Source organism: Cyprinus carpio, chromosome A23 (assembly GCF_018340385.1).
Source record: "Cyprinus carpio isolate SPL01 chromosome A23, ASM1834038v1, whole genome shotgun sequence".
Lineage (NCBI taxonomy): Eukaryota > Metazoa > Chordata > Actinopteri > Cypriniformes > Cyprinidae > Cyprinus > Cyprinus carpio.
In genome coordinates this window covers 2,726,946-2,797,591 of record NC_056594.1, presented here as the reverse complement: position 1 = coordinate 2,797,591, position 70,646 = coordinate 2,726,946, and the positions used below count along the sequence as shown (strand labels likewise).

Here is a 70,646-nt window from a genome sequence, read left to right as displayed (position 1 = left end):
CTGAGGAAAATTCATGATCTTGTGTGTCACATTATTTAATTAACTCTACAATTCTCCACTTGAAAAACAGTTGATAGTAACTTTAAAAATGCTATTTTGGTGAAGCAGTTATGTTATGAAAGAACATTTTGTTCTAAGCAACATCCAAACATCTCACTTTGAAAAAAGAAAAAAAAAAGTAATTTGACAGTGGTTATGTCTATGCATCAGTTTCCAGGAATAATTTTAACAAACATAAAATGAAACTAATGGTAATTTCCCTGTTTTGTTTTGTTTTTTTAAAAAAGGAAGATTAATCTGAGCGTTAATTGAATTTGAACTCCCCTAAAGTATGTTGTGCCTCTGAGGGAAATCTACATCTAACTGTTAATTGAACTTCCCTTGGATGTTTGTCAAATGCAAGATTTGTTGGTATGTGAATGAACGTCTATAGTTTGACAGTAAAATTAATTCCCTGCATTAATTATGTGTGTCGGTTTCTGTTTCAAAACAGTGTACTTCCCCATTTCTAAAGAGAGAGTCACATAGCCACAACTGTTATAATAATTGCTGTTAATAGTGTTCATCGTATGTTTGATTACTTCTTTAATTGATTTTTCCGTACATTTCTGCCATATGTACAATTACTGGCATAGTCACCGCTGATAAGCTACTACTAAATATATTGTATAAAACATATAGTATTTTACAGCTACTTTGCAACGATTTGTATCATGAAAAGCGCTATACAAATAAACTATGATTAAATTGAATTTAATTGTTATAAGCAGGGGCATTTACTCCGAGGAGGCAAGGTGTCTCTTCAAAATATTGGATGAGATAAAAAACATTATAGTACAAAAATAAAACAATTCCAATATTATAAAATATAACACAACAAAATGTAAAACTATTCGTTTTTCTAAAAAAAACAAAAAAACATTGTCAAACAGCAACACCAGCAGGTAAAGTTACAGTGGGAGGCTATGTTTCTCTCGCCTCCCCTGAGCCCATTGAATTTTAAAAGACCCCCAAAGCATGGGTCACCAAACTTGGTCCTGGAGGGCCGGTGTCCTGCAGAGTTTCGGTCCAACTCTTGCCTCAACACATCTGCCTGGAAGTTTCTAGTATACCTAGCAAGACCTTGATGAGCTGGTTCAGGTGATGTGTTTGATTAGGGTTGGAGCTGAACTCTGCAGGACGCCGGCCCTCCAGGACCAAGTTTGATGACCCCTGCTCTAAAGCATGTGATGGTTTTGTTGGGGGGTAATTGAGAATGAATGGGGGAAGGTCTTGTGAGAGGAGGCAATGCCTCTATTGCGATATGATTGGATATGACTGATTATGATCAACTATGATTGGTTCATGTGATAAATCCCGCCTCTTGTGTTCGTGCGTGTTCGCGAATCAGTCTGAATGAACAATAAATAAGTAAACAACTCACACACTTAGATAGCCTATAACCACGTTGCTTGGTTAAGATATGACTTAAAATGGCCTGAAAACATGATCTGTGGGAGTTTTTAATAAAAAACAAAAAAAACTTTGAGGACTTTGCCTCCTCATTTCAGAACATCACCACAAACCACTGGTTTTAAACAGCAGGGGCAGACTTCACCAATAAGTGAGGTAAGTGGCCACTTAGGGCCCCAGGGAATCAGGGGGCCCCAAAAGATATTGGCAAAACATATTTGGCAAACGCTTTAGTGTGTATTTACGGGTATAAACCTCAAAGAAACTATCTTGTTTCATATCATGATTTTATTCGTCTTGACATTTCAAAATGACTCGCTTGTGTGCTTTTCCTATGCTATTCCTATCTTTTCTCTCAATAATAGATTACATTTTGATTCGTTTCTTGGCAAACCCAATACGGAACGAGTAGCATGGGATAATATTATAGCATTTAAATCCTTTTTCGTAAAAAGAAGAAGGATACAATTCATTAAAATGGACAAGTGCAAGCAGGTCTTCTTTTGTGATATGAAAAAGATAAGCCTAATATGGCTTTAGAACAGCATCAGGTTGACTAATTATTTACGTTATTTGTGAAGAGGTAAATAAACTATAAACAATGAGAGAGAGAGTGAGCGAACAAAATAATTGTTAGGCATAAAAGGGCACATAGTTATTGTGTAAGGGCCCCATCCCTTAAATTTGCTTAGGGCCCCTTAATCACTATAGTCTGCCCCTGATGAACAGTGCTCGAACTGAGGGGGGGCGCGGGGGGATGGTTGAAATCCTCCTGGTTGGAGAAATGACAAAAGCATCCTCTCTGTAAAACCACTAAAACAGTTATTAATGTTGTGTATTATGTAAAACTTATCATGCAAATAAGATGTCAAAATTCTCTATGTATGATGATTTATGAACAAAATAACGCTGATTGGCTTATCAGACCTTCGTCATTTTTCATTTATTAAAACAGGGACTTGCTGCCACCTACTGGCGGTTTTATTGTCATATTTATTTATCTATAAAAGGGCCTAAACCAGCCAAGGCACCAGCACAAAACCATTCAGCAAAATATCTTTAATTATCAATACTGACAAAATATTCTGTTTCAGGCCCCATAAGGAAAAAAGCCTATAAATAACAGTTCATTTAATAATGAACTGTTTTTATATATATAGTCATCACAGCACAGAGACAGCACTCATTAAGATAATAAATGATATTCACTTAAATTCTGACTCTGGCAAAATATCAGTGCTGGTATTGCTAGATCTCAGTGCTGCGTTTGACACTGTCAATCATAACATACTGTACTACTAGAGAGACTGTAAAACTGGGTTCAAACAGTTCAGATCATACTTAGAAGGGAGAGGTTATTATGTGAGTCTAGGAGAGCATATGTCTAAGTGGACGTCCATGACATGCGGAGTCCCACAAGGCTCAGTTTGTGCACTGCTCTTGTTTAGCCTGTATATGCTCTCACTAAGTCAAATAATGAGAAAGAACCAAATTGCCTATCACAGCTTTGCTGATGATACTCAGATTTACCTAGCCTTATCTCCAAATGACTACAGCCCCATTGACTCTCTCTGCCAATGCAATGATGAAATTAACAGTTGGATGTGCCATAACTTTCTTCAGTTAAACAAGGAAAAAACTGAAGTTATTGCATTTGGAAACAAAGTTGAAGTTTTCAAGGTGAATGCATACCTGGACTCTAGGGGTCAAATAACTAAATATCAAGTCAGGAATCTTGGTGTGATTCTGGAGACAGACCTTAGTTTCAGTAGTCATGTCAAAGCAGTAACTAAATCAGCATACTATCATATAAAAAACATTGCAAGAATTAGATTATTTGTTTCCAGTCAAGACTTAGAGAAACTTGTTCATGCCTTTATCACCAGCAGGGTGGACTATTGTAATGGTCTCCTCACCGGCCTTCCCAAAAAGACCATTAGACAGCTGCAGCTCATCCAAAACCGTGCTGCCAGGATTCTGACTAGAACCAGAAAATCTGAGCATATCACACCAGTCCTCAGATCCTTACACTGGCTTCCAGTTACATTTAGGATTGATTTTAAATTACTTTTACTTGTTTATAAATCACTCAATGACCTAGGACCGAAATACATTCCAGATATGTTCACTGAATATAAACCTAACAGAGCACTCAGATCATTAGGATCGAGTCAGTTAGAAATACCCAAGGGTTCACACAAAACAAGGGGAGTCCGCTTTTAGATACTATTTCACCCGCAGTTGAAATCAGCTTCCAGAAGAGATCAGATGTGCTTAAACATTAGACACTTTTAAATATAGACTCAACACTCAACTGTTTAGCTGTGCATTTTTGAATGAGCACTGTGCGATGTCCAAACTGATTGCACTGTATTTTATGTACTCACTGTATTTTATGTAAAATCATTTTCTATTTTTAACTGTTTTAAATTCATTTTAAATAAGTCAATTTTTAAATAATTTCCAAAGTTTTAAAATTGCTTGTTTTATTTTTGTTATTAGTTTTCTACATGATTATTTTACTTTCTTTTATGTTAAGCACTTTGAATTACCATTGTGTACGAAATGTGCTATATAAATAAATTTGCCTTGCCTTGCCTAATAAAGCTACTTTTTAATAATTATTATTTTTTTTTAATTAGACAAATTTTGTAATCATTGTGTAACATTAGCTATAGGACCCCCGCCATCCCCAAATTGACCACACCATCCCCCCTGAAATGTTTTGACCTCTGGTTATAAGTTATATTTTCCCACAGTGTATATGAGGTGAGGTGGATTTTCTGGAAAAGCAACTTTAATATTAAAGTGAAAACAGACAGACAGAAAGAATGATAGTTGCAGAGTTAAACAGACAGACATACTAGCTAAAAATATATGGCAGGCAATAATGACCACAAACTTGACTGAAAGGTTGCTAAAAGACTTTGAAAACAAGCCAAAAAACAGAACTGGGAAGTAGTAAATCAATATGGCTGGTGTTGGACATGTTGTTATGGCCATAGACATATTTTAAACAGCTATATTATGACATTGAGAGAGATAAGTCACAGCTGAGTTGATTTCTCATATCTCCTGAGGTATTTAGCTGCTCTCTTGTGCTCACATGTGGACACTGCGTCAAGAAGCTTTACTTACAGATTTATCAACTCCGTGGCCAATCAGTCCAAGAGGTCCTCGCTGCAGCATACAGATGTTTTATATTTAAAAACCAATGTTTTCAATTATACTGTTTTATACTATATTATAATAATTATGATTGTATTTAATGTTTTGAAATGGTAGCCTACATAGAGGTTAAAGGCTAAATGTTATTCATTTGACAGTGTTGTTGATGGCATTATTATGAAAAAAGCAAAGAACTGCAATACTTATTACAATAACATGACTGTAAATAAACATTAGACTATAAATTTAAACCTATAGGCCAGTGGTTTCCCATCACTGATGGAATGCTTTAAGTATAAGCCATAGCTATTCATTATGAATTCATTATGACATAAACCTTAACAATATAAGTGGATATCAAAGGCCTGTTTCTAATTCATAATAATCTTATCTTTCAGATGAATCTCTTTGCTTGGGATTCTGGTATTTGATCAGGGGCCATTTTCTCCCAAAACACAAAACAGAAACCAACATCATCACAGCTCCGTTCAAGTCGTTTAGATGAGTAATAGGCCATCAAATGACTGTTAGATTACTTATTATTATTAATTAATTACATTAATTTGTAGTGCATTTTTCATATTGCTCTAACTGAAAAATGCGGGTTTCTGGTTTAAACTTTTGTTTATTTTCTCTAAAAGCAAGTGACACACACACACACACACACACACACACACACACACATATATATTATAAGAATAAGTAAATATATATGTGTCATTAATGTAAAGTACTTAATAAAATATTGTGTTTAAAATTGTATTTTGAAAAGATAAATAACTGATACAAAGCTGAATCCCAGTAAAACAAAGAGGTAAATTTATTCTGACATATATACAGACATATGAATATTGACACATTTAATTATCCATATTTTAATTGAAAATATGTCATAATATGTAACACAATGGCCTACAGATTTAATGAAAGTGAAGATGTCTGAATATTCAACATAAAGAAATGCCATAGATCACTATTTTCCAGTGATACAAAATTAGATCAATTAACCTCAAAACTGTTTTGACTTACTAAATCTCACAAATGTCAATATTTAGAAAAAATGACAAAATTAAAAATAGTGTAGCCATTCATCAAAAGTGCTGAGAGGAGAAAAATCAAGGTGGGGAGGTCATCTCACTCTGTATATGGCTAATAAATCAAGATCAATTAATTGGATGTGCTTGTGAAACAATCTTCATGACCTTTGGTAGATATAATACTGGAAGGAACGGTTATCTTTATTGGTGTGTGTTATAAGTGTTTGGGCATGAGAAGTGGTGATATCTTTTGTGTGATAAATGTTCCCCATGGGGTTCTGTTGATGATTCCCACATATTCAGCATTCACCTACGAAACCACCTTTTGTGTTTGACTCCCTTCAATTCAACAACGTCAGGATATTATCATTATATCATTATATATATATATATATACATTACATTATACATTATATATACAGGTCCTTCTCAAAAAATTAGCATATTGTGAAAAAGTTCATTATTTTCCATAATGCAATGATAAAAATTAAACTTTCATATATTTTAGATTCATTGCACACCAACTGAAATATTTCAGGTCTTTCATTGTTTTAATACTGATGATTTTGGCATACAGCTCATGAAAACCCAAAATTCCTATCTCAAAAAATTAGCATATTTAATCCGACCAATAAAAGAAAAGTGTTTTTAATACAAAAAAAGTCAACCTCCAAATAATTATGTTCAGTTATGCACTCAATACTTGGTCAGGAATCCTTTTGCAGAAATGACTGCTTCAATGCGGCGTGGCATGGAGGCAATCAGCCTGTGGCACTGCTGAGGTGTTATGGAGGCCCCAGGATGCTTCGATAGCGGCCTTAAGCTCATCCAGAGTGTTGGGTCTTGCGTCTCTCAACTTTCTCTTCACAATATCCCACAGATTCTCTATGGGGTTCAGGTCAGGAGAGTTGGCAGGCCAATTGAGCACAGTAATACCATGGTCAGCAAACCATTTACCAGTGGTTTTGGCACTGTGAGCAGGTGACAGGTCGTGCTGAAAAAATGAAATCTTCATCTCCATAAAGCTTTTCAGCAGATGGAAGCATGAAGTGCTCCAAAATCTCCTGATAGCTAGCTGCATTGACCCTGCCCTTGATAAAACACAGTGGACCAACACCAGCAGCTGACATGGCACCCCAGACCATCACTGACTGTGGGTACTTGACACTGGACTTCAGGCATTTTGGCATTTCCTTCTCCCCAGTCTTCCTCCAGAGGTCTGGAATCGGTCCTTCTCCACAATCTTCCTCAGGGTCCGGTCACCTCTTCTCGTTGTGCAGCGTTTTTTGCCACACTTTTTCCTTCCCACAGACTTCCCACTGAGGTGCCTTGATACAGCACTCTGGGAACAGCCTATTCGTTCAGAAATTTCTTTCTGTGTCTTACCCTCTCGCTTGAGGGTGTCAATGATGGCCTTCTGGGTTAACCTCTTACCCATGATTGCGGTTTTGAGTAATGAACCAGGCTGGGAGCTTTTTAAAAGCCTCAGGAATCTTTTGCAGGTGTTTAGAGTTAATTAGTTGATTCAGATTATTAGGTTAATAGCTCGTTTAGAGAACCTTTTCATGATATGCTAATTTTTTGAGATAGGAATTTTGGGTTTTCATGAGCTGTATGACAAAATCAGATTTATTAAAACAATAAAAGACCTGCAATATTTCAGTTGGTGTGCAATGAATCTAAAATATATGAAAGTTCAATTTAATTTATCATTACATTATGGAAAATAATGAACTTTTTCACAATATGCTAATTTTTTGAGAAGGACCTGTATATAATAATAGATATCCCTCTCATCCAAGTTACCCCCTTTTTGAACTTTTGCCATCTGGCCGGCGCTTCAGAGCCGCAAATACCAGGACAGCCAGGCACAAGAAAAGTTTCTTCCCCCAGGCAATCTACCTCATGAACAGTTAAATGTTCACCACTTATGCAAAAATGTTCTTATTCTTATTCTTAGCAATATTCTTATATTTATTTGTTACCCCTCCATCCAAGTACATCTCTGCATCTTACTCTATTCTAATCCATTGTCATCTATAGCACAACTGTTCATACAATTTATTTATTTGCTTTTTTTTTTTTTTTTTTTTTTTTTGTCTCTGTGTACTGGAAGCTTATGTCACTAAAACAAATTCCTTGTATGCGTAAGCATACTTGGCAATAAAGCTCTTTCTGATTCTTCTGATTTCTGATATAACAGAGCCTTTCTGGGTCTGAGATCCGGGAAACATGTTCATGAGCATCTGGGGGGAATGTTGGGAGTCTTTTGTTATTAATGTTATTTATAAAAATGAACTGAAACAACTACTGTTTAAAAATGTTACTGAGAGCAACTTACAGAAGCTTATGTCAGAGAATTTTTTTTGAGGGCCATCCCCTCCTTTCTGCACTATTTTTGGGCTCATCTACTTCTGCTTTCAGTGGATTCAGTTCATTTGCTTCATTTTACTCCAGTACTTTGCGTAAATAATGCTGCATTTTGGACAATCATCTAGTATTGGACCACCCAGTCATCAGATACAGCAATAAATATGTTCCTAATCCTCTTGGAAACTCAATGCATGATTCTATATGAACCTCTTGTGTGGCAACAAGTATTAAATAACATCAGTAACTTTTTCAAGTTTCTTTGTTGACACAACAATCAACCAAATCATGTTTCTCAGATTGAACAGAATGTGGACCATTTGAGTAGCTAATCGACATTCAATCTCGCGAACAGAAAGCTCAATTTCGAAGCTTTAGGTCGCTTGTTCATTCGAGCCCTTTGACATGTTGAAGTCCTCAGAAAAAAAAAAAAAAGAAGCATCCTTCAACAGAGCAGAGATATTCATGATCACATCTGTGTACTCTCAACATTAAACGCCTTTCATTGTCATGAGGCCTTTTTTCTCTGTGGTATTCAATTCCTCTTTGAACAGAAATGGGCATTTTTGTGGGTAAAATGACGGAAGTATAAGACAACCAAACGGTTAATATCACAAAACAGACTGATAGTTGTGTTATTTGAGAAACCTTTCTCACACTTCTTTGCTTCAAGTTCTTTACAAGAAATTCAGAAGAATCGGGTACTTCCACCATCAAATAATCTGAATATTTCACCCAAAACTGAAAATTCTATCATTTCATCTGCCTCAAGTCATTCCAAGCCAGTATGACACACACACACACACACACATTTACTAAGCTATCTAAATGGGGACATTCCATAGGCGTAATGGTTTTTATACTGTACAAACTGTATATTCTATCGCACTACACCAACCCTACACCTAAACCAACCCCTTACAGAAAACATCCTGCATTTTTACAATTAAAAAAAAAAAAAACTTTGTTTACTTTATTTATTTATTTTTTTATTTTTTACCAATTTTACAAATGAGGACGACTCCAAAGGGAGGTTTTTGGAGATTTTGTCAGGTTTAGCTTACTTTTCGGTACAAATTTGTCCCCAAAATATGGTTAAGTTGGCACACACACACACACACACACACACACACACACACACACACACACACACATACACACACACACAAACACACACACACACACACACACACACACACACACACACACACACACACACACACACACACACACACACACACACACACACACACAGAGAGGCTTTCATGTTTAATGGGGACTCTCCATAGATCTAATGGTCTAATGGTTTTTCTGCTGTATAAACTGTAATTTTCTATCCCCTTATCCTAACCCTAGCCCTAAACCTACCCCTCACACAAAACATTCTGCACTATTAGATTTTCAAAACATTTAATTCTGTACGATTTATAAGCTGTTTTCCTCATGGGGACATAAAAAATAAAGAAGTCCCCACAAAGTCAAATTTTACTGGTATCCTTGTGGGGATATTTGGTCCCCATAATGTAGGAAATACCAATACCACAAGAACAAAATACCCAAAAGAGTCCCGTAAGAGTCATTTATTTCACTGGTGTTCTTTATTGCAAGTCTTCTGAAGTAATAGTATATCTTAGGTAAAGAAAAGATTGATATTCTGATGGTATTCACTGACTGCCTACCTTTGCCAGAGCTCACAAATAGTAAGAAATGATTGCCAGTGATAGGAGAAATGAATTTCAATTAAACCAATTGCTTTGCAAAATGATTCACAGTTTCAAAGATTCAAGATTCAAGATTCAAGATTTTTATTATTATATAGATAATATATAACCAGCAGTGAAATGTGAGTCAGGTCCGCTCCATGGACAGTGCAATTATTAAAGAATACAACACAGAGGAAAATATACATAAATATAGGTATGAAAAAATTAAATAAAAGTAAACAATAAAAATATAAGAATAAAATACAATAAAAAGTATACTGTAGAATTAAATATAGAATAGAAAATAAAATGTGTATGAAAGTACACTGTAGTCTTAAATATTAAGAAACACAGGAATGTACAAGAGGCGAAAATGCAAACAGGTTGTGACAATGTCAGTATGTCAATATGAGGTAGAGAATTATGAATATCTTACTGATTAAGTAATTATTAAGTGGAGTCATGTAGATGTTAAGAGGCTGGTTTTGAGTTTAGGAGCCTGATGGCCCGGGGGAAGAAACTCATCCTAAGTCTCTCAGTTTTTGCCATCAGGTTACAGAAGCGCTTACCAGATGGCAGCAAAGTGAAAAGACCATTACTAGGGTTGTTTGAGTACTTGATGATTTTAACAGCTCTGCTTTTGCAGCGTTTGAGGTAGATGTCCTTCAGCAAGGGGAGAGCAGACCCTGAGATGCGCTCTGCTAAGCGCACAACTCTCTGCAGGGTTTTGCAGTCTTGACTGGAGCTGTTCCCATACCACATTGATATACAGTCAATACACTTTCTATGGTCCCTGAATAGAAAGTTTTCAGGATTGCTGGCGAAACCCTGAATTTTCTCAGCTGTCACAGATGGTACAGTCTTTGCCTGGCTTTATTAACCTGTGTTTGAATGTGTGAAGTCCGAGTCAGGTCCTCTGAGATGTTAACACCGAGGTACTTGAAGCTGCTCACCCTCTCCACAGGGGTCCCACTGATCATAAGAGGAGTATAGGGCTGCTGCTGTCTCTTTCTGAAGTCAACAATCAGCTCTTTAGTTTTGCTCACATTCAGAGAGAGACAATTGTCCTGGCACCATGATGTATGTGGAGCTGTGGGAAGATACGCAGTCATGTGTGTAGAGAGAGTAGAGCAGGGGACTCAGGACACAGCCCTGTGGGGCTCCCACGTTCAGGTCTACCAGTGAGGAAATCAAGAATCCAGTTGCAGAGTGAAGAATTCAGGCCAAGGTCCATGAGTTTGGAAGCTAGCTTGATGGGGACTATAGTATTGAAAGCTGAGCTATAGTCGATAAATAGCAGCCTTACATAGTTCCCACTGCTGCTGTCAATATGCGTGAAAGAAGAGTGCAGGACGTGAGAGATGGCATCTTTAGTAGATCTGTTGGGGCAAACTGAAGAGGGTTCAAAGTATCAGGGATGGAGGAGCAAATGTTATTCTTTCTAAGTTTCTTAAAGACCTTCATGACTGTTGACGTGAGGGCAACTGGATGATAGTCATTCAGGCAAGAGGGGTTATTGTTCTTAGGCACAGGGATGATGACAGATTTTTTGAAGGAGGTGGGAACCACTGAGGTAGCAAGAGACTCATTTAAGATGGATATAAACAAACCAGCGAGCTGATCAGCACAGGACCTCAGAACACGGTCAGAAATCCCATCAGGACCTACTGCTTTCCTGACGTTCACTCGCTTTAGAGCCCTCTGAACCTCGTCCTCTGACACGGTGATCACATGATTATCACTGTTCTGACTGCTGCTTCCTGACACGCTGATCGGCAGACTTGCGCTGCCTTGGTTGCATTCAAAGTGGCTGTAGAAAGAGTTTAACTCGTCAGCCAGTGACGGGTCAGCTCTCACAGCTGCAGAGTATTTGTTTCCAAAGCCACAGATGGTTCTTAGTCCTTGCCACATGCGTTGGGAGTCACTTAGTTGGAAATGGGACTCTGTGCATTCCCTGTATCTGTGTTTTGCGGCTTTTACTGCCCGTCGGAGATCATAGCACAATGTTTTGTACTCGCTCATGTTCCCCAACGAGAGACCGGCGTTGTATGCAGCAGTGCGTTTGTTTGTTGCAGCATGGACTGTTCTGTCCGCCCACGGTTTCTGATTTGAGAAGGTCCTTAGTTATTGTATCCATAGCTTTTTCGGTTAGCGTGTTTACAAAAAGCTTAATGCTAAGGATTATTAAAACAATGATTTAAAATGTGCTTTAAAGTAAAAATGTAATATTCCATTATTACAAAGTGTACTTAAAGGTGTATTTAAATGTGTTAAGAAACAATCTCTGATATTTGATACATTTCTAGGTCTCTAAATTATCAAAATGTTGATGAAAAAAATGTTTGTGCACAATGAGCCATCATCTGAATTACATTATTATTATTTTTTTTTTTTGTATTTTAGGAATTAAAAGGCCTTGTGATATAATTGTAAAAAATGTCTTCCTGACATTCATTCTTTTTAATATTATTTCATATGTCAGGCTACAGGGTTAAGTACACTTAGACTTTTCTTGAATTAACATCACATTATCTGCAAGTACATTTTTTAAAAGTATACTACAAGTGCACATTCAATACAATCAAGCACAGATCTTTTTCACAAGGTGGAGCACTGCTCAACCAATCACACTGATCTACTGTTTCAATATTAGTTTGGTTCATGTCTTGTTTATTGATCTTTCATGTTTCATAAAACAGTATCACACTTGCGATCATGCTTTTGTGGCAAGAGAAGGGCCCATGAAGTGACATACATTGAAAGTATTTGTTCTCTCTGAGACCCAGTTTCCAAAGTTAACACAGATTGATTTAGTTTCACCATGGCCTTGGTCTCAAAGCTGGCAACTCCTCCCTCTCAGTTATCTGCATCTGTAGCGGGTCAAGTCCTACTGTTCCAGCCTTTGTTCCTTGCAAGAAATAGAGCAAAGGATCTCTCACCTGCCATATTCATTACACATCGCAGCTTTAGGAAATAAAAAGTATAAAAGCTTTTATGAGGATGTTTTACACAACACTTATTTCTGGGTTAGGCTGAATACTCATGGTCATAAAATCCACAAAGTATGTGGCAACTGTCATATTCATCTTCACACAACATCTGAAAGAACAACAGAAGTGGATATTAACAACATAGCTTTATCAAAATTAGACCAAGTCAAGATGATAACATACATAAAAACCTTTAGTTCACCTTTAGTTCACCCAAAAATACAATTCTGTCATCATTTACTCACCCTCATGCTGTTCCAAATGTGTATGACTTTATCTTCTGTAAAATGCAACATCATACATTTTGAAGAATGTTCACACTGCTCTTTTCCATACAGTGAAATTAGACTGTGACCAAGGGCTGTCAATGCTTAAAAAAATCAGAGTAAAATTACCTTAAAATTGATCTTTTTTGTCTCATGAGCAATTTTCCATCTGAAGCCATTCAACAGCTTCCCAACTGGAAGAAGCATTATTATCGATTATAGAATATAGCATTTTAGCTAGAAGCAACAGTTTAAAGTTAAAACATCTCAATGATGCATTTGTTTCTTACAAACATGCAGCTCTTCACTTCACAAGATGTTAACTGATGTTCTGGAGTGGTGTGGATTATTATGGTGTCTTTATCAGCTGTCTGGACTCTTATTCTGACAGCACCCATTCACTGCAGTTCATCCGTTGCTGAGCAAGTCATGCTACATTTCTACAAATCTGACAAAGAAACAAACTCATCTACATCTTGGATGGCCTGAGGGTGAGTACATTTTCAAGAAATGTAAATTGTCGGGGAACTATTCCTTTAACATTTAACTATTTCTTTATGCTCATTGTCTGTCCAGACTCAACTGTCTACTTCAGTGTTTCTGTAGTCCACCTAAAATAATGACCATATTTAAAATTGAGATACTAACATACCTATGGCAGAATTTTCGAATAACAGAACAATTTTTAATTCACAAAAGTTTTTGAAAAGACTTCAGATGAACTAAGTGCCAAGTCATGAAATCTAAATAACTCTATTAGGTAAAGACAACTTTTTTTTTTCTCATTTCCACACTCTCTCTGTTTTCTTTTCTGATCAGTCCCTCCCACTTTACTTTATTATTATTATTATTTTTTTCTGTTATCCTCTCATATCGCGCAGTTCCTCAGGGAATTAAGTAGGATAGGATGGCCCCCAAGGCCTCTACTGATTGGTCACAAGTGTTCCTGCTCTATAGCTCAAAAGAATCCAAAACAGCTTTTGTGTCTGACTTCCATGTAAACCACTATTTGTAATTTTTCAGGTATTGTCAAAGATGAGAGTGCTGGAGACACTAGGTGTTGTAGTTTTGGTGACTCTAACACAGGTAGATTTATAATTCTGTTCAAATAAAATATTCATCTGTGAATGCTTTTTTTTTAATGGATTACATGTCTATAATATAAAATCTTTGTATAAATATTAATATTATTTTATTGTTCTTATTTTTCGGCAGATACTGACCGTTCAGGCACAAGGTAAGCTAACATCTCCAGAAGATGATTTTTTATTTATTTATTTATTTTCAAGTTTCTTTGCTGGCTAAGGACAAGTCATTCAGGGGTCCTGTCACATTTTTATTAGACCTAATGTTTTATGAAGGAGTGACATTAAAAATATAGTTGTAATAGTTAATTAACTCTAGAGGGTTGTGGGATGGAGTTATGATTCATATGAAAACATAAATACATATATGTGTGTATGGTATATATGACAAAAATAATTAGATTTTGCACATTTCAAGATATTAAATAGCACCTTTTCCTTTTAGTTCCACATTTTTACAAAACCTAATAATCATGTTCTTATACTATAAGTTCACCCATTTTTTTTTTTTTAATCAAATGAGCTATTGTATGTAAAAACATTCTTCCGTTTAACTTTTTTATTTTATTAATCCTATATATGTGATCAATCTGTGTAGGTTTATTTATGACTGGAGAATGAATGAATTATAATTACTGTATTATGTACCAGAACATGGCTTTTATGAGTGAACCTTTTCTATTCTAGAATGCACCATCGTTTCTATAAGCTCTCCTACGGCTTCATCACTGCTGGTTCAATGGACCAGACTCCAGGGAATAACAAATTATATTCTGGACCTTCGGGTTGTGAACGAATCAAACACCAGTCCAGTTGTAGCATCCGTCCCCGGGAGTATGTCAATGAAAGAAGTCTTTGGTTTGAAGACGGGGACATGGTACAGAGTCGTACTTAAAGCCTTTGTTAATTATTCTCCTGTATGTTCAGATACAAGATTAGGATTAACAGGTAATTTGCTGTGGTTTTATTTTAAGTATATGCAAGCAAACAATCAAAATTCGTCATTACTGGAAAAAATAATATCTACACAATGAATAGATAACAGATAAAATTTGATGTGGCTTTCTTCAACCTTCTTCACACAACATCAAGAAACTGTCTGCAGAAGATGATAACAATACTCTTTTCCTTTTGTTCCTTCTCTAGCTCCGTGGACATCTCAGATAATCTATTCAAAAGCACTATCAAGTACAGCCATCTCGCTAGAATGGGACTGGGTACAAACGGCGCAACAATACTTTTTGCTGATAAATTCAACAGTGACTGGGGAGCATTACAACTTGTCTTTAACAAACAATAATGTAGTGGTTGGAAATCTTCGACCGGCTACTACATATGACTGTTATGTGGTCACGTCTAATGCTGGAGGTCTAGGAGCAAGAAGCAGAATACGCACCGTCACTACATGTAAGTAAACGTTACCGCATTGTTTCAATCAGTCTGAAAAAATCTAATCGAAAGTTATCCTTACCTTTACGCAGATAAATGTTAACTCCCATTTGTCAATGTCTTGACTCTCAGTGATACAGCCTCCAGCGGTGATTACAGTACTACAAATGGGGCCCCAGTCTGCCCAAATCAGTTGGCAACCTGTGGACAAGGTTCTAGTCTACCAAGTTACAGTCAAGAATTGGAATTCCCTAAACACTACAATTTATTCAAACACTGTGTTTGGCACCACATTGAATGTGCAGAATATTTTACCTTGTTCTTCATACCAAATCTCAGTGTCTTCACTTAATGCTCTCTTGGAACCCGGAGAACCCAGGCAGGTCAACTATACCACAAACAGTAAGCAAAGCAGTTTTCGTTTATATTTAAAACAGACATTTATAGTTATCTCATTGTCATATTTGATGGTACTCTAGATGCACTTGACAATGGAAATGGTGCACAATGGGATTTGTCAAAGTACAACATCCTTTGTGTGGTCCGGGAACAACATTCCAATCAAAATCAGACTCCTAACCATAACTTAACACTGACATGATGATAGGTTGAAAAAAAAATTAAGCCCTGTTCATATCTGGTATTAATATAATTTCTCATAGCTTCGATCAGAATAGCTAAATACAGGTGTAAGTGGGGGTCTACATTTTTTTGAGCTTGTTCACTTCCTTGGCCAATTCCAGAGGTAGCTGAAAGCACACTGATTGCTTTCATAGTGCAGACAATCATTCATGTGGTCAAATGTGTTCAAACAGCCTGAAAGGAACCCTTATTCTACTCACTTTGTGTGTAATAATTCTTATGATGTATTTTGAGAAAATGCACCAAAACAAAATGATTACTGCCAAAAGCGTAACTGCTTTCTTTTATCCTTTCCATTCACTTCTTTTCCCGATCACTCATAATCTTGTAATCTGCCAGAGTGATGTTGGGTGATGTATAAACTATAAACCTGATCATTTGTTCCAGGACCAACAAAGATAAACTTGTCTTACCTGGGTAAATCTAGTTCAGCTGGAAATGGTAATGGAAATGCTAGGGATTCTTTGCTTTGAATTATCAAAGCTTGGTATAAGAGTACCCACATGAATGTTTTAGTTAATCATTTAAATGGTTAAGCCTCTCTTCAAGGTCAGTTTTGTTAATTCATTTGGAAACCCTCACACGCATCTCTCTCTCTGTCAGCTCTGGGTCCAGTGACATCAGTCTCAGTGAGCTACACCTGTGCTAGTGGATCTGCTGTGGTCTCCTGGACAGCTGTGTTTGGAGCCACTACCTACCGTGCCACTGCCACAAGTCGCAGCGGCGCAGTTCTGTCCTGCACCTCGAGCACTACAGAGTGCCAAATCCGAAATCTAGCATGTGGGGAGAACTATATTGTACGCGTCACAACCCTGTCAGACAACTGTGAGAGCACCGGCAACGCCACCACATCCTTCCAAACAGGTGAACAGCAACAAAATCTCAGACCTGTTTTCCTCTCATTCAGCTTTCATAACCTTAAAGGTGGGTTTCATGGGGAAATAATCTGAACTAGAATCAGCATTGTGGTGTGCATCCTGGATATCTGTACCCCTGCACTTCTGATTGTCAAAGCTGTCTATTCATCCATGATGTTTAAAGATACCCGATCCACATCAGAGAAGTCACACATTCCCCTGAGACAGCATTATCTCTGCTGGGTTGTTTTGAATAGTTTCACAACAGCAAGTGTCCTTTTCTGTTATGCTGACCCATATCAGATAGATCTGTGTTCATAGACAAAGACCCAGGTCACAGTTTGGGTGGGAAGCAAGAAATTGTTCTATATTCAATAGAGGTGTATTTGTTACATGAAAGATATGATGCTTCCAAGTTATTGCCATTTATCTTGATTGTGAAGTTATGAAAGGTGGCACGTCATATGAGAAGGCACTGATAGTGTGGTGCTAATCCACTTAATTCTCAATTAATTGTATAATGGATGGTTTCTTGAATGAATGAGGAAAAAAGGCCTAACAAAGAAACAAATATTGCTCCATTAATATAGTGCCACTTTGTGACAACGCAGAGAATGCAATGCATACTTGTGTTGTAAATTGTGTTCTGACACATTTAGGAAGCTTGAAGCTAAAAGCATTTACTTTCATGCACTTGTTCAGAATGTGTTTCGGGCCAGAGCCTATAACTGAGCTATGGTTTTAGTTTTCTACATCTGAAAAACTGGCCTTAAACGTGACAAAATTCCACTGGGTCTGTGCTTTGTTCCTCCGTAGACTTTCAGTTAAGTCTCAAAATGAGAGATTCTCTCTCTCTTTTTATTTTCTTCAAAATCAGACAAGAGCTATCCCAGGTGTTGTGTGTCCTCAGGCAGGGAGCAGGTACACACCCTGTTCTCTGTCAGGGAAAATATAGTCCCAGGAGAACATCTCTCTTTTTTTGAGTCATGTGGTCTTTGTTACATGCATCGATCTTTCCAGAGCAGCAAGAACTGTAGTAACAATACACTGAAACCCATTACAGAAATTCAAATAACAAGATTAAAAGATTGAAGACACCAGGGACTATAAGGTTTGCTTTGTATTGCCCATTTTCTTTGTTCTTATTTTCATGCTTTTCCTACTAACCTTTAATCCTTTCCCCACGCACTTACAGTTCCCTGTGCCCCATCTGATCTGATGCTGTACCGGGAGTGCAGCAGCAATGTCATTGTCTTTTCCTGGGCTCCAAACAATTACTCCGCTTATTACTATGCGAGAGGTGTGGACTCCACTGGCAAGGTGATGGAATGTATGACCACAGAAACATCCTGCTTTTTTACCGATACCACATGTGGACGCCTTTACAACTTCACCGTCTCTGGTTCTTCATCATCGGTCAGAGAGCAGTGTAGCACTGCAACCAGTTCATCAATGCAAATCCGAACCGGTAACATTTGCTCTAAAAGTGTACATATGTTTATCTTGACTGTAGGCTTGAGTTAGCCTAAATCTATATTTAAAGCTTGATCAAACTCAATATAACACAGCACTAATACCTTAACATGGTTATGTTCCTATAATCTCACCCCTTAGCACCCTGTCATGCAAGGAACATGCGCCCATCAACGGACTGTCAGACCGGACTTATGACCAGCAGCTGGGAAGGTGCAGCTGGAGCTCTACGGTACACCGTGGAGGCCTTTGGTAACCGAGGGAATCAGAGCCACTATATGTGTAGCTCACTGACGCAGAGCTGCACGATCTCCGACATAAACTGTGGAGAAAGCCTTACCATGATAATCACTGCTTCGGACAATGAGTGCTCCAGCGTTCTGTCTTTGGGAGAAGTAGGTCAGACTGGTGAGTGACAAAGCCCCCTGGTGGACAAACATGGGAGCATAGACATGATTAGACTGTCAGGGTTTGTGAAATGGGTGTCATGGTGGCTACAGAGTAGCACTTTTGTCTCACACCAAGAAGGTTCCTGAGTCCCGCTGAGCTCCAGTTTTCCTCACAATCCAAACACATGCAGGATTGGGTGACTGAAAACACTAAAGGCCCTTATATACTTCAAATGAAGTTTGTTTTCGGGGCAAAAAGAAGTCTGAAAAGGCTGAATGACGGTATACTGTTTCTGAACTTTCAAACACCCCCGTGCTGCTGGAGGCGGGGTGTAGATTAATGTAAACAAGTGTTGCGACGCTCGCGCGTATGCCCTAAACACGACAACAATGAAATGAAGTTTAGGCAATCTAGGTGTGAGATGGGCACCAATGGTCAGAATATTATAGACAAAAGAATAATGATTAGCATCAGTTCAGAGTCAATCATCATGTTTGCAATACAAAAGAACCACCATTTTCATAATCAGTCCTTTATGGAAAGTGATTCACACTTGCTCATAGTCTGAAAACTTTTTTGTTACTTTATTTTATTAGTGTTCATTTATTTTATTAAACTGGATAAATTGTTACAACTCTTTATATTTTATGTGGTGTCATGATTTACTTTTGATAAAACAAAGGTTTATTATTGTATGTTCGTTTGGCATTTCATTTATTGTATACCCTTTAAATTCGCTTATTGAATGAACAACAGCAGCAGCAGCAGTATGGTGTAACATTTATTTGAAACGCATGTATTTGGTACTTGCTACCTTATATCTTTACTCTTTCCATTCAGTCTTTTCATGGCTTTGGAAAACTTGTCTCGGATGTTTGCGGGTCATCGATGCCAAGCTTCATTGCAATTTCTTTCTAGAAATTAAATGCTTTCTCTGAATCTTTAAAGTCCATCCACAGGTGATCATACAGGTGCAGATATATCTGTGGCACCTCAGCTATTCGACATTCGATGTGTTTTGGCCTGATTTTGTTCGAAATTTACGTCATATCAGTTCGTTCTCTGATTTCATTTGAAGTATATCGGGGCCTTAAAGAGCAGGTCATATGGTATTTTAGTGTCCCCTACAACAGGTTTAAATGCATCTAAGGTCAGAAAACATTGTAATTTTCTCAAAATATATAATTAATATTAGAGCAAAGCCATGATTTAGGAGCCAAAGCACGAAGCAAACCCCTCCCTTCCTCAAGCTTACTTTGCTCTGATTGATCAGCTGGCCGACCTGCTGAAATAGTAATATAGTGCTCCCTTGAGCCAGTTAACTAGCACTACCATTGAAAAAGCACCTTTACATACAACAGTAATATAGTGCTCCAATCCGTTCTTATGACATAAAATACAAAAACACTTACGCAAGTGAATCATGCCCACAGCTAAAGTTTAGCCACTAAACTGTCAACACTTGGTGGATATGTTAGCCGAGTGCTAAATTAAAATATGTCTACTGTAATGTTTGAAGAACGACAGACAAAAGACACTCTCTCTGAACTTTTAATCAGAATCACAAGCGCAGCAGTCAACAGCACTCGTCTCTCCCGCAACAACACAACTAACTGACGCAGCACAACAAAAAACAAATTCACAATGATCAAAAATTATAAATTCTACACTACACACTACAATCATTAAAAATAAAACGAGGTAATTAGAACAACATCAGTATACAATAATCAACACATTATTAGGAAATAGTTCACACACAAATAATCATAACAACTACATCAATAAAACAATAATATGTTTTACCTGGAAACCCTAAAGCTGCACTAGTGATTGGCACATATAGCACAAAAACTTTTTTGAGCACTCAATTGAAAATGTACACAATGTATCAATTGTACTACTTACAGGTTGTGGTTCGGAGAGCTTGTTAGTCCAAATAAGAAGATAAGAAGCCAAAAAAGATAAAAGCCAAGATTAGAGAATCAGTCCTTGGTAAAATGACATGCACTACAAAAAAAAGGTTGCGGGCAGGCGGCTGTGGTATCCTTGAACACAGCATCTTCTTAAACATGATGTAAACACACTAACTAGCGGAAGTGTTTGCAGGTCAGACTTCGTATTTTGCGGGCAGGCGGGGATTATGCAAATGTGTTACCCAGTGACGTATACCCGTAACAGGCAAAAGATTCGAAAATATGATGACTCGTAAAGGTGATTCAGAACCGACTCTCTCTTTTGAGAGACAATATCTTTATCATGCACTTTTTTTTTTGAATCAACAAGCGCAGATGTTTTCATTTAAGGATAGCTACATTATAAACTGCAAAAGAGGTATTTTTCAAAAACCCATATGACCTGCTCTTTAAGGGCCAGATTTACCAAACAGGGCAAATTAGCATGAGTGTGCAATCAAATGTGCAGACAGGAGTGGAAAGTTCTGCGGTTGATCTACTGACAATGTAGAAATCAAAGTTGGGATCCAGACTCAATACCCTGGATAAGACAAGTGGTTTGGAGAATGTGGATACTTAGACCACTGTAGTTGTGCACCTGATTTAGCCTCTGAATTAGACATCCCCCCCCATCATCTCATCAACACACCTTATCCCCAAAACCCTACTTTCCAAAGAAATGCCAACAAACCTGAATGTGCTAAATGATGCTATGCAGAGAACATTTCTGATTGGCTAAAAATGTGTGGGCAGTGCTAAGGTTCATATTTTTGCCGTTTACAGATTTTGTGACAATTTATACATGCCTTACATGTTCTTATGTCATTTTTTTTCTAGCCCCCTGCGTACCTCAAGATGTGTCTGCATTGATGGAGTGTGGTTCCGATTCCATCAGTCTGACATGGGATCCTTCATTAGGTGCTTTTCTCTACTTTGCCATGGTGGTGGATCAGTTTGGGACTGCTCACACTTGTACCTCATCAGATACGAAGTGCAAGTTCAGCGGGCTCCACTGTGGATCCATATACAATGCCTCTGTGATTGCATCCAACGCAATCTGCAACAGCTCTGTTAGTGAATCCATCAGTGTAGAAACAGGTACAACACATATGAAGAAATACAAGAATGCAATTACCTCGATGTCTGATACCTCATAACCAACTTCCTGCCCCCTCTCTCAGCTCCCTGTCCCCCTGGGAGTGTAGAAGCTCTTCTGGACTGTCAAGAGAACCAGGCACTGGTGAGCTGGCTGGGACCTCGGAGTATGATATCCTTCACTGCCACCATGGAGGACCAGGTCGGTGGTCTTCTCAGCTGTAGCACCACTGCCAACAGCTGCCGGATCCCCAACCTCAAGTGTGGCCAGGTTTATGACATTAGTGTCATTTACCATGATGGAATCTGTCCCAGTATGCCTTCCCATGCCATACAAATGAAGTCTGGTAAGGAAGGATTAGTCCACTTCCCTTCTGTTATGATTCTTTGAAGGTGTGCTCACACTTATAATTAATAAATCACTGGAGGTCACCAGTCTCTGGGCTGTTGGTTTCTAGTGGACATTTTTACTGATCTAGGTCACATCAGTCAACTCATGATTTTTTTTTTTTTGTGTGTGTGTGTTTTCTCTTGCTATTAATATCAGAGAAACAAATAAATGTTTCTCAACCAGAAGACTTCTCTGGTCAGATATCTAAAGAACTTTCAAACTCCTTCACCACTAGATTCTAATGTAGATAAAATTATCTCTCAACAGTGCCATGTGGTCCAACAAATGTTCGGGCTGAGGTGCAGTGCCCCTCAGGTGTTCTCTCACTCAGCTGGAACAGAACAGAAGATGCTGAGGGTTATATCACCACTATAGTCTCCGAGACCTCTAGAGAGCTGGTTTTCTGCAACTCTACCTTGCCTTCCTGTAATGTGAGCAGTCTGCAGTGTGGCACTTCGTACTCTGTACAGGTCAAGTCGTACAACGGCTCCTGTGTGAGCATGCCGAGTTTACCTCTAGTGGTTACAGAGGGTGAGGCAATGATTCATTCACTAGACATTAGCTTCAGATCATCATTTGACCTCAGTGCTGCTGTTTGAGTGTTATGCTAATGCTTTCGACTCTTCCCTGCTAGTGCCTTGTGTGCCCACTAATGTGACAGCCAGACGAACCTGTGGCAGCAGCACAGTGGAGGTATCGTGGAGTGCAAGCCGTGGTGCTCAGTCCTATGTTGCTGTTGCTGTGGGTGATGACAGGCACCGTACAAAGTGCTCCTCCAACACAACAACATGTAGCATCCCTGACCTGCACTGTAGCAGTGTGTACTCCATCAGCGTGGTGGCTGTAGATGGCAACTGCTCCAGCTGGGAGAGTCAGAGCGTTACCCTGCACACTGGTGAGGCTATCTGGGTAGTGATGTCCGATTTGCAAACAAAATGCTCTTTTGAAGCAGTGTTGTTATTGTTAACTGAAACTAAAATGAATAGCTTTCTTTAATTACATGTATATGTAAGTAATTAAAGTCTTCCACATGTGAATATGAGTCTTTTGCTTTTTAGATTTCAATGGATGAATTAATATAAATTTCAAAATGTCTTTTGTATATACAGTATACAAAAGAACAACAATCTAGTGATTTTTTATGAGGTACAAACATCTTGATGAAAAGGGCATTTAACTGTCTTTTGTCTAAAGTGACACTGACCCACTCAAATTTCTTCTCCTTCTCTTTCCCCTCTTTCTCTTGTTCAATAGTTCCCTGCCCACCAACTGACGTCCAGAGCACCATGAACTGTAGTACCAACTCCGCCACTCTGTCCTGGACTGCCAGTGCTAACGCAGTGTCCTACAGAGGGAGGGCTTTAGGCACAGATGGCCACACTGTGACATGTGATGCCAGAACTCCAGGGTGCCAGTTAAATGGCCTGCACTGTGGACAGGAGTATGTGTTTGTCATAACGGCTTCTGATGGAAGCTGTGAAAGTCCAGACAGCGTCAAGAACAGACATGCGACAGGTATCACAATAATAATAGTAGTAATAATAATAATAGTTAAAACTTTCTTCAGCAATCACCACCCGTTATGAACCCAGAACATTACATAGAGTTTCTCTTTCTCTCCTCACCTGTTTTTTTTCCAGCACCGTGTGCGCCTCAGAGTGTGTCCAGATTCCTGGACTGTGCCTCTAACATCCTGAACGTAAGCTGGGCTCTCGGTTTCACAGCTCTAAACTACACCGTCCTTGCCAGGACTACAGGTGGCACTGTGCTCAGCTGTACCACAACGAGCTCCGGTTGTATCATCACTGGTCTGCAGTGCGGTAAGAACTACACCACTGTCGTCACAGCAAACAACGGAGAGTGTCAAGGGCCAGAGAGCGTGATCAGTCCTGTCCAAACAGGTGAGATTTCTGTAATGCAAAACAGGTCACAACATGACAGAAGAATTTAAAATGAGAGATTTCACCCCAAAAAAAAAATTACAAATGAGAAATACTTTCTCTCTGTCTTCTGGCAGTGCCGTGTATTCCCACTTCAGTCCATGCCAACGTGGAGTGTGTGAGTAACACAGTGAGGGCATCATGGGGTCCAGCAGCTGGAGCTTTGTCCTACACCGGTGTACTGACCGGCCCAGGCCATTACAATGAATCCTGCCTGACCTCTGGCCTCTCCTGCTCCTTCAGGGGCCTGACCTGTGCACAAACCTACACACTAAATGTCATCTCTCAAGACAGCCAATGCAACAGCCCAGTCAGCCCTAATGCCTCTGTCACAACAGGTAGGAAAACACAATCTGTTTCACCTTAACATGAGCTCTGTGAACTGCCTTCAAAGTTTGGATCATTAGCTTAGCAATGTGCAGTCTAAAGCAAAAAGTATACCTCCCATGTCGGTATTCTGTTCGATGGACAACAGTGAATGCGCAATAAGATTTAAGCATTCAAATGCCCACTAGGTAGTGCGCACGTTATCGCATTCGATATGTCAATGTATAACAAATGGCAAACACGGTGAATAAACATGCAAATTCATTCTCTACCACTAGATGACACTAGGGATATGCCGGTATCAAATTTTCATGTTGCGATTAATTGCTAATGCTTTTATCACAGTATACGGTATTATCACGATATTGAAATTTAGTTTCAAAAAAGTGGTCATAATAAAGTATAACAGGTTTATTAACTTTTTTTCTTATAACATAAATAACTGAATATTTAAATTCAATAAAGCAATACAGAAAAAATTATAAAGTTAAAAGTTTTACACAGATTAAAGTGCAGAAGAACTATAAAGACCAATATGTATCACTTTACAGTAAGACCTCATTAGTTAACCTTAGTTAATGCATTAACATTCACAATGAGCAATAGCTACATTTGCTACAGAAGTTATTAATCTTTGTTAAAAAAAGATAGCTTATTAAATAACACAGTTGCAACTTTCGATTTTAACAATGTGTTATTAAATATGGGAATACCTAAGATTAATGAATGTTCAGAAGAATTTTACATTGGCAGTTTGTTAACTAATGAATTAACTAATGTTAACTAATGAAGCCCTAATGTAAAGTGTGACCAAACAATACAGAATCAAAACACTTTCAAACAATGTCTAGGGCATGTTGTAGTCCAGACTAAAATGTAAGAAAAATTAGAAAATGAATAGCCTATTAAATCTAAATATTTAAATAGCCATTCAGATTTGTGTATTTGCTATGGTGTTCATCACAGTGCCAAATACTTAAATATGTTTTAGAAAGTAGCAGCTGCTTTACGGCTAACGGCTGCATTTTCTGCTGTTTAGCGCCATCTGCTGTCAGAGAGTGGATGTGCTTTTATTCAGCGCATCTCCCCAATGTGCTTCTCACGCGTGCTTGTTTACATCAGAGTGCACACGTGTCTTTCAAGCAGCATACAGCTGTGTTGTGCATTTTGACCAGTTGATGGGAAAATAATTCTTAAAATGCATCCCAAATTCTGAATAATTTGTAATGTATAATTATTCAAGGTATTTAGAAGTGCCCACGAATATCGTGCATATTCATTACCGTGATATATCACATTACCGAATACTGGCACATGTCTAGATGGCACTTTTAGAAAAGCAAAAAGAGAAGAAAGTAAGTTAAAAAAAAATGTACATGTTTTCAAAAAGCCATTTACATTTTTGTATTCACAATCACTTTACATAATTACGCAATACTTGTGTGAATAAAAAGAAATGGTTCTGTTTTCTTTCTCTGTTATTCACAAAAAGTGTAGGCTATTCTATGCAAATCCTATTGGTTGGCCAATTTTCTTCACAGTAAGAAGGAAAAGATTAGAATACCTCTCCGTTTAAAAAAAATGCATTGATATCATGCAATTGTCTAAACGGATGCATTAATATGTTTATCACACCAAATTTTCAAGCTAAATATTTGTTTGGTACAAGCAGACCTTTAATAATTAAGCATTAAAATACATGTACATGTACATCAAGGCAGATTTGATTTTCACATTTGCTAGATTGGTATTAGCATGTTGCTAAGCTAACAATGCTATAGTTTGATAAGAACCAAAATACACTGACTATTTGCACATTTTAATTATATTGAACTATTTTTACTGATACTTTAATGAATTGTATCTACTATATTCTCCCCTAAACTCATTTTCTGGGATTGTTTCTCAGACAATGATACATGTGATGTTGCCTTAGAATGTCACCAAACAGTGCTTAAAATAGTACATAATGTCTCTGTATGCATCTTACTGGGCTTTGCACTAACCTTTGACCTCTTCCAGCTCCCTGTGACCCTGAGAGCGTGACTGCAGTACTCAAGTGTGACTCTCGCACGGTAAATGTGGCGTGGCATGCTGCCGCTGGTGCCAGCATGTACACGGTCCTGGCACAAACACAGAATCAGAGCATTCCTCCCTCTTCCTGTCGTACCTCGGCCACTTCCTGTGACCTCACACAAATCAACTGTGGGGAGGTTTTTAATGTCACAGTTCTTGCTGATGACGGAGCCTGCAACAGCTCAGCACGGGTCAGCACTACACTGGAGTCGGGTATGTCCAGATTACAGTCTTTAGCTTTAGATTGTGTAGCCTAATGATTCATTTTTCTTCATTTCTCTTCTCTTCCTGTGAAATGTCTCAGCACCATGTCCTCCGACAATGAGGCCTACTTCACTGAACTGCAGCACTAATGTGGCCCTTGTATCCTGGGTGAAGGACCCAGATGCTGTGAGTGTCCATGTCAATGCCACCTCTGTCCTGGGACACACTGCCTCCTGCAGCTCTTCTGCAAACAACTGTTCCCTGGATGCCTTGCTATGTGGTCAGACGTACAGTGTGTATGGTGTGGCCCAGGGCCCTCAGTGTGAGAGTGCACCTAGTGCTCCATTCAGTATTGACACAGGTAGGTACATCACATATTCGTAATTCAGCTTCAAATGAGCATCAAATGTTGGGGGTAACATGTTACAAGTAACGCAAGTTATGTAATCAGATTACTTTTTTCAAGTAACTAGTAAAGTAACTAAGTAAACAAATACTTTGTTTTCCCATTTACTGACTGACAACACTCCTGTCCCCGTGTTTTGAGAAAGCGGGAGTAAGTGCAAAGGCCAGAGGTATTTCCTTGAGCCTGAGGCTTATTCATTTAACTTCTGGTATGAAAGGGCCTTTACAGTTGCCAAAAATATAACTTTTGGATTTTTTGTTATTAAACAACAAATAAGCAAGCCCAGCCCAGGTGACAAAAAGTAACACAAAAGTAATATAATGCTTTACTTTATATTAAAATAACTAAGTAGAGCACTTAGTAAATTTTTCATGGAGTAATGCAATATTGTATTGCAATATTGTAACTTTCCCCAACACTGCAAATGAGTATGAATTAATCTCGGTTTAAAACACTACACATACATTTTTATCTTTCTGCTTTGAAATAATATTATAATTGGATTTTTTTAAAACAAACATTGCCTTTGCAGTAAGTGGTTAATTCTGGTTACCAAAATCATTTACAAAAATCGATTACAGCACCGTTAAATTCTGCATCATTAGCCAATTAATTTAGAAACACCTTTTGTCAAAAAGAGGCTTTAATGTAAATAAATGTGTTGTCACATGACAGGATTAATCAATTTCCCAATAATATTCAAGGGTACTAATATATTTTTGAATGTATCAGTATTTTTATGGCCCCATGAACTGCACAGTGTATTACATATAGTGAAACCCGAAAACGAACAAACCCTAACAAATCAACAAATATTATAAATAAAATTGGATACACTTTATTTTAAGGTGCCCTTGTTCCAGTGTGTTTACATAAAATACATACTGAGTAATTTTAATTAACAACAGGTACTTGCTCTAGATTTAGGGTTAGGTTTAGGGTTAGTTACTTGTAATTATGCATAATTTACCGTTACCATTCTGTTATTATTTAAAATGTTTTAGTGACTGAATAGTTGACATCCATGTTAGGGTTAGGGTTAGACTAAATTTTTTTTAAAGGTACACTTTGTAACTTTTTTTTTTTGTTCAAGATTAATATAATGTGAGTGAGTACATCATAAATCCATCTGGCAAAAAGTCACAATGACTAAGTCATTATTATTATCCTGAATCACTATGGTATGCCAATAATAAGCGTTTATATTCTGACTATTTTAAACCTGTCCGAACGTCACCCGTTATAAGTAGCTCAATACCTGCATGCTCATCATCAAATCTACAAACAAAGTGAAGTAGCTCCGGCTACAATGTTCTTCCACAAGATGCATGCAGTTTTGTTTATTAACCGCTAGAGGGCCGACATACATAGTGTACCTTTAATGTAATTAATTGACATTTAAATTAAAAGTCATAGAAACTGCGTAAAATTAGGTATAAAGAAGAGAAGAAAGTCGTGTCTGAAAACTCGTGCTTCGGCGGTTCCCCATTATGCCTCCTAGCGCAACTGTCTGCTGCATTACTCACAGACTGATAAATCAGCCAGGCCAAAATAAACATTCAGAGCTTAATAGAAGTGCTCTTCTGTTACTGTTTGCCAGCCCCCTGCACCCCTGCCAAAGTGAGCGCTAATTACAGCTGCGGCACCAGCACAGAGCTGAGCTGGACTGAGAGTCTGGGCCGAGACAGCTTCTATGTGCTTGCACAGACGAACGGTCACTCAGACTCCTGCAGCACAGTCCAAACTCACTGCTCCATCAATTCACTGAGGTGTGGAAGTCTTTATAATGTCTCTGTGGAATCAATCTCTGGACACTGCAACAGCAGCCACGCAGCCCGCACGCAGCTACAGACAGGTGAACACTTCTACACACAACCCTCATTTACCTGCGCAAACATTTCAACTCTTTCTCTGATGATTTACTGAATCTTAAAGAAGTCGTATGTTATGTAATTATTTTTTTTTCATTACCATTTCATTATCCTAATCCTTAAAATTAAACAGGCCTCTTTTTTTGTTGTTTTGCTGATGTACATTTAAGATTTCTATGTAAACTGCCTTGTTGCATATGAAATCAGTTTCAATAAATAAGCATTTGTATGTCTGGAGAAGATAATAAGGATATTTCCTGTCCTCTCAGCCCCTTGTTCCCCAAAGAATGTGACTGTAAGACTACAGTGTTTGAACAACACTGCCGTTGTGTCCTGGGAGGGAAGTCCTGGTGCCGTGGGCTATAACATCACTGCTGTGGGACATGATGGTGATATCAAGCACAGTACTGTCACTGGCACCAGTTGTCAACTACCCAACATGCACTGTGGTCAGACCTATGACATTGTAATCACACCCTTCTCTCAGACATGCAATGGGTTCCCGACTGCTCCCTACACTTTCAATGCAGGTGTGTATTGGCAGTTTCTACAAATGGGGTACAAATTGCAGTCTCATTGCCTTTGTAATAAATAATAAAGGGACAAAGACCATGTATTTTGCAGTCAGAGCAATTAGATAAACTATTATGTAAGATAAAACTAACATTAACATAAATGAATATTTCGACTGTATCCAACAATAAAACATCCCAATTCTTTAAACTGAAGAAAAAGTAGTTTTGATTGTTAATCTATTTTAATTAGCAAAAATGCAACCTAGTTACCATATGATTATCACAAAACATGCAATATTAGATATATTTGTGACATCTAGCAAAGTAAAATATTTTGGACTTTGACTTGGAGTATTGTGCACTCGTTCACGTTGGTCAGCGTCTGTAGATGCAGCGTGAATGGGCCTTAAGATTGTTGTGCACTCTTTGAAAAGTTCCAGTTACTGTACGAAGGACATTCTAGGGATCTTGCTGCATCAATTTATGTTAGCTACTTACTTAACCATCATTTTGGGACTAAGAAAACCATTTTCTTCTCTCAACACCCCTTCAGGTTCCTGTCCTGCCAGTGATGTTCAAGCTTCTCTACAATGCAATGGTAATGTGGGACTTGTCCGCTGGACTGCTGCCAGAAATGCTGAAAATTACATTGCCATGGCTACGGGTAAGGATGGCCACACCCACACTTGCACCTCCAGTGGCACCAACTGCACCTTCAGTGATCTGCACTGTGGTGAGGACTACACTGTTACAGTGTCTACAGTGGAACGTGGCTGTCAGAGTCAACCCACCACACCTGTCAATCTAAGATCAGGTCAGGAAACAGGAAACGATGTGCTACAAGATTTGTCTTGTCTGTGGCATTACACACAAATGAACCTGTCTAATCAGTTTAAATTTTTAACAGTCAAACTAATGTTTGATTTTGACCCAATTCCTTATTCTTCTAGCTATCTGCCCACCCTCGAATCTGGCTGGTTACACCAACTGTGCTACGGATGACATCAGAATTACATGGGACCCCAGCCAAGGGTCCGGAGTCACTTACTTCCTGTTCATCCATCAGGTGGATGGGCTGAACTCCACCTTCAACACAACACAAACCTCATATGTTCTAACAGGGTTGCACTGTGGAATGAGTTTCATTGTACAAGCAGCTGCTCAGGACAGCACCTGCACCAGTCCGTACGGAAGCCCAACACAGATCTACACAGGTACAAACACCGAACATTTTCAGTTGTCTTCACAACAGCTACAAACAGCATTAGACTGCTTACATTGCCAAGTATGTATGGAAAAAATGTACAGTAAGCCAGATATTAATCACAAAATAATCCCAGACAGGATGATCAGGTTCTTGAAAAGGTTTATTTTATGCAGCATGTGCATTGTCCTGCTTTTTACAAGGCTACAAACCAAATAAGTTAAAACATCAACAACAAACATATATATTATGTTAGGGCAAAGTTGGTTCACTCACTTTACTGTGAATGGGAGAAATTGCAACATGCAATATGGGGGAGTTTTGCTTGCTGAATAAAAGAGTCTATCACCAATTGGGAAAGTTGTTGCATCACTGCAGCTACAGTTTGAAACTCTGGTTCTTATTGAAACAGTAAGTGTCCTGAGATGTGCACTTAGGACTGCACAAATATATGTGTTTTTTTAATGCTATTTGAGCATAAGAAACAACATTTATGGAACAGGCCATATCAGATTTTATTGCTGATTTTGGCATTTCAGGAGGTGTTGTGAATATGGCCCCTAAGTGAACTGACTTTCCTTGAAAGGGTTTGGGTAAGGAACCCATGAAGAAACCATGCACTGTGAGCTATATAGGAAACTGGTTTTCTGGAACAACAGGAGTTTTAGAACTGGAATGGAATATTAAATACTGCCACATAACAAAGGTTACTAAAAATTGTATTGATCTGAGTCTCATCTATTGATCCACAGCTCCCTGTCCACCCAGTAGCCTGACAGCTGCTGCTAGCTGTGGCACGAACAGGGTCACCATCAGCTGGCTGAACGGCACAGGGGCACACTCCTATACTGCCAGTGTGGTGGGAAATAATGGACCAACCGTTTCTTGTACATCCAACACCACTTCCTGTTCTGTAAAGGTTGAATGTGGACATACATATATAGCCACTGTGGTTTCCACGGTTGGCCTCTGCAACAGCACCACCATCAACAGCATCCAGTTTAAATCAGGTATCAAACTGCAATTGCTTTTTAAGCAGACTTTTGTGCAAACTTGACAAAATTGGTAAAACATTTTCCTCTTCGTTTCACCTCCACGTGTGTCACAGCGGATTGCCTGCCTAGTAATGTGATAGCGCAGGTAGGCTGCAATTCTGACATGCTAGCTGTACACTGGGACACCAGTACAAACAACGCTGACTCCTATACAGCCCTGGCTATTGGTACAGATGGCACTCGGCTGTCCTGCAGCACAAGCTCTACTACCTGTACCATTCAGAACTTAAGATGTGGCCAGACCTATAGCATTGCCGTGACCACATCCAACGTCAACTGTGGAGTCATTGAGGGTTCAGACTACCAAATTGAGACAGGTAAACTGACTAAATTAATTCTAAACCAACCCCAACCCCTTAAAATGTATAAATGTAGCCATTTATCATCTGTATCCCATCAGCCCCCTGTCAACCACAGAGCCCAGCTGTTCAACTGCAGTGCAGCACTAACATTGCTACGGTAACATGGGACAATAATGGAGCAGATCAGTTTGACGTGGTGACTGCGCTCAACTTTACCGGTGGTGCGACAGTGTGTAATAGCACAGATAGGTCTTGCACGTTTGCACAGCTACGCTGTGGTGAGTCATACTCACTCAGTGTAGTTGGATTCAATGGAAACTGCACCAGTGAACCTAGCGAGAGCTTCAATCTTAATACAGGTAAGACAAATCTGCACACAGGTGAGGGATACTTTGGCCTGAGACTGTTATAGATAATAAAGACAAAGACTAATATAGCTGATAGCTGTATTAATACAGCAGTTTTAAGAATTTTCCACCAAACAAATGTGATATAATAATAAAATGTGATATAAGAATAAATAAATATTCCAGGGTATATAAAACTTAAATGCAAACTCAGTTGGCAACAGAATATAATTTTGAAAATGTATGTGATGCGGCTTCTGTTGTTTTAAAGTATAACCATAACACAACAGAAACATACTTTATGAAAGCAAATGCAGACATGACACTTGTCCAATGCATTATATTACTCTTGAGTTTACATATGCCACCCACACACTACATAATTTAAGCTCTTATTTTTAGTTAATAGAGTTAATGGAGATCATCGAGAAAAGCACAAAACTGGATGCAAATTAATTTTCATTTTCAAGTGAAGATCATTTTGTTTGAACAATCAAAGATGTAACCACTGATGCATCTCTGGTGCCTGACAAATATTCTGCAGGTTAAATATCTAGACCTGATCATATAGTCGAAAATGTTTTTGACTGAAACTGACATTAGCTGATATGGTTGTTCAGTGTGAAAAGAACAGCAATCCAAAGACTTTGAAAGTAGTGTATAGGCGGCATTAGCATATATTCTACATTGCTCTGGTGGTAATAAACTCCAGTACTCCAGGGGGCGATAGCCCAGAGTTGCCATGTTGACAGTTTCAATAAATTAAACTCACTCACTCAGCAATATTCTCTTCAAACTGTTGCTTAGCCATGACAGGGAGAGAAAACTGACTAGATGAAGAAAACTTGCATTCATGCCTGTTATAGCATCCCTTAAGGCAATGATAAAAATGCCACAGACTGCTTCTGTGGTAACCAACAGCACATCTCAAACTCAAACAAAGATATGTAGAGAGCAGTATTCATGAAGACACCACATGACATTATTGGGTTTATTCCTGAAAATCACATCCAAACTCTTGGTGGACACACAGCAGCCACATTTCTTTGCTTCAAACAAATATCTTTTTTTCTGCCCATGTTTGTGGATCTGTGGTTTTCTTATCACACACCACTGTCTCTCTCAGCTCCCTGCATGCCCACTTACGTTGTGGCGACCACAGACTGCAGCACGTCTATCACCACTGTATCCTGGGATTCTGCCCGTGGTGCCAGCAGTTACACTGTTTATGCCGTGAGCACCTGGGGAAGTAACAGCACATGCACCAACACAGACACCACCTGCTCTTTCCCAGACCTGGACTGCGGACAAAACTACACTATAACAGTCACAGCTGAAGATGACAACTGTGTGAGCCTGACCAGTGCACCTATCAGTGTCACAACAGGTACTTGTCACAGACACTTACAGTGGGATAAACTCATGGAGTTAGTCATATGTGTTTAGTATTAGACAAAACAAGAAGAAGCTTTATACATCCAGGCCAATAGGTTTCAGTCTTATGTCCATTGAGACCACTGAGGATGAGCCAATTAAATGCAAGCAAAACATTATTCCACAATAAACATTTTTTTTTCAATGGCACCTAAGTCGTGGTATTTCCGGCCCGAGACTCGAACCCACAACCTTAGGAGTCAAAACTCTCTAACCATTAGGCCACAACCTCCCTGTAAAGGGTATGTGCCATTTTGTATAGGGCCATACTAGTCATGCAGAAATTTCACACAGTAGCTTTAAAAAAACTATGTGTTTGTATCCCCCCTTTCTAGATCCATGTCCACAGTCTGATCTACAAGTAACTCTGGACTGCAGTACTGACTCTGCTTTGATCTCATGGACCCCCGGTAGAGGCACTCTGATTTATAACGCTTCTGCCAAGGGCTTTGATGTAAATCACCAAGTCAGCTGCAGTACACCCGGCTCTGCCTGCAATGTCACCAACCTGCACTGTGGCAGCCGTTACCAAGTCAGTGTGAGAGGAGAAGGGCTCATCTGTCCCAGCCAATCAGATGACTGGATTGCCCTCAAGACAGGTAACAACCTCATAAGCCACTAATTTTACACATTATTGTGCAGAGTTCATCAGTGTGCTATTCTTTAAAACATGGTATTCTTAAACTATGCAATAATTTGCCTCTGAAACAACATTTCATATAATGACATCACCTTGGCTATTTGGGCAATAGGTTCATATAATTTTTCTTGAACCCATTTCACTCAGAATATGCTGAGAAAAATAGATTACAATTTCCAAATATTATTAGCAAAAAAAAAAAAAAAAAATCCCAAATCAAATAAATAAATAATACAAATAAAAGAAATATCCTCATATAAACAAACTAAGGCTTTGCCTGTGCTCTTTCCATTTAAGATTAGAGGTAATAACCACTGCAGTTTAATCACAATCCAAACAAAGAAGCTGCATATATGCTGCATGAGTCATTTTTGATTTAAATTAGATTGGATAATTTTGAAATTTTAAGCAAAAACGGAATGGTCTGACTTTAGCTTTGTGAAACTATACTACATAAAACATATCTGCATCTTGAATCGTCACATATTTTACAGATTTTTAACCGGCTCGGGGTGCATCATTACATCCCTAGTTTCAACATTGTTGGTTGTTTTTTTTATATATACAATATCTGACCTGTTTTAAACTTTGATTTAAAATGATGAGATGTCTTTAAATAAAGAATACATTGTAATAAAATGTTGACATTACTGATTTAGCATGTTGCTTTGGTGTTCCTTTGCTTCTTCAGCACCGTGTCCACCCACTCAGGTGTCCATCCGGTCATCCTGTGACTCAGACACTGTGTCCGTTTCCTGGAAAACCTCTCAGGGCTCTGTGTCGTACATGGCTGTTGCCGACAACAGCGAAGGTCATAGGGTGACTTGCAACACCAGCGACCTCGCCTGTGATATAACAGGCCTCCAGTGTGGACAGACTTATCAAATTTATGTTTCTGGTGTTGATGGTGACTGTATTGGATCCAGAAGTGAAGTTCACATTCTTGAAACAGGTGAGACATAGTCATTTTTTATGACCATTTGCCAAAAATGACAAAGTCAAGAGGGCACACACAGAAGGCTTCTCTGGCTCTTCCAGATTCCCTTTTTGAATGACGAATAAAGACTACTGCCACCTTCTGGCATGGAGAGTTATTTCCTCTCAAGCAGTTACAGAATGTACATGCTAGTTATCTAGAGTCTTTATGGTATGTTCAAGCTCAGCTTTTTGGCCTTGACGCAAGCAACAAGGGGCAACACCACAGTCCGCTTTTTTTGCCTTTATTATGATAGGAGAGACAGTAGACAGGAAGGTAATTGGCAGAGATAGGGGGACGGGATCAAGAAAGGTCCACAAGCCAGGACTCAAACTCAGGTTGTCTGAAGTGAAACGGCACTATATGTCAGTGTGCTGCACATGAGAATATCAGTGTAGACAATGCACTTGTAGTCCTATGATGTCAGGATTAGTGTGCCTATGCCTTTAGGTGAGTGGTCCCCTTGTAGTGACCTTTGACCTCTGTGTCCCCTTTAGCCCCTTGTGTGCCTCAGAATGTACAAACTATTCTGGAGTGTCAATCTACTGTTCTCAACGTTACCTGGCAACAGAAAGGTCAAGCCCGTCGATACCACACCACAGTGAGGAGCAGCGATGGTCAAGTGCTGGGGTGTGACTCTAATACAACCTTCTGCCAAGTTCCCAACATCCTTTGCGGACTGACTTACAGTGTGACGGTGGTCGCCTATAGTCAAACCTGCAACAGTTCCCAAAGCTCTGTGCAACATATCACCTCAGGTACCCATATATACATAAAATATTTCATATTTCAATATTTGGATGTCTCTAACATCTCGTTCCTACATTCTTCAGCCCCTTGCCCACCAGATGCTATCTTTGCCGTCTTGGACTGTGATTTAAACACTGTGTCAGTGTCCTGGGACTCTAGTGTAGACGGTGTCCTCTACATCGCACAAGCCTTTTACTCCAATAACAACAACGGTTACTACATGTGTAATACCACAGAAACCAGTTGTGATATCACTGTGACCTGTGGCATGGATTATAATGTGTCTGTAGTGCCATTAAGAGATGGCTGCACTGGGGAGAACTCACCAGTCCAGTATATTACAGCAGGTTTGTCACATTTAATGAAACTTTAACACATCACCAAATATCTATTTGTTTAACTGTGTTTGTCACAAAATTCACTTTTGGGATGTGTGTTTGTATATAAAGCTCCTTGCAGTCCCCTCATGTTGGATGTTGAAATGGATTGCCTGTCTGATTCGGCTTGGCTGACATGGGAAGAGTCAGCAGGGGCCGAGCTCTACATCGCCACAGCAACTGACAGTGATGGATTTGAGTACCAGTGTAACTCAACTGAGGGCCAGTGCACAGTTGAACAGCTACAATGTGGAAGATTCTACAACTTTAGTGTCACTGCATCTAACAGTCAATGTGACAGCCCCATGAGCAACACTTTGCGGAGCGAGACAGGCAAGAGAGAGTGAGCTTGAAAAGGATGCTTTTCAGTGTAAAAACGGACTACATAATTTCACACTCTCTGTCTCATTTTCTCTTTCAGCCCCTTGTCCACCTCAGAATGTGATCACGGCTGTGGGGTGTGACACTGGTACGGTGAGTGTGTTGTGGGATGAGAGCGTTGGCGCATTAAGCTACACTGCCACATTGGAGCGTACAGATGGAGAGACCACCTGCTGCACGGCAAGCTCCACTTCCTGTGAGGTCACTTCCCTTCCCTGCGGCCAGATGTATGTCCTGACAGTCACTGCTGAGGGAAGGACATGTAACAGCTCTCAGAGCCTTGAGGTCATCATACGGTCAGGTAATACACTCTGATCATTCAACCCTGTTACCGATGCTGCTTTTATATACATTTTTCACCTATATTTCACTTAATTTTGGGCTTGCAAAACCTGCAATTCTCATACATTACTCAAGGTTAGGCACCTCCTTCTGTTTCAAAAAATTGTATTTCATTTGAAACCTATTGTGTGAAAAATGCTATACATCCTGGGCATACTTTTTCCATCATCACAGTGCATTTCAACCCACAGTTCCCTGTATTCCGGAGAGTCTGGTGTCCAGTACTAGCTGCAGTGATAATGTAGTCACCATGTCATGGGTGAGCAATGAAGCTGGTGAGCTCTATACGGTCCAGGCCTTCAGTGCTGATGGGTTATTCTCAGACAGCTGCTCAGGGTTTGGTCAGTCATGTGATCTCACGTCACTGATGTGTGGCGTCCCATACACTGCCACAGTAATAGCACAGGACAGTGTCTGCACCAGTGCACCAAGTCAAGCTGCTTCAATCAGGACAGGTATGTGTGATTTTATTGCGAAATGCATTAAAAACACCGATGAACCATATGTTGCGGAAATATCTACTATACTGTAGTTTATCCATGACAAACCTCAAACTTTCCTGTTCCTAAGAAATTGATCTTTCTGACTATCGCTGATTTGATTCACTGACAGTCACTTTTCTTATGTCCAGTGCCCTGTGTGCCGGATCATGTGACTGCTAATGTGAGCTGCCAAGGGAACGACCTGTCTGTGTTCTGGGAGGAGAGTGCAGGAGCAGACTTATACACGGCTGTACTTGAGGACAGTAACAGCCAATTCACCAGCTGTCAGAGCATGAACCACACCACTTGTACAGTGAACAGACTTGTCTGCGGACAGACCTACCGTGTCAGTGTGACAGCATCAGACGGATATTGTGACAGCTTGCCTAGTGCCGTCACTGAAGTTATTTCAGGTAGAAAGCAGTGAGAACAGATTTGCATGCACACAAACATGTCAAATTTACCCAAATGTCCTTTTTTATGTTTTTTAATCCAGAATTCATATTCTCATTGGTTTACACACCCCACAGTATGTTGAATTGGATTCTGAATTGTAACAAGAAGATAAAAAAATAGCAATTCAAAGATATTAAACACAGTCACTCAAGAAACAGTCCCTGACAATTTGCAATAAAATATTTCTGTATCATATTACATTTTTTTGTTTGTTTTTGAAAACTAATTTCTTAGAATTTCAGTAATTGCTATTTAAATTTGACTAAAATTTGGAAATTCATTTGGAATGCTTTTGTAAATAAACTCTGAATTCCACTTATTGGTACACATGCTCCAAGGTACTTTAAAGAATACCATGGTACACTGATTGTTTTTTAATGTAGCATGACATTGTTTGACTGGTAGATATTTGTCTGTATTTCAGCTCCTTGTACGGCTCGTAACATTCGGGCACTAATTGACTGTCAATCTGGTGTGGCTATATTGTCGTGGCAGTCAGGCACTGGGGCAACACAATTCACGGCCACAGCAGTAAGTGAATCTGGCCATGTACTCAGCTGTGAAAATAACAAAACTAACTGTGAGCTGACAGGACTGGCCTGTGGAGAGAGCTACAACATCACTGTGTTAGCAGAAGGACAGACCTGCAACAGCACTGCAACCATGAGTGGACGCCTGAATACAGGTGAGCAAAAACCACTGGGGACACATCCTAGAATACAACCGAGCAATACCCTAACAAACATTCTACTACACATAACACCCTAGCAACCACCTAACAATGCTCTCCACCCTCCATAGCCTTTACTGTAGCAACGTCCTGGAAACAACCCAGTACACCATAGTAATATACATAATGATAACCACTCAGAACACCTCCTTGTCTGCATAGCAATGCCCTTGCAACCACCCACAATTGTTGTGGCAACTTTTGTACCACTATACTATATTTTGCACAACTATAATCAATCTCTTTTTTTTTCATTGTGAACTCAGGTCCTTGTGCACCTCAGAATATTGAAGTGCAGTACAGCCTGTCTATTGGCCAGCTGTCATGGGACAGAAGTACAGGTGCTTCCATGTACACGGCGCAGGCTGCCACTGATCTGGGATCAGTGCTGTCCTGCTCCACCAGTGACACCTCCTGTGCCCTTTATAATGTGTCCTGCAGTCAGACATATGACATCACTGTGACAGCACACAACAATGTCTGCCGAGGAGCTGCTGTGTCTGCATCAACTACTCTAAACACAGGTACATTAAATTTGCAATTTTACCAGTGATTTTAGTGCTTTCTGCACAGATGTTCAACAACTGACTCTTTATGCATCACCAGAACCCTGCCCGCCACAGAACGTGCAAACCCATCTGAATTGTGCAAGTGATGTAGGGACTGTGTCTTGGGAGGAGAGTTTGGGGGCAGTGGCATATGTGGCTTTCCTAGAGGGTCGCAATGGACACAGCCTGTCCTGCTCCACAACTAGCTCCAGCTGCAGTGTGACGGGGTTGATCTGTGGAACGCTTTACAGCACTCAAGTACGCGCCATTGGAGAAACTTACAACAGCACAGACAGCGAAACAGTTCTCTTCACATCAGGTTAGGCATCTAAGAAATGACAAATTAGGAACCATTTACATTCTTTGGCATGAGAACAGGAATTTGTTGCTCGTATGTTTAAATAACAGAGAATTGTGCCATCTACCAAGTTGTTCATCACTGCTGTGTCTTTGTGTCTAGCCTCCTGTCTACCAGATTCCAGTTCAGTCACTGTTGACATGAACTGTGAGAATGCCACGGCATTGTTCAGGTGGGCCTGGAGTGGCGGAGCTGCATCCTATGAGCTCACTGCTATCAGTGACAATGGCTACATAGCCTCCTGCATTTCCCAAGATAATTTCTGTAATATCAGCGAACTAGCCTGCGGACAGACTTACACAGTCAGGCTCACAGCAATCAGTGATGAATGTCAGGTTACTCAGGAGACGGGAGTGACCTTCCAAACACGTGAGTAACCATATTTTATATACATTATTTGCAAAAGGGACAAAACACGTGCAGTGTGGCTGTAGAAAGTGAATATAGCTGATAACGGGAATATCAAATTTAACGAATTTGTCGTTTGACCTCTAGGCCCCTGTGCTCCATTGCATGTGAACGTGGATCTTCAGTGCAATCCTAGCACAGCTGTAGTGACTTGGGAAGAAAGGGACGATGTGCTATACTATCTTGTCAGTGCCAACCTCAGCACAGGAGAAGCAGATAAAGTTTGTAACTCTACAACTGACAGCTGTGAAATGAGTGGGTTGCAGTGTGGAGTGGAGTACGCCTTTACCATCACTGCCTACAGTAGGCACTGCCATAGTGACGCCAGCAGCACTGCACACATTACAACAGGTAGGCCTAGATGATTCTATCATGCAAATTTCATTTTAATCTATATACAGCAGAGATAGTGAACCCTGCTTCTGTGGCCTATTTCACAAAGCTGGTTTTAGTGGCAACCCAGGTAAGTTTGAGTTTGAGCAGACTCCTGTTTTTCTGGGTTCAAAAAAATCGATTGAGCTTTAACAGTGTTTGTCACCATGGTAAATTCCACTACAAGGCTAACCTGCTCTGGGAGCAGGTTTTATTCTGGTGCACCTACTCCAGATTGTGAGTCTGCTGAACTTGATCTAAATTGGGTTTCATTTCTTTTTGGTTTTGTTAACTCTAAACTTAAATTTGAAAGTGTTGGTTAACAGGCCACTGGAGGGTTACCATCCTGCAAAGTTCAGATCCAACCCTGAACAAACCTACCTGAATGAGATAATCAATGTGTTCAGGATTACTTGAGAAAACAGGCAGGTGTGTTGGAACTGAAGTCTACAGAAAGGTAGCCCTCCAGGAGCAGGGCTGGCTACCCAGATACAGAAGAATCCAATCCAATGATCTCACACTACACCATAGCATACTATAAGACATAAACTTGTCATGTTCATCTTTTTACGAACATGCAACAAAATGTGTCAGATTGTAGACTCCACATTGTCACACAAACCAGATGATACATTTCAAACTTGCTTGAAAAAAAAGTTAATGTTCACTAGGCTTCAACATCACAGTGAGACCTCTGATGTATCTGTTTCTTCAGAACCTTGTCAACCAAGTCAACCGGCAGTTATAGGATCATGTGATAACAACACAGTTCTCTTGAACTGGAGTCACAGCAGAGGTGCATCAAGTTACACAGTGCATATAACAAGCAACCTAGGATTCGCAGACTCCTTCCAGACATCTGAATCTACACTAACAGTGGAGCTTCTCTGCGGACAGACCTACACCTTCACAACACTGGGGGAAAATGATGTCTGTGAAAGCATACCTAGCAATCCTGCGCATTTTACGACTGGTACGACCCAACACTCATAAAAGCTGTAGTGAAAGGCCAAACTCACAAGTGATAAAGTTGCTAAAGAAAAGACTTTCAGGTGTTTATACCACATTTGTATCAATCACTGATTTTTTTCTGCAGCCCCATGTGTGCCATACCACATTGAGACCTATGCAGAGTGTGAAAATAACCTTGGAGCTGTCAGCTGGGCTGGCAGTGATGGCGCAGATTTTTACACCGCCATTGCTGTAGGACAGGATGGCCACACGCACGTCTGCCTAACAAATACAACTTTCTGTGTCTGGGAGGAACTGCACTGTGGAGAAATTTACTTTGTCCAAGTCACTGCCAATGCCCAAATCTGCAACAGTGGGTCCAGTGATGGCACAGTCATACACATGGGTGAGTGTCTAAGAAAAATTAAGGTAGAGTTATATGTAAGACAACAATACTTGAAACTACTTTGCAGTTCTATAGTTGTAAAGTGACTATATGCTTACAAAAGTGTTTTTTTGGTAATCTGTCAAATGGCTGATCGAGATTGCCTGTATTGTGTACAGCTCCATGTGTCCCTCAAGAACTGGTGTCCTCTTTCGACTGTGACATGAGAGTGGCTTCCCTCACCTGGGAAGCAAGTGAAAATGCTGAGATGTACCTGGTGTCTGCAGAATCTGATAGCGGTCACCGGGTGGAACTCTCAACAAATACCACAAGTGCACAATTCTCTGAGTTCAACTGTGGTCAGCCGTACTATCTGACTGTGCAAGCTGTGGGAAATGTATGTAGAAGCCACCCCAGTAATGCTTCAGTATTGCAGACAGGTTAGGACCCTCTCTCTCATACACAAAGATATGATGTCAAAAGAAGTGCATAACTCAAAAGGACTTTCAAAAGGACAGCACAGGCTTGGCATAACACTGTCCCACTTGTTGAATGACTTGGATTATGTAATTCTGTCTTCTTGCAGAGCCCTGTACTCCAGCAGCTGTCGTTGGCTTTATGGACTGCATCTCCAACATTGCTACTGTATCCTGGGTGTTAGCTGAAGGTGCAGAATACTACACAGCGACAGTTCATGGCCCAGATGGGCCTTCGGAAACATGCATGTCCTCATCATCGAGCTGTGGCATGCCCAAACTGTCCTGCGGTGAAACATACAATGTTAGCGTGATTGCCTCCAGTCGCAAGTGTAACTCAACACCCAGTGCGCTGAGCTCTCTTAACTCAGGTAATGCAAGCAAACAAACGACAGCATAAATATAAGACACAAATACACAAGTCTCAGCACAGGTACAGGTATAACACTAAAGCACTTAAGCCCCATAGAAATTCTGGATCATTTGTAGAAAAAATAAATGTACCAGTAACTTCTCTGGTATTGGGTGATTTTATTCATGCACACTGTCAGATACTTCCTGTGTCTTCCTAGTACTCAACCCTATAATAGTTTGATCCCAGGATCCAATTTTCCATAGTTCCAGTTTCTGGCTTGCATTCACAAAGAAGGTTCTTCAGCAATTTTCAGCAATCAAATCCCACTGTTAATATAGTTTAAATAGCCTTAGCATAGATATTCTGAGTAAAGCCTGGACCCTATCGGTGTAAAAAAAATGATGAGAATGTTGAAGATCTCAATGTTTATTGCAGCAAGGCAGTGACAAAGTACACGTAGTACCTTGGGTTCAGAATGAATGAACCCCAAACATCCTAAGCTCAAAACTTTTATACAGTTACCGTTTACTACCCTTAATGTAAATGAAGTTGCTCCTGTCATAACAACTGTGGTCTGTATGTTAATGAAGTTCTGACATCTGATTGTCTGAGATGGTTCTCGGTGTCCCACACCTGCTCCCATTCCACAGTTGATCAATATTTGCTCAGGATGTGATCTTCCCAAATTATCAAGAAACAACAGAACGGTTGACTTTTATCTTCTCTAAAATAATTAAACCATCTTGGTAAACGAGCATCAAACATCTATCATGGAGTAGAATCTGGGTCGGGGCAGACTCTACAGGGGTTATGCACAACAGACTTCCATATTCTGTTAACTGGGTTCAAGCATTTTGTATATGCTTTATTAAATATGAAGCAGTTTTACTCAAGATGCCTTCAAAGTAGATACCAATGATGATCCTAACCAATGTCCATCACATTTGTGAACTGATATCTAAAATCCCCCAACGCTGCACATTATGCATCTCTCTTTTGTCTAACCCACCCATTTCAGTCCTTGTACTCTCACTAATGGACAGGTTAGTTGAATCAGGTGTGTTTGATTAAAGAGACATACAAAATGTGCACTGCTGGGGGTGCTCCAGGAATGTGGTGTGGAACCACTGCTCTATTCAACTAAATTGCACACAGACAAATTCAAGGAAGCTCACACTTTTTCATTTGTCAGTAAAGTTATGCCATCAACATACAGGGATTTTTTCATATGCTTCTGGCTTTGGTGAATTAAGCTGACTCTTTCTCTCTCTTTTGCAGTGCCCTGTGTTCCTAAAGATGTGTCTGTGGTGCTGGACTGTGACACTGCTGAAGCACATGTGTCTTGGAATGCAAGCATTGGGGCGTTGAAATATGTTGCTTATGCCTGGAGCAGAACATTCAACTTCATGTCCTGCGAGACCTCTGGGCCTGTTACACATTGCTCACTTAGTGATCTCATCTGTGGAGATAATTACACTGTTCAGGTGATTGCTGTTGGAGATGAATGCTCCAGTTTGCCCAGTCAGGCAGAAAACTTCCGCACAGGTATTTTTATGCTTGTCTATTTTTGTTGTTGTTGTTTTAGATCAAAATAATATCTATATATTTTTTTTTCTTGTGAATGTTATTATTATATTATTATGTTTCCTCTAGTTCCCTGTGCCCCGGAGGTTACTGCTACTCACCTGGAGTGCAACACTGACTCTGTACTGCTGCAGTGGACTCCCACTGATGGGTCTATTTCCTACACTGCTGATGCCAGGACACTGGAGGGGCTTGTCTCCACCTGCTCCAGCAACTCCACTAACTGTGAACTGAGGGGACTAGCCTGTGGACAAACATACAATGTTACTATGGTATCATATGATGGACATTGTCACAGCATGCCTGGCACAGCCCTGGCAGTGGCATCAGGTAGGAAGGAGAAAATTAATTAAAATGCAGTACCAACATGAAGCAATGTAGTAAACATTTTTATGGATCATTATCAGGAAGGCCCATATGATTGATTACTAATGTAAATAACAGGATACAGAACATTCTTTAGTTGTTTTAAAATAAGGTAATAAATTATTATTACTATTACTTTTTATTTAAAATTAATTTGACCCTTAAATGCATACCTCAGTCTTTAATGACCTGGGAGGTGATCCACTATCCTCACCTTCATTCATTTTTTTTTAAGTTAGACCTCCACCTTTTTAGTATTCCTCAATCTATTCATTATCATAAATATGATTTTGTAGGAAAAAATATATATTTTTTTTTTGTAAAATAAGATATGTAATACTGTAAGTATATTGTATTTCTGTGAAACAATTTCAATATTTGATGTATCAATAAGTGTAAAATAAGTTTAAGTCACCTTTTATTTCTTGTGTCATAAGACAAAAGAATACTCAAGTATCATCAGCAAATCTTGACAGGGCTCAGTGATTTACAGCAGAGCAAATTTATAATTATACATTAGCAACATTTAGTAGCGGATCTGATGACGAAGTCGTCAGTGAACAAAATACTTTTAATTTTACGAATTCTATTTTGAAGATGATAAAAACAAAGGTTTTGAGAACGTATCGAAAGGTTTAGATCACCAGCATGAGCCATATGCTGAATGTACCTGAATGTAAGTGATGATGGTGCTAAATATGGCGCAAAACATTCATGCATTCAAGGGTTAAAAAGTTTCCTGAGAATGAGCCTTAACCTTTTCAAAACTGTGTAATGTGTTTTTTTTTTTTTTTGTTACTGATTTCTGTTCAACAACAAAGCTTATCTTTCTCCAACTTTTTGCTTGCTCGCTCTCTCTCTCTCATATGAACAGTACCCTGTCCACCTGAGAATGTGGAGTCGAATTTGCTCTGTTCTTCAAACTCTGCCCATGTGCAGTGGAATCCTGGTTCAGGGGCAGAATCATTCGAGGTGCATGCCATTAGCACAGGTGGCCAGATGACAGGATGTGACAGCACGAATAGGTCCTGTGTTTTGCCTAACCTTGTATGCGGTTCCATTTACAACGTCAGTGTGCTTGCCATTGGCCACCAGTGTAATGTGTCAAGGAGTGAGATCACAACACTGCATTCAGGTTGGTGACCCCTAATAAAACACAATAAAATGCAGCTGAACTTTTTCCTGATGACAGTGAGTGCTAGCATCTCCCACCATGACTGTAGAATGACCCAAATACGAATTCCCATTTTGTCCCCAGTTCCATGTGTTCCCAACCACATTCAGGCAAACCTGAGCTGTGGATCTGGTGTGGTTGATGTGTCCTGGCAGCCTAGCCAAGGAGCTCTCTCTTATACTGCTGTCGCTCAGGGCAGCGGGGGCTTTGCGTCTTCATGCAACAGCAGTAGCACTACATGTGAGTTTAGTAATCTACTGTGTGGACTCACGTACAGCATCAGCGTGACTGCCTCCGACCGCGTGTGTACAAGCGCACCGAGTAATAGTGTACAGCTGGACACAGGTAGGAATACTATTCACACATAATTCACAGATATTTAAATACCCATTGAAACAAACTCAATTTTGCTTGTCCATTTCTTTTATTATATTTATGATCAACTTTTTTGTGACTGAGCAGTTCCGTGTGAGCCACATGGAATCGTTGCTCAAATGGAGTGTAGCAGCCACACAGGTGTAGTGTCCTGGGAACAAGGAGACCACGTTGCCTCCTACCTGGTCCAAGCATCCAGTCCAGATGGGCACCAAACATATTGTAGCAGCCCCACCACCAGCTGCAGATTAGCCAGCTTGCATTGTGGCCAAGCCTACAACCTCACACTCACCGCCCAGGACAGCCACTGTAACAGCCACAATGCCTTTTCACAATTACACTCAGGTTTGGAATTGTTCTTCTTCAGCAACATGCAGTGCAGAATATGGCAGTGTTTCTGGCACTGCTACACAGCAACAGCACTGTGTTGCTATCAAATTTATAGACAGTAGTTTCTTTGATGTAAACAGCTGATATACGCCTCATATTCTTCCTCTTCCTCAGTTCCATGTGCATCTACCAATGTGCAGACTTCTCTTGTTTGCCTGTCTAACTCTGTGGCTGTAACGTGGCAAAGTGCCAGTGGGGCGTTGTCTTACCAGGCTGAGGGTATCACTGTAGGTGGCACCCATATGACCAACTGCAATAGCAGCGTGACACACTGTAACCTAGAGCATTTGCTCTGCGGGGAGACTTATAATGTTTCTGTGCTGTCTGTGGACCACACATGCAGCAGCGAAGAAAGTTTGTTCACACAAGTGCAAACTGGTGAGTGGCACACTCAGAGTTTAAGTAAATTCTAAACCTCATTAGAACAGATGTATGAATGGTGTTTTTCTTTTTTAGCACCCTGTCCTCCTCAGACCGTTGATGTTGTGGTGAACTGCTCTGCTGGCTCCATGACTGTCACATGGCCAGCCAATCCAGAGGCACAATCTTTCCACGTGAGGGCAGAAACCAGTGGAGGAGCTTTCCTGTCATGTGATTCCACTAGCACCAGCTGTTCAATCAGTGGCTTGCCATGTGGGCAGTTATATTCTGTCACTGTAACATCTGTCAGGGGTGGCTGTGAGAGCCAGCGCAGCACAGCTGTTAATGTCACCTCAGGTAATCTTCACAACAACACACAATTACCAGCAGTCCACCGATATAAAACAAAATGACAGCATATGAAAAATTGCTGCATTTAAATGAACAAAATATTTTAGACAATATTCTCTGAACTGAGGAGAAATTATTTACTAAAGAGAGCTTAAAACTAAAATTGTTTATTACCCATCGAAAAGGTCAAGAGATTTTGAAACTACAGTACCGCCTTGTCTACATCCCATTGTTTTGCTGCAGTTTGAAACAATCTTTTGAGGCCGTCTACGATTATTAAAACGATTATTTTGATAATCAATTAATCTAACGATTAATTGTCTAATCATCGATTATTTCACAGATTAATCATCAGGTTTTGATCAATTCAGCTTTTGCAATCCGTTAAAATATCGAGTTTCATTCGTATACATATAGAGATGATTTATAGCAGAAAATCCATTTTTAATTCTAACTGAAAGTGACACTGTCACAGTTTTTTCCCATGTTTAATACTGTAAAACTGCTTGCTTTACAGCAATCTAATGCATAAAATATTTTATTAATAAATGTGACGCAACTTTACTGGAGTGCTGATTGCAGGCTTGTGCAAACATCCACATCGCTATGACTGATGCTTTCTTAACTGCTGTTTTCCTACGTTTGTTGTGTTTATTTTGAATATTTTCCATATTCATCTAAACACTGCTCGCAGCAGGCTTATGGAGTATATCAGAAATAGAGCAGGGTATCCGTTTACCATCGTGCTGCATCTAATGTAGGCAGTTTCATGGGATCTCTTTGATTTTGTTGCGTCGCTCATGTCCAGTGTAAGACAAGGGAAAGCCGACATTTCTGTCGATCATCTAAGACACAGTTAACATCTAAAGTTAAGAAGCTCCATGTGATTTGTATCGAAACTTGTGTATTGTCACAGAAAATAATACAAACACTGTTAAATGTACTGCAAAGGATGTATGTGTGGAAATCCCTATTGATGCTAGCAAGCTAACAGACTGTATTTGCATATTTTAGCTCCTTGTGTTCCTCAAGGAGAGATAGGAAACCTGGACTGTGTTACCAACTCAGCTTGGGTGACTTGGCTACAAGCAAAGGGGGCGGAGTCTTACTCTGTACTGGCAGTGGAAAGGGGCGGAACCAACTCCAGCTGCTCGGCTACAGATCTACACTGCAATGTTCCCGACCTGCTGTGTGGGGCCACCTACACCTTCCACATTACTGCTGTGAATTCATTCTGCAAAAGCGCACCTGGCAACGCCTTCCAAATTCAGACAGGTGCAAACACACTCATTTTGAGATGTGGACTAGATTTCAAGCTACATCCACCAAACTGTCCGAATCTGTCATCACAGTGACTGATTTCTATCGTTTCTGTCTGCAGCTCCATGTGCCCTCACCTCCATCACGGCACACACGGACTGTTACAGCAGCCATATCACAGTTAGCTGGCAGCTGAATGATGGATCTTCCTTCTATGTGGCCACCGCTGAAGGTCATGACCAAAGCATTTTGATGTGCAACAGCACTGGCACGTCCTGTGACCTCTCCAGAGCAAAGTGTGGAATGCAGTACACCATTATAATTTCTGGGTCCTCTGACAAATGCAGCAGCTTGCGGAGTCCCCCTCTTAAGATGCACACAGGTACACAACTACTCAACACTAACTTTGCTCTTCAAGGCACACTTCATATGCGTGAGATTCGAGAGCTATGTAAAGTCTGCATAATTCACACTCACCTACAGTATAACCTCTCTATTTGATTCTCTTACAGCACCTTGTGCTCCTCAGAATATAACAGTGAACGCAGTGTGTGACTCAAACGGCATGACGGCAGCATGGTCACCTTCTCTGGGTGCCGAGTCATACTCACTCACAGCCAGCAGTAGAGATGGAGATGTCCGCACCTGCAGAAGCACCACAAATAACTGCACCCTGCTTCACCTGCACTGCGGGCAGATTTATGATGTTAGCATAACCGCTTCGGCTGGAAACTGCACCAGCATGGCCAGTCAGCAGGTCACCTTCTATAGTGGTGAGACCACATGTTGGCTTGAAGACAACATGAAAAGCATTATATTTTGGTGTGAAATTCATGACATACTGTACTTCTTCTGTTCTACATAGTGCCCTGTGAGCCACAGAACATGACTGTGGAAGTGCAGTGTGACACTGGGACTGCTACACTCTCTTGGGTGGAGGGTCAAGGTTCCCTGCAGTACTTTACAATGGCTCAAACCATGGATGGGCACACACTTCACTGCGACACCACGAGCACGTCCTGTAGCATTCCCGGACTGACTTGTGGGACGCTGTACAACTTCAGTGCGCTGGCTTCAGATGGAGCCTGTAACAGCTCCCTCACGGTGCCAGTCCAGAGAGGAGCAGGTATACAACCAGACATGTCTGAGAATGTTACAGGATCTGTTTATCTGAAGATTATAGAGCTTAAAACACAAAACCGTTATACAAATGTTTTAGTATGATATTTACATTACTACAAAAAATAGATTTTGCATAACCAATAATGATATTTTCTTTGTGTTCTTGTGACATTATTTTCAGGATATTTTCAATTATGCACTTTTTCTCTCCCAAATGCAGATGCTTTCATTTTTTCTTTTTTCTTTTCTTTTTTTCCCACATATTAATTTTTCACATATTTCAAAGTAGCAATAATTAATGTAATATATGTATCCAGTTTATATATACGTAATTAAGTGACTGTTTTCTTGAAACTATATATATATATGACTATATATATATATATATATATATAATTTATATAAATATAAATATATATTACATATATATTACATAGAAATATTTACATGTATTCATATTTATATATGTTTTCTATTATACATACATATACTATATGAATTTCTTAAATATATACATGTATGTGTGTGTGTGTATTTATATATATACACCGTACACACACACACACATATATATTATGTAAACACAAACATTTATTTTGGAAGTGATTAATCACGATTATTCGATTAAGCAGCATTACTCTATCACTAATTAACCCTCTCTCCTGCAGTCCCATGTCCTCCTGTCACCGTGAGAGTGAGGACCCATCTGATGGTTGATGCTACTCTCGTCAGGGTCTCTTGGAAATTTGTGTACTGTCCTGACGTTACGTACCTAGTACGGGTGACCGGCAATATCCAGGGCAACCCAGAGTCCCTTATGGACGTGTCATCCTACTGGACAGACACCAACTACTTTGAGTTTCCTGTTCCCTGTAGCTCCTCTTACAGTGTGACTGTGTTTGCACAAAACTCAGCTGGGGTCAGCAGACCATCTCAGGCTGTTACTGGTGTTACAGGTACCAGACAACATGTCAAACTTTCAATGTTGGAAAAAAAAGTCTAAGGTTATATTAGGCAGACTGATCTCAAAAGAAGGTTTCAGAAGAATAAAAAGTTTGTATAGAACATGCTAAAATATCCTCTGTCTTGATCTATTATTGTGTACTCTCTTCAGAGCCCTGTCCACCAATGAATGTCACCTTCAGGGGGGACAGTTCCTCTGCCACAGTGGCCTGGAGGTCCTCAGCTCTTACCACAGGATACAGGGTTTACCAGCTGAGCTCTGACGGCAGGGTGCCTGTCTGTCTCACCTCAAACCTCAGCTGTGAGGTCTCTGGCCTGCAGGCCTCTAATGTTGCTGTGACAGCCTGGAACAGTGCAGGAGAGAGTCTTGCATCTAGAGTAGCTTCTGGTAAGAAAAGCATAATTATTATAGCTAAGCTAAAAGCTAAAAATTATAACTAAGGCCAGATATAACATGATTTTTTTTTCTGCACTGATTTTGGATGGAAATGCATTTTCCTCTTTTACCGTAGTGCATAAACACAACTTTGAACACTTTTTTTTTTTTTGTACCCACTCTGTACATTTCTTGCAAGAAACACTTAGTGTTACATAATGTAGCTTGAACTTGTACTGACTATTTATGTATTTTATTTGATTTTTGAATGAACTGAGAATTTATTTTTTTTTTTTCTTGGAAATAGAAATTAGCTGTTATTTAAACCCTGAATTCAGTATCAGTATGTGTTGAAGTATTTGGCATTCACGTTATTTGATTTTTTGCATGTGCAAAACAAAACATATTTTGACGCATAGTTTTTACAGGTCAAACCTTAAACCGTCGGAAGAGAAATGTGGAATTTGCAAAGATATATGCATCACTGACTCCTGGTGAGATGAACTACAGACTCATTCACAGCTTACTTGCACAACAATTAAGAGAAAGAAAGAGAGAAAGAAAGAAAGAAAATTTTGCATAAAGAAAATGAAGTCTATTTTAGGACCATTCATAATATTTAATTCATAATATTTTCGTTACAAATAAGCACATTTTCCCTCAAATTCTCAGAACTGTAAACATATCAAAATATATAACGTTATAACTGTAATGAGTTTAAATATATAATAATTATAATCTTTTTTTATGATTCATTGTGATACATTGTGATCTCAGATGGATAGCAGGTTGAAGTTGTTGGTAATCAAATGCTTTTGTACTGTACTGCAGAGAGCTGGCTGTTCCTCAGGCGAGGGTTGCTGTGACAGGACAGTCACTACAGGTGGAGTGGCCTGGGGTGACAGGGGCGGAGTCCTACACTCTGATTGTATACGAGGACAGCGAAGAACAGCCGAAGGAGGTTGTGTCTTTGTACAGGACTGAGATTGCTACAGTTACTGACCTTGAGCCTGCAACACGTTACTGCATCATCATGTCTGCCAAAAACAACAACATCCAGAGCACATATTCCCAGCCTGTGTGTGTCACTACCGATGCCTCCGAGTAAACTGGACTGTACAGGACTGTAGATACAAAACTAACTTCCCTGAACTAGCGTCTTCTCTTTCTAATATTCCATGATTACTACTAAAAACAAATCAGCCTACTTGTCCTTTCAGAATTCGAAACAAATATAATTCAAAATTCTTGACTGATTATGTCTCCTTAACTATTTTTTTTTTTTCTAATGAAACCAATCATAATAAAATAAAATTACTGAATTTCTGTCATGTAATATCTAAAATATAATCATTTCTGTTGATTGAAAAACATAGACAAGGTCACTTAAAATGAAGAATAGATGTGAAGAAAGTATACATTGATTGACCATAGAAACAAGTTGTACTGTAACACATAGTTTTTAAAGAAAGTTATGTATTTATCTTAAAAAGTCATTTTCTGTAACCAGTTCTTAAAATGATTCAGTCAAAAAATGTTTGTGTAGTTAGATCAAATAAATGGTTAATTTATCAAGCACTAGTTTTAAACCATACATTGTATTTTCTGATGTATATGTGGCTTTGTTAACAATCTGAAATACCCTATATATAAAATACCCTAGTATAATGCTACATCCTTTTCTTCTAAAAATCATGTTGAACGACTTTTCTTCAACAATCTGAAAGCAAGATTTTTCCCCCCAGCCACAAAGTCCCAGAAGTGCATGAGATTGTGATACAATTGAAATTAACTTGAATAAAAAAATGAACATTTTAAAAAATGCATTTTTATTTTTTAAATACATTTAAATGATCATGATTGATCTTATGATAAAATGATTAAATCAGCTGTTTCAATTATCTGTGGAAAAAAAGATGTTAATTACCATCATTACCTATTTCTATCTCAGTGTCCATTTCAAGTAAATAATTGAAAGTGAAGAGCTTCTCAACTCGTTCATCACATCTAGCTTTTTCCCAGCAAAATATCTGGACAACCAGAGAGGATTCGGGTAAAGTGGAACACTTGAGTGTAATTGAGATACTAGAGTTTTTTTTTTTTTTACCCTTATCAACTTTAAGGCTCAGCTGCAACATTTTCATTTAAATACATTATTGTTTCATCTGGAAGGTATTTACCAAGAAACATTTGAGGTCATCCACTCCATACAAATGGTCTTTTCAGGTGAGCATGTGCCCTCCCATAAAATATCACATTATCATAAAACAATCCTGCATCTTAATTACAAATTAGAAAAGCAGCGTTTACTAACACATAGGCCAAATATAAATTCATATTTAATGATCCCAAATGGTATTTAATACATCTGCTAACAGATGTCATCTTCTGGGGCCTGTACCATGATGGTGGCTGAACAAACTCGGGGTTGCAGGCTTAGTTTTGAGTTGACCAAATCAAACCAGTCCAATCCAGCTTTGTTGGTACCGTGAAGCTGATCATCAAGGCTTGATCCTGAGTTAATGGAGCAGGTGCACATGAAAGAGTGACATCAGTAATGAACAGCCAATCACATGCCTTGAACCTGTGATTCACTTCTCGGTGCGATTCACTACCAAAGATTAAAAGATTGAACAATATGAAGAATTTAAACACATTTACAAGATGAAATGATCTATCCATGAAAGAGGAAAACATAAAGAAAACATCTTGCCATATAAGTGCAAGTAAAAGGTTTAAAGTTAGTTTATAGAGTTGAAAATATTTATAGGTATAATAACACTTAAAAATCTAAGCTCATGTGAATCTATTGATTCTAAAACTTATTTATACTGCATATAATTTAAAATTAAATACTATTAAACCAAGCTAGCATGTGTAATGGATTAAGGGTATTATAATTATATAAATCATACAAAATAATTATAAAAAATATTCATCTCTAAAAATCAGACACTTTTATCTTTAAAAATGTTTTACTATGTAGCGTCCTTTCATTTGGAGTAAGAGAAACTGGGGGAGTGGCTTTATCACATCAGATGCGTCACTTAGCTTGAAGCTGATTGGTCAAATTTCGGTTTGAGCTCTCTGAACCAGAACATAAACTGCCTCAGAGCAGGCTAGCTGTGGAGTGTAAGTTACTAAGGCAATGAATGCCGCTAAATGCCAATCCACTTTCCTGGCACCTAAAACCCAGAATTGGTGCAAACTAAACTGAAACTTACCTGGCTAGCCAGCTAAACCAGCTTCATGGTACAGACCCCTGGTATCTTAAAACAGTCAATAGACAGATCAACAGATGATTACTGATACATTATAATCTCTCCGATCACCCACAATATTCTTGTGAATCATACATCAACTGACCAAAGCTCGCAGACTGTGTCTGTGACCATCACAAACACTGGCCCAGGTTAACATCTGCTCACCTCTAAGAGTACAGTGGAGTCCAAGTCTTCCTCCACTCATGGCAAATGACCCCCCAATAATAATAATAATAATAATAATAATAATAATAATAATAATAATAATAATAATAATAATAATAATAAAAATATTTTAGTTAAAGATTTTCAGTTAGGGGAACTATGACTATTTGAAATGTTTAACATTAGTACATTTTAGAAGCTTACTGTATATCAACTTGATCAAGTGGCTTTAAAATAAGTAAGTTAACTAACTAACTAACTAACTAACTATCCTACTAACTAAATAAATACATTCTGAAAAAATATATTTTATTTATAAAATACTAAATCTCTTGTCAGATCATGATGTCTCAAAAATCTTAAAATCAGTCTTAAAATGTATGTCATTTCTTGGACTCAAACTAGCAGATGTGCTCCCTGTCACTTTTAATTTCCATAACCAACTATAAACTGTTTTGGAAAAAAATTGTTTGACATGTTATAATATATATAAATAACAGTTGTACACATAAACAATCTATATATAAACTTTTATTGTGTTTTTATTTATTTATTTATTTTACCTAAAGGTAATTTAAAAGACACAATAAAAGATCAAAAGCTATTATTTTACACTTTCTTCCACACCACATTTTATTGTTATTATATTGTTATTATTAATTATTATTAATTGCTATTTTATATATATATATATATATATATATATATATATATATATATATATATATATATATATATATATATATATATATATATATATATATATATATATATATATATAAAATGTGGTGTTTTGGTGTTTCTATACCGGATGGTTTTAAATATATATATATAAAACACATTTCCCGAAGCCTATAAATAATATCCTGCCTAAATAAACCCAGCGTCACGACGCTCGGTTGTGCGTGATGACGTCATCGGCGCGCGTCCCGGACGGATTGAGCATTTTTGGACAGGACAAACGGTGATGATTGTGTACGTTATCATCCAGCAGTGTTTAAAGAGTCCCGTTTCATCGTAAAATCGCGGGGAGTTAGTTGACATAGTGTGTGGGTAAGTGAGTAGTTTGTTTATGTGGACTGAAAGCAGAAAGTTCAGCTAGCTAACAGGCTAATGTAAAAATAATAAAGTAAACCAAAGTTAAACTTCAACAAAATAAAGATCTAAATATCACTACCGTAATCCTGAGGACACTTCTTCACTTCATTCTGTACTAAATGAAGTGTCATGAAGTTTTTGTGGCTGTTGAAGGTTTTCAGTTCTGTCAAATGTCTGTTTATCAACTTATTGTTTTGTAAACATTAAAACCAATGTGTGTTGGGAAGCTTTAAAGAATCGGTTTAATGAAATCCTAAAGGTCGTGTCTGTCTTGGTTTATGGCTCAGTGTGGTGTCATTGTACAAAGAGGTGTAGGACAGCAGCAACACATGAGTCAAGTGGGCCAGTTTTGTTTATGCTAACTAGGAAAGTTATGTGGGATAAAATCAAGACAGCATTAAAGCTGGAGGAAGTCTGCCAGGAGTTCAGAAGGGGGTTAACTATTAAATTAATGCCTTTTTTTAGTGCACATTACATAGTTTAGTAAAAAAGGTGTGGCAGGATCAAATTAACTTGGGCTTTTTGATTTTGAGATGACTTAAAAAAGTCATCACTATATAAGGATATATTTTATTTATTTATTTATTTATTTTTATCCACTACCTTGTATGATAAATTTAGACATTTAATGTTTAACCCCAAAATTATTTAATTGTTGGTCTATATACATATGCAGATGGACATTTGGGCTATAAACATTTTTTTCCAAGTTAAAAAAAAAAAAGTTTTAAAATGTGTCTTAAGATCTCTGTGCTGTCTTTGTGCCTGTTTGTGACTACTAGCCATGACATTAACGACAGACTTGTTTACCAGACGTGCAGACAATAAACAGTTAAGATTTAGTAGATACCCCTTCTTTTTTTCTATAAAAATGTACTTATACAGCTTGCATATTGGAGAATGTAATCTCAGTTTTTCTCTAATTGTTTTGCAGTGGTTGAGACTCCTGCTCTTACGCGTCTTGCTGCTGTCATCTTGAATAATGGAGGAGCCTCATATTCACTGCATGTCCTGCATAAGCAGAAGATGCATGGTCAAACCTGAACCCGGCACTTCCTGTGACCTCATCAGCTGCCCTCTTGTGTGTGGTGCCGTCTTCCACAGCTGCAAGGCTATTGAACACAAGCTGCTGTGCCCGCTTGAAAGGGTGCCATGTCTTAACCAAAGCATTGGGTGCCCTTTTACACTGGCCCGTGGCCAGATGGCAGAGCACCTTGAGGTGTGTCCTGCAGGTGTGGTGTGCTGCTCTATGGAGTGGAATAGGTGGCCAGTAAACGACGAGGATTATCGTTCTTATGAGAGACTGAGTCAAGAAGCAGATGAGGTGGAGCAGCTTGACATGGCGCTCGCCCTTCAGGACCAGCGCACCATGTTAGCATCACTCAAACTCGTCTCTCTGGCTCCCACTAGTGGCCCGGAGAAAAAGACTCAGGCAGCAGGACAAAGTGAAAAGCCTGGCCTAGTCTCAGTTGCTCAGGCTCCATGTGTGCAGGTGGAGAGCGTTGAGATGGAGCCTATGGCTGGCTGCTCAAAAGACAAGATTTCCAATGGGATTAATGGTCTAAAAGAAGAACATTATGGGGAGCTCTACCAAACCACAGTAGAGACGACCAAAAGCCTGGCCGCAGCTCTCAATGTCCTGATCCACCTTAATTCTTCAGAAACAGACTCTACAGCCACTAATGCATCAGCTGGACATACAGAGCGCAATGGGGAACTGCATGAAAAAGTGAGAATGAGAGAAGACGCTGGGTTCAGCTGTGATAAAATAGCTAGCGGAGTCAATGGTCTAAAAGAGGATTTACAGCCTCAACAGCACCAGAAACTCATGGAACTTGGCAGGAGCTTGGCCTCTGCTCTCGGTGCATTAGGAGATGCTGTCAAAGGCACTGAGCCAATTAATGGTTCGATAGTAAACGACAATGGTAAGCTCATTCAGTCAGAAACTTTGGAGTCTGCAGATGTTGATATGAAGGACATTACATCAGCGGCTGATGGTGAGCCTGGGGCTGTTGGGGGAATTAATGCTGGAGAAACCGCTTTAGATGTTCTTGCTCATGAGGCAACAGGTGAGTGTCGACCAGTCATGTTGGAAGACATAGATAGACAAGGGTTCTGTAATGGCTCTCATAGTATTGTAGATGACTTAATGGAATCGACCACTGAACACCATCAAAACCAAGAGTCCCAAGGTTCTTGGGAGTTTGTTGGTCCTTTAATTCCCCACAGGCCAGAGATCAGACACGATCAACATGCTTTCTTGATCCAGGAGGCCTCTGGATCACAAGCTCCATTGCTGCAGCAGCCTATACATGCTCAGACTCTGACCATCCAGAGAGACAGCGCTCTACCAATGATGGCATTGGATTTTGAAGACAGGGCTTTTGAGAGGAAACTCCAAAACCTTCAGATGCTGCGCAATTTTATGCCACTTGCACTTAATGGACGGAAGGGGTCATTTACCGAAGTCGTTCCTCATAGAAATCCACGTTGCAAAATGGAGGACAAAGCTGTGGACACATCGGATTTAGATCAGGAACCAGTGGACGACCCCATGGGACTTGGTGAAATTGACTTTACGGCAGCCGCTCTTCTGTTCTGCCTGGAGGAGTCGCCACGAGCTCGGAGGATATCTGACACGGTCTATGCGTTTGGAGGCACACATGTTGACTTCGGTACCCAAACGTTTAGTTTCCCTGCTGCCATCTTGGCAACAAGTACGATGGTCGGCGAGGTTGCATCGGCTTCTGCTTGCGATCGAGCCGCTCCACGCCTTTCGCAACCGAGTCCGTTTTGTACTTTACGGCTTGATCTGACGCTGGAGCAGCTAGTGCCCCGCCCAAGCTGGGCTCCACGCGAGGGGTCCATGTTTACCTTTGAGTGTGGCCAGCTCTTCCGTCGAGAAGAGTTCCTCTCGCATTTTCGAAATGTTCATGGAGATATCCACTCTGGACTCAATGGCTGGATGGAGCACCGTTGTCCGTTAGCGTATTATGGCTGCACATACTCCCAACGCAGATTCTGCCCTTCCAATCAAGGCTCGAAGGTAGTTCATGACCGGCACCTCAGGTCCTTCGGGGTGCAACCCTTCTCAGAACCTGTGACTCAACCCAAGTGTGATCACCTTAGTGGATTGCCGTTTGAAGTACTTCAACATGTAGCCCGATTTTTGGATGGCTTTAGCCTATGTCAGCTGTCAATGGTGTCTCGTACAATGAGGGATGTTTGCGCCAGTCTGCTGCAGACTCGTGGCATGGTGGTGGTACAATGGGAAAGGAAGCAATATTTGGATGGAAGACGAACCTGGCAGATAAAAGACAAGGTACAGTATGTCTAAATAGTGGCAGCATGCTAATAATGTCACGTTAAACCAAGAGTGTCTCAATCAGCTCCCTAGCGACCAAGTTTGTGAATCGTAAAGTGTAAGGGGGCATAGTGAGTATCGATGCTCCCTGGTTTTTGTGGTGCTTTGTGGGATTTTTCAGGGAGCAAAAGTTCCAGAGGGATTTCTTGATTGAGATTGAGCCCTTAAAACAGCCGACTCCTTAATCAGTGCCCTGACTACTGAACTAGGGAGCTGATTGTGAGACAACCTAAGGATGCTACACACATGAAAAGTGAAGCCAAAACTATTTGATCGCCCCTGGTGGCTGGCTGCAGTATAGGTCATAAGCCCTCTATGTAAACTAATTGGACATTACAAAAAAAACTACACTTCAAACTATTTTTCTGTCATTTTAGGTAGTTCTTATCACACTGATGTATGTTCAGTTGTTCTTTTTCTAATAAGTTTGGTTTTTGTTAGTTTTAGTTGATTTCTGGGTTATTTTTTGCTTAATATTTCTAAAATGAAAGGAAATATAGACGCGTCGTCCATCTTGTTTTACATGTGTTAAACAGTTTGCATATTTTTTTCTGACTGTACTCTTTTCCCAATCTCAGTGGAAGAAATGATCTAAACAGGTAACAAGTTCTACCATAAACTTGGTTGTTAAGCTGTAAGTTAAGAAACTGTTTTGTTTTCCTGCAGGTTTGGCGTTTCAGCACAGCCTTTAGCCCGGTTAACCGGTGGGAGTTTGCGGACATCTCTAGCATGTCAGACCATCTGAAACGTTGCCCATACAATGATGTCCTCCGACAAGTGGAGGCGGTTCCACTGCCCTGCATGTGCACGACCAGAGAGCTAACGCGACATGGCAGATCGCTTCGATCTGTTCTCAAACCAGTATCATAACACTACGAAAACTTAGTTTGCAAAACATAACTAAAACACTACAATATCTAACCTCTTCGGTTTAAAATATAATATCACTGTGTAAATAAAAGGAAACTAAATATTTTTTGTTTTAATGTTAAGATTATTTTTTTATTAATATATCAAAGATTAATTTGGTCTGAAGGTGCGTGATGCAAGGTTCCTGTAGGAAAAATGGTTTGGCTTCCTCTGACACACACCCATGCTTTCTTATCAAGACCAAGGCTGAGAGTTGACTGGTTTAAAGGAGACTAAACATTGGGGAAACAAGGCTTAATTTAATATGAGCCTCAACCTGTCAAAAAATCACTTGATTTATTTGTCTTCACACAGCAAGATAATCTCTGTAATCTCTTTAAAGATGATCAGATAATGACTTATGGTTCCTGTCAGTACATATCCACACTATAGTATATTTGTATGGTTTGGCTAAGATACGGTGGTTCAGTTTTGCTCCATTTTATGGTGACATTGCAGACAGCTGCACTTCTCCCTGACCCGGGAACAGCTGTCATCATGCTTAAGAATTCAAGGGCTTGAATTTATATTGGGTTTCAGAGTAAGAGAGCTGTGCTTCTGTCCTTTTCTATCACATTGTCATAGAAAAGGAGGGTTTCATTTACAGCAGGTTTACAGTTACCACTCTCTTAACGGCTTCATCCAGAAATGGCACCAATGGACTTTAGTCAAATGTCTTTGTACACTCTGTATGTACTGAGGCATACATACTGAAACACCTTGAACTATTTTAATTCAGTCTCCAGTAGTGTATCACTCAATATCAGCATGCCAACCATATATCAGCATTTAGAGTCCATGTTTGCACTTTACTGAATTTTGTGGCTGTCTGCACTCTGATCCTCACTAACCTGGAGTAAACAGATGCTCTGCTATTGTGTTTCCTATTGAGTGAGCAGGAAAAGCTTAGCTAACACTATATTTGAGTACAAAGAAGAGCTCTATAACTTACATATGCGTGACATATCTTAACCTGTCTGCATTTAAATGTGTGCGGTGAGAATTTGTGAAAGCTAATATTTGAATGTGTTATCCGAAGCTAATGAAACAACACAGACGTGTTTCTTTCAACCTTCATGGTTTATGGAAAGCTATGCGGCATTTATGTTTTAAGAGCTGTTTTAGGCTTCTCAAATTTTGTCACCCAGGGTTGTGTGTTGATTTCCATGTAATCAAAATGAAGTTATTTTTTGTAATGCAGTCCATATATTGTATTACTGAAGCTATGTTATTTGAAATCTGTTTTCTGGACATTTAGTTGATTGTTTATGATCTAAGCAGGAGAATTGCCAGCTGTTGGTTGGAGTTGCATGAGGTTTTTGACTTTAATTAAAAATATCTATATATTTTAATATCTTTTTTTTTTTTTTTTTGGCTCAGTGTTCTTTTTTTATGTGTGCATACTGGCTACATCCATACTTTTAAGTTTATACTCAAGAAAATTGTGTGCTGATGGGTCTCTAAGGTTATAATATTTTACTAACATAAAAGTTAATCCAAAATCTACTCCGAAGACCCTGGTAATTCCTGTCCATTACACAGTCTAACTCACAAGTGTGTACACTTTCTAAAGCAAACAAAAGAGATGTGACCTTTTGTTGAAAATGATAAATATGGCTAGATTTATTTAAAGCAGCTAGATATCTCAAGGTAGTAAGAGGAGAAAACATACTAAGTGTCAGGGGAGTGGTATTTATTTTTCTACAGCAGAGATGTAATCCAGAAAATTTGTTTCAACTAATGCTGACCAATTCAGCATACCCTTGTGACTTAATTTTGTTGAATGTGCACTTGCAAAGAATACTTCAAATATTAAAGTATATATTAAAAAAAAAAACTACTTTTAGATATTATGACATGATTTGAGATCACATATTAATGAAATAGTTAACATTCATGACTATTTCTTAACACTTAAGTACACTTTTAATTAAAATTCAAATTAAAAGTTTTACTTAAAAGTACATTTTAAATAACTTTTGTTTTAATAATCTTTTGTTGACCAACATATTTAATCACATGTAATGTTCTTGATTATCTTTTGAACTGTAGTGTACATGTTATTCAGTATTACATTTGAAATGTACTAAATTGCAACTTCATTAAAAAAAGTGTATCAATATTTAAAAACCTGACAATTAAAATTCAGTAGCAGTAATAATATATTTAAATTGCCATGCTTATCATTCAGCACTAAACTTTAACCATATTTCAAAATCAAAAGTAATTACGAAATTACATATAAAGGAGTACTTAAGTTCTACGTAAGTAGGCAAAAAGGCACTTTCAAGTTACACTAATCGCATTTAATACCAATTTAAACTATAATACTTTTTTTTTTATTTGATGGCAAACATGCAATTAACCTTTGTGGATTTTAAAATTCTCTGTAAATAGGCCAAAATTGTGTGTAATAGAGGGTCACTCAAGTAGGCTTTTATAACTAAGTATTTTATAATCAGTGTGAAACTTAGCAAGTGCAGTGATGATAAACTTGAGCTATGATCAGATTTTTGATCTGGTAAGAAGAGGTCCTAAAAATGCATGAATAATATGCCAATTATGCAAGAATTAATAAAGATGGACTGTAAAAGCATTTAAATATACTATGAATAATAACCTGTTCTCATTTGATAAACATTGTGATTTGTGGCAACAACAACTATTATTATTATTGACATCAAATATTAATGAATTATTATTATTATTATTATTATTATTTTATCCAACCACTTGATGGTGGTGTTTCATTTGGGCCTGAACAGATTAGAAATCGAATAATGGATAGAATGACTATTATAAAACACAATTAACTGTTCAGGAACTAAGAAGCCCAAACGTTGTTAAATAGGTCATGTAAAATGGGTTTAATAATTTCTATATTTGTGTATTTACACGACATGGCTGCTGAGCATGCTGAGCATTTAGGTGCAAATGATAATCATACACATAAGCACATAAGAGGGCTTTCAAAGTGCTGTGGTCATGTGGTCTCTGTTACTTTTCACTGCACTGGTCACTTATCAAATGCTACTGTGATCACGAAATAAAGCATCAAAACAATTGTATTTATACACCTGGAGCGAATTTTAATTTGTGTAGGCCTATCAATGTCAGGAAATTAATCATTTAAGTTTTTACATGCAAAACACGATTGTAGTCAACAAATTTCAAATTTCAAAAACAGCAAATGATGTCCTGCGACTGGAATGCCGCTCAATAGAGGATTCGCCCTACAGAGCCGTGCAGCGCCCCCTGGAGGACACGCGTTACATGTTACAGACCCCCCTGTATAAAGTGAAATCTATTTACCAAGCCTATAAAACGCACACATACACACACACAGACAGGGAATCTAAGCAGGCAGACAGTGTACCCTCTCAGCCACTGTATCGCTGTAAAGGTCAACAGTGTTCGGATATCGAGGTGTTTGTATCGGGCTCTCGACCGGAGATGGGACACTGGGATCCGTGCCGCTTCTGTCTCTGGCCCAACCGCACACAGATAAACTGTGGTGTAAGTTCATAAAGCGTGTCGATGGTAACTACATTTGAGAAGGCACGTGAAGATATAATGGACACGTTGTTTCTAATAATTATCCAATATCAGTTTTAAATGAAACATCACTTTTAATAAGGAGAAAGCGCGCTGTAATAAAATCCAGATGTAATGAATGTTTTGACTCACTGGATGGTGCTGATGTTTAAAGTCTGACTTGCACTGACATATAAGGCCACGAAATAATAAACCTTTTCAGTTTAACATTTAACATTAATAAATTAAAACTGTCCATTTTCTTGTTTTTGTTTATTTTGACACTAAGAAATGACGACTTCCACTGGCTCCAATCAGTATTCAAAACTTAAGAATAAAACATATATAAAACAAATATGCAAACTTTATTTATTTGATACATGAGACTCGAATGGCCATATATGACGCATAATTTATGCGAATTATGGGAGTACCGTTACACGGTAAATAATCAGCAAAAGATTAGCTCTTTGAACGCAATAATGAGCATTTTCAAAAAACAAAGAGGTGACATTATTCGACCCGCCCTTCAGCCATCGCACAATAAAAGGAAAATTAGCATTAAAATGACTTTCAACATGAATACCTGGAAAGAGACGTGAGGATTTTCAGAGAAAAACGAGAGTGCATTCCTGTGATTTATTCATGGTTTGTATCGTAAATTAAATCGACCACAAATGCGCTGTATGTTAGCTTTATTCATACTGTTAGAGGAAAAATGAAAATAATCACGAGGAAAAGAATGCCATGGATATTCTCGTTATATCATGTCGCATTAAAATACCAAGTGCTACGTTATTCTCCTGACATCTGAAGGAAAATGTAGCTAAAGCTCATTCAGTCAAACTCAGAAGGATTACCTATTTGTAGCAGTTTTATTCAGGGGCCCAAACAGAGCAAAAATATGCAATTTGGTGCAGATACTTACATTAATATTGGCAAAAAGTAAGATGAAATTCTGATATTCAGTGAATTCAATGTAGTAATTCAATGAGATCTTTATAACAGTGTAGAAAGCACTTACATAAAATGCATATTCTGTAAATATCAGTTGTCTCTATATTTCCCCATAATATGTCTCAAGATGATACTTTAATGCTCAGTTTTATGACCAAAGCTCTGTGGTTTTTATTGTGGGGAGAAAACAGAGAATGTAATAGCATGGAAATTGAGAGATGGACAAATAAACGATCCTCAAAAGCCCAATGATCATATTTGATTTGAAAACAGCATGTAAAAGTATTTCACTGTCATGACGTTGAAGCTAAACTTTGAAGACCAAACTTTGCTTTGGGAGCCAAGCACAAATATTTCAAACTGATGAAAACTGCATTCAATCCTGAACATGACCTGCTTTGTCAGAGAAGCTGACCTGTCGTCCTTACAGGACTCAGTGGCAGTTTTCTCATTCTGTCATGTTTCTCATTGGAATGAATGTGCCTGCGTGTGACAAATCGCTGATCTGCTCCAGTGCTCACGCCGTCTCTTGACTGAGGTTTGGAATGAGCCATTGTTTGCCGGCATCTTGTCTATTCACACTGTCACATATTAAAACAACTGAGAATTCTGTTGTGTCGAGATGTGTTTTGCTGATTGAAACGATGCTTGTTGATTGCACACCGTAGCAGGAGAATTATCTCTGAGCGTGCCTCAGGTAAGCAGTAGTCCTTCAGTTGAGAAAAAGTACTCTGATCAGTGGAGTGTTTCAGCTGGCAGCGTCCAGACAGGGACAGACCTGGTTTAGGACATATTGGCCTGTACACTTCAGTAGCTTCTAATTCTGCACCGTTTTTATGACCTAGAATTGAAGCATAAGATGAAAAACTTTTTACTTCAGAGAGGACTATGCTGCATGTGGGGTGGAAATGAAAGTACAGTGTATGATGTTAAATTTGAATGGAATAGTTCTCATTTAGTGTTATTTACTCACTTCTCATGTTTTATAGTAAATCAATCATCAAAAAAAAAAAAAAAAAAACTAAGGAGCTGTTCACATAGAATGCATTTTTGCATCCCACTGCTTGTTTTTCCATTGGTTTCCTAAACTGATGTGTTTGACTGTTTTTTGCAGCATCTTGTGCATGATAGAGCGATCTAAAAATGCAACACTTAAGTTACAAGAAGTTCAACTTTTAACAAACGCGTCTCTAGACCTGGCATATTTTTTTTTTTTAAATGAAGCATTTGCTGAAAATGTACACACCCTCAGACCATCCAAGATGTATGTTTACTTTAACTAAAAAAAGACAAGTTAACTTTCAGTAGTAAAATAAAAATAGATAAATGACAAGCAATGGCACAAACAAATACAATAACAAGATACAACTAATATTAACTGTGCTTTAAGTTTTTTTCAGGCAAGCATAACAGTAATATTCAGGTACAGAAATACCACAGAAACTGAAAATAACACTGGTTAGTCTTCAGTGTATGAATAAACATTAATGACAGACAGCAGCAGGTTTATTTAGGTTGCTGTCTCTTTAAGACCTCATGCACGGATCAAACTGTTGTTTCTCAACTGTTTACATTCACTTAATAGCCTATATACCAACAGTGTTTATTATAAATTGACTGTTTACATGAATACTCATCAAGATGGGCATTTTGAAATAATTTTTGTTTGTATTTGGTGAATGTGAATGTATTTGTATTTAATGCTTTAATAACAAGTATTTTATCTGGAGCGTTTAGGCTGGGATGTTGTGGCTAGGTGACACAGAACTTACTGTTTCATGTAAGTTTCATGGATGCACTTACAAAAATCTATATGCTACTTTTATGCAGGTGGGAGCGGGACAAGATTACATATTTCTGCAGGAGCGGGTAGATGCGGGACGTAAAAATACATCCCACGCAGGTCCCTAGTGTGGTTTACTTGTGAATTATTGTGATGTTTTTATCAGCTGTCTGGACTCTCATTCTGACGGCACCCATTCACTGCAGAGGATCCATCGGTGAGCAAGTGATGTAATGCTACATTTCTTCAAACCCGTTCCTGTGAAGAAACAAACTCATCTACAAATCAGCAAATTTTAATTTTTTGGGTGAACTATTATTAAGTGCAAAAACGTGAACAAGATTTTGTATTCCACTGCACTGCTTTACCATTGAAATAATAAAATTTATAAATGAAATTTTGGAACTGAATGTCAAATCAGTCAATCAATCAATCAATCAATCAATCAATCAATCAATCATCAAGCCATTTCAGTGTTGGTATACTTACTGCATTTTGGCTTTGTGTGGCAGTAATGCTTTAAGACATCCAAACTCAAGATCGTCAAACCCATTTAAACTCCACAATCTTCACACTGTATGATGTATACAGTGTACATTGTATGTTTGTGGCTTAAGGTGAGACTGTAAGCATGAGAGTAGTAATGGCATAGGTTTTGTTCATGCTATATGAGTCAGCGTGAAGAGCTTGTTTGCTGTGTGGGCTGCAGCTGTGAGACTCTCATCAGCCCTGCAGTGGAAAGGGCGACAGCAGTGGGGTGGGATGATAAATGTCGGACAGATATCAAACCCCCCACGTACTTTCAGGATGAATGTGAGTTTGGGATGAATACTATTTCAGAAACCCCTCATTACAGTGCATTACTTGTAGGACTGAGGCAGCAATGCACTACAGTTTTATCAATGCAAAGACTCATTAGAATGTTTATTATATTATGAATCAAGCTCATGACTTGACCATAAAAATTAAGCTGAAGTATAGCCATTACAGGAAGTTGCTGAATTAATGACAGAAATTCTATTGAGCTTTTAAATGTGAACTCTGAGAGGTCAGGACCAGGTGACCCGCAGAGTCTGAAAAACACTCAGTAATATAATTGGCTATTGACCTTCCCCTTCAGAAATAAAAGGCTTGCATAAAAAAAAAAAAAAAAAAAGTTTTTCTGAGAAGGAACAATAATGTGTATTTCAAAACTTTATCAAGAGACCCTGAAACTTCGAAGCATGGAATAAATGTGTCATTTCCATTGTTAAAATTCAGATTCTTACTGTATTATACGTAATTAAGTTTGAATGAGAGCATTTATTGCATTTAACATTAGTGCAAGTGTAACTCAATTATTCATTCATTCAGTGTCCTCCAGAAATACATTAAAATGCTATTCATAATGAAACTGAATGAATACATCTCTTTTATCACAAGTGAAATAAAATGAACTTCGTGTTTTTGTGGGGCTTAAAAAAAAGTGAAGGTGGTAGACTATAACCGTCCTGAGATCCTGAGATCTCTTTGATCAGTTTATTTTAAAAAGATTTTAATATTTGACCAACATAAGTCTACCAAACCATAATCAGTACTGTACAGTACATAATCTCTGTCTGTCTGTCTGTCTGTCTGTCTGTCAGTATATCTGTCTGTTTGTCTGTCTGTCTGTCTGTCTGTCTGTCTGTCTGTCTGTCTATCTGTCAGTATATCTGTCTGTCTGTCTGCCTGCCTGTCTGTCTGTCCGTCTATCTATCTATCTATCTATCTATCTATCTATCTATCTATCTATCTATCTATCTATCTATCTATCTATCTATCTATCTATCTATCTATCTATCTATCTATCTATCTATCTGTCTGTCAGTATATCTGTCTGTCTGTCTGTCTGTCTGTCAGTATATATGTCTGTTTGTCTGTCTGTCTGTCTGCCTGCCTGTCTGTCTGTCTGTCTGTCTGTCTGTCTGTCTGTCTATCTATCTGTCTATCTGACATTCAGTTTGTCTGTCTGTCTGTCTGTCATCCATCCATCCTTCCGTCTGTCTGTTCTGTCTATCTATCTATCTATCTATCTGTCTGTCTGTCTGTCTGTCAGTATATCTGTCTGTCTGTCAGTATATCTGTCTGTCTGTCTGTCTGTCTGTCTATCTATCTATCTATCTACTGTATCTATCTACTGTATCTATCTATCTGTCTGTCTATCTATCTGTCTATCTATCTATTTGTCTAATTTTATAAATAATACTGTTTTTGTATCACAAAATATAGTTTTATTTATTACATTACTTTTATAAGCACCTGCATTTTACAGCATTTTTACACAAGTGTCTAAAACTTTTCACAGTACTGTAGCTTTGCAGGAAGGTTTCTTGTGTCACTAAAGTGTCTTGGCCACAGTTCTTCTGGATTTAGTCTGTCTCAGTTTTTTTTCTGTTTCTTTATGTAAGCTCAGACAGACTGGATGATGCTGAGATCAGATCTCTGTGTGGAACACTGGCTGGTTTCAGACAAAAATCTCACAGAATTATTACAATTAATGGCAAAAGGAATGTTTGGAAATGTAAACTGATATTTCCTATTGACACACTACAGGGAAAGATAGAAATAACTGGCTTAAATCCATTTGTGTGTGTGTGTGTGTGTGTGTGTGTGTGTGTGTGTGTGTGTGTGAGAGAGAGAGAGAGAGAGAGAGAGAGAGAGAATACTAGTGGCCTAAGGCTTTTGTACAGTAATATATATATATATATATGAGCAATTACAGATTTGAATCCGTGGCGGAAGGAAGTAGTTATGCAAAACAAGGTTTTTTTTCTTATGTATTGGGTTTTTTTCTTATGTGGAACTGTTGTACAGTTGAGACACCCATTCTTAATGCTCTAAAGCTGACTTACCATTTATTGCAAATGTAATAAATTACAGCTGTGCATTTTTTTAAAATTCAGATTTATTTATTCGCTTTAATTCAGATTCAGTTAAACAAAATAGCATCAAAATATCTAACACTGGTAATTATATGGCAAACAGTATGAATGTAAACAGTAAACTCAAAACATACACACACACACACACACACACACACACACACACACACACACACAGGTATTTCTTACATTATAGGGACATTCCATAAGCGTAGTGATTTTTAAACTGCACAGACAGTATATCACATCCCCTACATACCAGTATATTCTTAAACCCTATCACTAAAACTACCCATCACTCGAAAATTCCTGTCTTTTTACATTTTCAATCATTCTTTGTTTTTGTCTAAAATATTTGTCCTCTGTCCATTTGTCCTCTTTCTTTCTCCAGTGAAAAGTCGCCTCATCTGAATCTTGAGAGAAATCTGCACAGATCAAGTGAAAACAGTCCAAAACAGCTCTAAACAAATATGTGGTGGGTTTTGATGTAAAGACAACAGGGGATGGAAGCATTATTATGGGTTATGGACTTGTATTTTTGCCAGAAAAAAATGGTTTAAAATTAAAACGACTTAATGTTGGATATGTTTATTACAAACACGCAGCTTTTCACTTCACAATATGTTAACTGATGGACTGGAGTGGTTTGGATTATTGTGATGTTTTTATCAGCAGTTTGGACTCTCATTCTGACGGCACCTATTCACTGCAGATGAATCGATCTGGTGAGCAAGTGATGGAATGCTACATTTCCACAAATCTGTTGCAATGAAGAGACAAACTCATCTAAATGTTGGATGGCCTGGGGGTGACTAAACTTCAAGCAAATTTACATTTTTTGATGAACTATTCCTTTAACATGAGCTAAATCTGCATGGGGAACTCCTGATCATGAAGATTTCTATGGGAAAGACTGGATTTCACCAATGCAATTTCACAGAGCAAGGGTAAATGTGACCAGACCTTTAGTTTTAATGGATAGAGTTAAGCTCTTATAGTGTCAGTGTCACATGGCTCTAGTGAACACAGGATATCACACACTTCTATGGTTGAGCGTATGGGTTGATGTTCTCTCGTAAAGAAACAGTTTGCCTAAAAATGAAAACCATAAGACTCTCTTTTGTGAAAAAAAGAAGAAGAAGATGTTTAGCGAAATGTTCAAGCTGCTCTTTTACATACAGTGAAAATGAATGGTGACCACAGTTTTCTGGAATGCTGCATTGACCAATCAGCATTCAGAACTACTAGTGTTCAGTCCTGCTCCTGGAGGGCCAACATCCTGCAGAGTTCATCTCCAACACATCTGCTTGGAGATTTCCAGTGATCCTCTTGACCTTAATTAGCAGCTTCAGGTGTGTTTAATTAGGGCTAGAGCTTATCTTGGCAGGGAGGTAGCCCTCCAGGAGCAGGACTGAACA

At 38.9% G+C, this 70,646-nt stretch overlaps 2 protein-coding genes across 3 annotated transcripts; both read left to right on the top strand.

Moving 5' to 3' along the window:
• Positions 1-13,963: 13,963 nt before the first annotated feature.
• LOC122135060 (serine-rich adhesin for platelets-like) lies at positions 13,964-53,074 on the top strand. The gene is made up of 57 exons (XM_042712594.1): positions 13,964-14,072; positions 14,202-14,223; positions 14,759-15,019; positions 15,218-15,478; positions 15,593-15,862; positions 16,706-16,966; positions 18,155-18,427; positions 18,574-18,840; positions 21,615-21,875; positions 21,959-22,219; positions 22,531-22,794; positions 22,898-23,158; positions 23,518-23,778; positions 23,904-24,164; positions 24,281-24,541; positions 26,553-26,819; positions 26,911-27,171; positions 28,817-29,071; positions 29,357-29,617; positions 30,156-30,416; positions 30,553-30,816; positions 31,559-31,816; positions 31,915-32,178; positions 32,262-32,522; positions 33,637-33,897; positions 34,280-34,543; positions 35,276-35,536; positions 36,058-36,318; positions 36,394-36,657; positions 36,760-37,020; positions 37,109-37,369; positions 37,602-37,865; positions 38,042-38,305; positions 38,773-39,033; positions 39,345-39,602; positions 39,685-39,945; positions 40,087-40,353; positions 40,480-40,743; positions 41,480-41,737; positions 41,861-42,121; positions 42,280-42,540; positions 42,687-42,947; positions 44,210-44,476; positions 44,585-44,845; positions 45,756-46,016; positions 46,140-46,400; positions 46,518-46,775; positions 46,935-47,198; positions 47,277-47,537; positions 48,546-48,806; positions 48,913-49,173; positions 49,304-49,564; positions 49,657-49,917; positions 50,582-50,869; positions 51,028-51,264; positions 51,681-51,746; positions 52,084-53,074. Exons 1-57 carry the CDS (start codon positions 14,022-14,024, stop codon positions 52,116-52,118), a joined length of 14,064 nt encoding a protein of 4,687 aa, XP_042568528.1. The 5' UTR covers positions 13,964-14,021; the 3' UTR covers positions 52,119-53,074.
• A 2,494-nt stretch (positions 53,075-55,568) lies between these two features.
• LOC109064353 (F-box only protein 30-like) lies at positions 55,569-61,403 on the top strand. Of its 2 annotated transcripts, none has more exons than XM_042712593.1 (3): positions 55,569-55,655; positions 56,713-59,100; positions 59,809-61,403. In XM_042712593.1, exons 2-3 carry the CDS (start codon positions 56,761-56,763, stop codon positions 60,010-60,012), a joined length of 2,544 nt encoding a protein of 847 aa, XP_042568527.1. In that variant the 5' UTR covers positions 55,569-55,655; positions 56,713-56,760; the 3' UTR covers positions 60,013-61,403. The 2 variants fall into 2 exon arrangements, with proteins under 2 accessions (XP_042568527.1, XP_042568526.1); XM_042712592.1 differs by having other exon boundaries at positions 55,575-55,733.
• The last annotated feature ends 9,243 nt before the right edge of the window (positions 61,404-70,646 follow it).

Excerpts from the sequence above, each read along its gene's own strand:
- LOC109064353 (XM_042712593.1), top strand. The coding sequence starts at position 56,761 with ATGGAGGAGCCTCATATTCACTGCATGTCCTGCATAAGCAGAAGATGC. Across the intron at positions 59,101-59,808 it reads CCTGGCAGATAAAAGACAAG|GTTTGGCGTTTCAGCACAGC; the intron begins GTACAGTATGTC and ends GTTTTCCTGCAG.
- LOC122135060 (XM_042712594.1), top strand. The coding sequence starts at position 14,022 with ATGAGAGTGCTGGAGACACTAGGTGTTGTAGTTTTGGTGACTCTAACA. Across the intron at positions 15,479-15,592 it reads AATACGCACCGTCACTACAT|TGATACAGCCTCCAGCGGTG; the intron begins GTAAGTAAACGT and ends CTTGACTCTCAG. Across the intron at positions 24,542-26,552 it reads TAATGCCTCTGTCACAACAG|CTCCCTGTGACCCTGAGAGC; the intron begins GTAGGAAAACAC and ends GACCTCTTCCAG.